Source organism: Sturnus vulgaris, chromosome 5 (genome assembly GCF_052056855.1).
Source record: "Sturnus vulgaris isolate bStuVul1 chromosome 5, bStuVul1.hap1, whole genome shotgun sequence".
NCBI classification, from domain to species: Eukaryota; Metazoa; Chordata; class Aves; order Passeriformes; family Sturnidae; genus Sturnus; species Sturnus vulgaris.
In genome coordinates this window covers 6,064,739-6,136,827 of record NC_142247.1, presented here as the reverse complement: position 1 = coordinate 6,136,827, position 72,089 = coordinate 6,064,739, and the positions used below count along the sequence as shown (strand labels likewise).

Genomic DNA, 72,089 nt, shown 5'->3' with positions numbered 1-72,089 from the left:
GGGTGAGACAGAAAGCAACAAAATCAGTTGATTTCTCCCCTTTCCAAAATCATATGGATAGCGGATGTTCCTTTTATTAATAATTCTGGGTGCCTAACCAGACTTCTGAAAGGTTGGCAGAGTTCAGACTTCCCTCAGGCTCTTAGTCCTTTGTCTGAAATATGTCTTTTAAAGAATTCCCAACCTGTTTTTTACAGTTCTCAATTTTTTTTTTTTTTTTGGTCTTTCATTAACCACTGTGAAATGCCCAGGTGTGACAACAACAGTAAATGAACCAAAATTGTCAACTTTTATTAAACATCAGAGCTCTCAAATATAGAAAGAGTCCTAAAAATCTACTGAAAGTTGGAACACTGTTAAATACTGGACACAATATCTGAGTTGCCACCTGGAAAAGCAATCTGGAATGTGGCTTTCTGTGGGCAAATCCAGCTCCCTCTGTTCAAGTACATGAAAGCAGCACCTTGAAATTACTCTGAAGCTATAGTGATGTCATGAAAATGGAGCAAAATTCCTTGGTGGTCAATCGGTGTAAGATTTTGTGTAAGCTTAGTTTTAATGCCCTTTGACACTTGTTTTGTAGTTTGGGTTTTTTGAGGTTTCTTCCTTTCTTCTCTTAAGCTCTCACAGAAAATCTTTGAAATCAGATGCTGTGTGAAATTCAACCCCTTCTGGGTTTAAATTCATACATGCATCTACATATGGATTTTTTTTTTTTTTTGGTGGACTACATCTATATAGAAATACACAGTCAATTAAAAAAGGTAATCATCCTGAGTTTTTATGGTTTAACAGCTGATTTAAAACTGAAATTTGATTTCCTTCCACTTCCAGCCCTTATCCATGGTGTAACTAAGCAACACCACCCTTGTGTTATTGATGGGGCTGAGTGCACACAGTTCTTGCTGACTGGGATAGCCATAACTGCACCCATCTTTAACTGGTAAACCTTGGCCTTCACAGCTGTGATTTCCTGCTGGTGCTGTAGATGCAGAAGCATTGATCTGGAAGTCTTTGGAGGTGTGCTCTTCACTCTGATCTGTGCCTTTTTGGGCAAAGCCTCCCTTTTTTTCTTCTTACATGTCTCTTCCTCAATCACCTGTTTCCAAAACAACATTTCTGAGTACAATTTACTCCTGCAGCAGGCATAGCAGAGCTGGAGGAAGAAAACCAACCTAATAAAGGTTTGCATGTTCCAGTGGGGCAGAATTAAGGCTGATGTGGCTTAAATATTTCTCAGCTGGGCAAAGAGCTGGTGAAGGGTCTGGAGCACAAATCTTATGAGAGGGAGCTGAGGGGGGCTCAGCCTGGAGAAAAGGAGGCTCAGGGGGACCTTCCCACTCTCCACAACTCCCTGACATGAGCATGTAGCCAGGTGGGGGTCAGGCTCTGCTCCCAGGCAACCAGTGGCAGGACAAGAATAAATGACCCCAAGTTGCACCAGGGGAGGTTTAGATTGGATATTAGGAAAAAAACATCTTTACTGAAAGGATTGTTAGGCACTGGAACAGGCTGCCTGGGGAGGTGGTGGGATGACTGTCCCTGGAAGTCATCAAAAATGTGTGAATGTGGCACTTGGGGATATGGCTTAGTAGTGAGCATGGTGGGTTCTGGGTTAATGTTTGGATTTGGTGACCTTTTTGATTTTTTCCAACTTTAAAGGTTCTGTGATTCTTTGGGCCTGGGTGTTGACATGGTGGGAGCTGCCATGGATGTGCAGAAGGCAGCTCTAGGCAAGGCATGTGGAGCTGTCTTGGGAGAGCTGAGAAAGTGGGAAGGGAATTAACTGATACTTCAAACAAGTCATGGAGCACCACATGCTTTCTGGGCAGGCCTCAGGTGCCACAGCAGTGTATGGGAGGTGTGTCATGTTGGTAGCTGTGGGAAGGGAGGAGAGTGTGTGAGCTGATGGCCTGAAGATGCATTTTCACTTGTGGATTTGGGCAGGAGCTGTTCTGCTCCACCTCAGGTTGCCTTAACAGAGTGCTTGGCAGGCAGATTAAAAAATTGACTTTAAAGACTGCTGAGGGATGTCAGTCAAAGGTGCTTAATAAAAGTCATGTCCTGCTTCCTGAGATTGAGGATGGATATCCAAGGGTGACCATGAAGCCTTGGCATTGCAAGGGTTTGAGGGCTGTGCCTCTCCCCCAGGAAAGAGCATTTAGAAAATGTTAATTGTGTATCTGCTTGCACTGGAGTCAGTGGTGGCATTCCCAGGCTCAGCAGCTGCTTATGTACTGTGGAATGATATCCAGAATTCATCCTCAAGGACCTTCCTTAAAAGAGGGAAGGATGTAGACACTCTACTAAATATCAGTGGGATCCACAGAAGAGGTCAAGCTAAGACAAAACACATTCCCAGGATAAGGTCTATCTGTCTGAAATTCTGACCTGAGTTTTTTAAGCCCAGTAAATGGATACTAATGCAAAATGCCATGCTGGCTAAATGGATTTCAGTTAATTTTCTGCTATGAAAGCATTTCAATTTTAACAATAGCTGTCACTCCAAATATAATACAGAAATAGTTTAGTAATACAGGCCTTAAAACACTACTCTGATAAATATTTATATTACTTATTTTAAGTTAAAAGCTTGGTTATGAATTGTTTTCATTCCAGCAGTGTAAACATCCTTCTAGAGTCTGCACTGTAATGTTGAGATTGAAGTCGCTTTCCCTATTTGCCTTCTCTTATTTTATCAGTGCAAAAATATTCCTTAGTGGAGTCTGATAAAAGTATTTCACCGTACAAATGCCCTTCTTTTCTGTACAGTACAGAAGGGAAAAATAATGTTAGGTACTTTTCTGCAGTCAGCAAAAAAAATCAGTTCTTTGTCAGATTTTAGTTTAGTTTAAACAGAAATTTGAATACATGACCATAAAACACAGGCCTTCTATGCAAGAGGCATTTTCCTGGTGATAAATGGACTTTGGCTATTGTTTCGTTAACATTTTATGCTTATTTGGTAAAGGAAAGCTTTATAAAATGGGAAACAAAAGCTATTTAAGGTGTTTGAAGTGAGGTACCAGCACAAATAGCCTCAGCTCTGAATTGATGAGCAGTAATAGATAAATAACTGGATATGGGGTTTGAACTGGAATCCCAGCCATATTCTTGTAGTGAAAGGGAAGGATTTGAATGATGGCAGCAGAATGCAAGCCTCCCCAGTATCATCAGTCTGAAGTGGCTGTAGAAATTCAGGCAGTCATTTAATAAAAACACCTCTTTTACTATGGAGGCTGTAAATTATACAAGCCTGTCAAGTTACAGCTCTGCCTTTGTGCCCAGCACGATTGTAATGTTCTCAGTCCATAATTTAGAAAAGGATTAAAGTTCTCCAATGCTCTGCTGTTTTTACAATGTTTTGGTGATAATAAGATTACCTCAGCCTCCCTCTCTCATGTGAAAATGTCTCTAAAAAGACATACCATATTTGAAGGTGGGGTTTTCTCACACACAGATGCATATATTTGAGAGGGAGAAAATACATGACAGTGGTGTCTGGCATCAAACTCTTATTGTGGAGCTGGAGATGCCTCATTACTCATGGATGCTGAAGGCATGCAGCTGATGTATGGATTTGCTCTGTACAAGTGCTACTGCATCTTTAAGGTTTCTGTTTATTAAAGAAAAGGTTTCAAAAAGAGTTTTAAAAACGCTTATGAAACAGCAGAGATTTTTAGAGGACCCATTCCTTGGAAAGCCAAGTTTCTTTAATTATCAGGGATAATTATTAAATAAACCTCAGGAGGACAAAAATACTACCAGTGTTGTCTGTCAGAAAGTAAAAGCAAAATAGATTTTCTACTGAATTAAATTGTGCTTTTAGAAGCCTGGTGTCAGTAGATATTCTGGAGATGGAGAAAATTACACAAGATCTGCTTGTGGTCAGGAAATTTCCTGTTCTCAGCAGTAGCAAGTTCTGACTTCTCTCATCATCTGCCACTGCATATCAGGTCTTCAGTTTGCCACTGGGCTTAGAACTTGGCTGCTGTGCCTTTTAGGATGAGGGGGTGTCTTATTTTTGAGAAAAATGGAAAAATATTCCCCTGACAAGTTTGTGGTTTGAGTTGTTTTTTTTCCAAAGATGGCACCATGAAGCCACCCAGATATTTGGTAGAGGTCCTGTGGAGGACAGATTAGACAGCAAAAGTGCTGGACAGTCAGGCAAAGATGCATGGAAGACAAAATTTGTCATATGCTGCTTCAGTATTCCTCTGATTATCTCTACCACATACCAGACATACTTAGGTTTCAATTTCCTTGCAAAAACTCGTGTTAATAGAATTTGCTTGAATTATTTAAGAAAATGAGAGGATTCTAGAAGACATCAAAGCCTGAGTCCTCACCTACAGTCACAGCCTATTGCAGAGGGGAAAAAGTGCCATAAAAAAAGACATTAAATTCTTTGTCTTCTAAGATCCAGGACTAGGCAGCTCTTCTGAAGTCATTATTCCAGCTATGAATGACCCCAGAATGTCATTCTGTCAGGAAGACTTGACTACCATCAATGGACATCTTGATCATGCCTCCCTTCCCTTTCACCCTGCTGCTGTGAGGATGAACTGAACAACATGAGTGAGCTCAGAGGAGGGTTAGGGTGGATATCAGGAAAAGGTTCTTCCCCCAGAGGGTGTTGGGCACTGAACAGGCTCCCCAGGGAATGGTCACAGCCCCAAGGCTGCCAGAGCTCCAGGAGTGTTTGGACAGCACTCTTAGGGATGCACAGGGTAGGATTGTTGGGGTGTCTGTGCAGGGCCAGGAGTTGGGTTCAACAATCCTTCCAACTCAGCATATTCTGTGATTCCATAATACTATGGATGTGGCCACCTTTATTCCCCAGAACTCCCTTCAGGCTGGATCATGTAGATAATGTGATATCACTGGGCTGTTGTCAGATAAAACTTCACCCCCAAACCCCCAGTCCTCTCCTCTGTGTGGAGCAGCCAGTTCTCAGAGCTGTGCAAATGCCCACTTCAGCTGTGCTGTTCACTGCACTTTCTGTGCAGATGCTGAGTAAAAGCTGAGGTGTTTAGTGGACCACGATGGAGTTGGAAAACTGGAAATTGTGCCCACCACCTGGGAAAATTCTTGAATGATTCAGATAGCTCACATGCTCAAAACACCAATGTCTGCCTCTGGAGCTGGGAATCTCTGGTGGCTGTGGAGAGGCCAGGAAAAGAAATAGGGATCATAGCATCGGTCAGGTTAGAAGGGACCACGGAGGGTCATCTTGTCCCACCTCCCTGCTCCAGCAGGGCCATCCCAGAGCACAGAGCACAGGATTGTGTCCAGATGGCTCTGGAATGTCCCCAGTGGGGAGACTCCATAGCCTCTCTGGACAATCTGTTCAGGGCTCAGTCCCTGCCCAGGACAGAAGTTGTGCCTCCTGTCAGTGGAGCCCCCTGGGCTCAGTCCCTGCCCGTGGCTCTGGTGCCATTGCTGGACCCTGCTCGGAGCCCTCCCTGCACACAGGGACACCCAGGGCTGAGGGCCCCTCTCAGCTGGGGCTCCTCTCCAGCCTGGACAGCCCCAGCTCCCTCAGCCTTTCCCTGGCACAGATGCTCCAGGCCCTGAATCATCTCTGCAGCCTCTGCTGGCCCCAATCCAGGAGCTCCCTGTCCCTCCTGTCCCAAGGAGCCCAGGACTGGACTCAGCTGTCCAGATGTGCCTCCCAGGGCTGGGCAGAGGGGCAGGATCACTCCCTGACCTGCTGGCACTGCTCTTCCCAGTGCACCCCAGGCCATCACTGGCCTTCTTGTCCCCCAGGTCACTGCTGGCTCATGGAGAGCCTGTTGTTCACCAGGACCCCCAGGTCCTTCTCAGCAGAGCTGCTCACCAGCAGTCCTGTGCCATGTGCTCTGGAATAACCCTGCTTGATCAGAGCTGTGGAACCAGATGACTCCCTGTGGTCCCTTCCAACCTCAACCAGTCTGTGTTTCTGTCTGAAGGGAGGCTAAGGGCACTGGGTTTGTTCTGCCTGGACAAGACTCAGCTGGGTCAGTGCAGACTTCTGGCTAAAGGGCAAATTTAGAAAAGGCAGAACTAGATTCTCCTCAGAGGTGCGTGGAGAAGGGACCAGAGGCAAGTGACACAGTTGCAACTAGAAAAATTCTGATTTTTTTGATTGGGAAAAATTCTTCTCTGTGTGAGTGGTGCAGCACAGAAAAAGGAGCCTAGGGTAGATGGGATACCTATGCTTGGAAAATGCCCAAACTTGACTGGATAAGGCCTTGTGGGATCTCATCTAGCTTTGGAATTAGCCCTGCTGTGAACGACAGGTTGGACTACGAGCTTCCAGAGGTGCTTCACCACCTGAATTGTTCAGCTCAAACAGTGTTAAGTCTCAAAGTTCATTCAGGCTGTTCCAGCTTCTCCAGAGCTGCTTTCCACAGTGTGTTGCTGCTCCAGGGGTTGCTTAGTCAGTGTGTGCATCTCATGATATCACGAGGAAGAGAGAAACCTTGCCTAGTCCCCCTGGCTATTCCTGACTAAAAGGTTGTTTTTCCTAAACAGTAAACTAGGAAATAAAAAAAAATAACTCAGTTTCGTGTATTTCCTTGTCACCCCCCACCCCCTGCTTCCCTAACCCATAATCTCTTGAACAATTTGTTCAGTCAGCCTCAAGTTTCCTAAAAAAAGGACATTCTACCCTGAGTTAATATCATGCCTGTGAAAGTTCAGGCTGATTATTTTTCCTCTAGAGAGGGAGTCAAAATTTGGCTTATAATGGAGGTCTTGTTTCCAACAACGATGAAAGAATTTAGCATTTCTGACATCAGTGGGGTGGCACAGGCGTGGAGGCGCATGCGGGCGGGGGGAGCTGGGCTCTTCTCTGCTCCACTGGTTTTGTGAAGGACTCTTTCACTGGTGGAGGTTTATCCAAACTCACCTCAGCACATGTACGTATTTATTTACTAAAGCAAACCAGGCAACAAATAGGACCAAAACCTGCATTTAAATGTCCCTACAAGCAGCCCCTTCATATAAAAATCTCTCTCCAGCCCTGCTTATGAAAAAGCCTGGGAAAGTTTATTTTCCTCAGGTTTTACAACTCATTGTTTTCCACAAAAGCACCCCTCAGCTTTTCCAAGAGTAAGGATAATTCTGTGGCTAGAGCATATGACTAGGACTTGGGGTTTTCTTCCCAGCTGTTGCACAGACTTCTTGTGCGTCCTTGAATAAATCTGATTAATCTTGTTGCACATCTGTAAAATGGATGCACTGCTCATTCACAGAAGAGGCTGCGAGCCTTTTGGAACGTTAAAGTCAACTGAATAGAAATGGAAATAAACAGGCATGAAATTTTGTGTACAAGTGCTTGATGAAGAAATAGTGGATTTCTTTCTTTTTATGTATTTGACAGAGCTTAATTAATTCTGTACAAGGTTGGGTGCAACATTTGTATCTAGAAAGCTTAGGAGTTTTTTCTTCTAAACTGAAGGGGATGTTTCTTCGAACGAGTTTTTTTTTAATGAAAAATTAGAACATTAAAAGTTATTTTTTTTTAAATGAAGAAATGTTCACCTTGCCAGTATTATATATTATTTTTAAAGGGGGAAGTAGATCTTCCCAGCCAGCTATAAGCCACAGGCTTTATGGGGAAAGCAATGCCATGGAGGCTGAGTGCAGGCACACTGAGGGCTGGGAAGTGACTGGAGACAGGAACATCCAGGTCCTTCCCTGCATGCTGGTTCAGTGGGCAGACAGACAGGATTTTCCCATGAGGTGGTGGAGTCCCCATCCCTGGAGATGTTCAGGAAATGGCTGGATGTGGCACCCAGTGCTCTGGGCTGGGCATCAAGGTGGGGAGAGAGGCCAAAAATTGGAGCTGCTGATCTTGGAGGTGTTTTCCAACCCTAACAGTCCTGTGATTTGTTTTATCCTCAGGGTCAGTGTGCAGGCCTGTAACTCACCATCCACATCTGAACCCTGCTGTGAGGAGAGACAATTGCCACCTTCCTGTGGTTGTCTGTCACACTCACTATCCCTGTCCCTTGAGTACTTCATGAATATTGATGAAAATACCTCCAGGAAAAGGTATCTACCACCACAGGCACTTTCTTCCTCAGAGCTGAAGTTACAAAGGTATCTCCAGATACGTGGTGTCCTTTTAGGGTTAAACCTGGCTTGAATTGGGAAGAGCTACATATGGAGAAAAAGCATTATAGGATCAATATATTCAACCCTCTGTACTTTAAAGAGAATAACAACAACAATTCATTATGGGCCAGAGTTTTTCAAGTGCCTGGTCAACTTCTGTGCCTTGCTTCCAGCTGTTCATAATGTGATACCTCAGAGGGACTTGGTTTTTTATGTGCTGAATATTCACAGCTGAAACCAAATTCTTCTGACAAAGGGGCTCCTTTGAATTAATTCAAGATTAGGTTTTGAAAATAGTGTGCAGAATTACTAGCTGAATTGAAATATCAATAAAGATATAAAAAATTCTGCAATCATCCTAATTTTCCATTTATGTTATCTCTTCAAATTCTTTTGTAATAATTTTCAGGTGTCATGTGGCTGAAAACAGTAAAATATGGGAACAGCTCAGTAGAATCATGAGAATTTTAAAAAAGTTTTTTAGATTAGTTTTTGAAAATTACAAACCACTCTACAGAACTGCAAGTCTTAAATTTTGCACATTTGTGTCAGTAAATTTGCATTAATTTTATCAAACTGTGATCTACACCCTGCACTTTAAAGCATAAGAAACATTGCCAGTGCCAAAAGTTCAGGCTGCAAGTATTTACGGGAGTGGCTGAAAAATGAGATTTAGGAAGTAGTTCAAGTTCTGTTCACATTTTTCAGTTTTCATTCATCTCCTGTTACATTTCTAAGCTTTCTCATCAACAGCAAGCACAGATGATTCACTGAAAGAACACGAGTGATTTGCTTATGTCACCACATTTCTCCAGGAGCTGGAAATTTAAACAGAAGAGTTTCATGGAGTCATGATAAATCCCATGCATCGGCAGAGTTAATTCACTGTAATGTGTACCTGTCGCTGTTTTTAACAATTAGCTCCTGTTTCTGCTGACAGTGATTACAGCATTGTGCAGGAGCAGGATGGGAACACGGAGAAAGGCATGGAGCTGTGTCAGGGGAGGGTTAGGGTGGATATCAGGAAAAGGTTCTTCCCTCAGAGGGTGTCGGGCACTGAACAGGCTCCCCAGGGAATGGTCACAGCCCCAAGGCTGCCAGAGCTCCATGAGCTTTTGGGCAAAACTCTCAGAGACAAGGTGGGATTGTTGGGGTGTCTGTGCAGGGCCAGGAGGACTTAATGATCCTTGTAGGTCTTTTCCAATCCAAGATATCATGGGATTCTATGATTTCAGGCATAGTTTTCTGACAAAAATCCCGACTGAAATATGTGTGTCATGGGTTAGATTCTGATTCCAGACTCGCGAGGTGATTTGTGTGCTTTGCATTCCACAGGCTTCTTGTGTGAGCCTGGGCTGTCAGCCCTCTCAGGTGGTACCTTCCTGCTTTGCCTATGGTGACAGCCACCTCTGGTCTCACAGCAGGTTTTCAGGATCATGGCAGCTCCTTTCTGAACCATTCCTAGCTTTTCTCGCAACGAGCCCGAACAGTAGCACCACATCCTCCTGTCAGACACTGACAGATGTTGCTGATGTGAAAAGCTCACCGCACCAGCAGATCCTCCACCCAGGTGGAGTCCCAGGGAGCCCATCTAGGTGCTGTAACACTCCCAGGGCCTTTTTCCAGCATCAGAGGCTCACGACATTTTAGGCTTTTCCTTATTTTGACAGCCAGCAACTTGCTAGGCCTAGAATCTGGTCTTTTTGCTGGTTTTTTTGGTTTTGGTTTTTTTTTTTTTTTTTTTTGTCAAGCAGGCTAATAAATGATGCTGCACTGCTAAATCTGTCTTATTCAGCATCTTATGATTATATCAGCCTGTCTTAACCCAGCCAAGTATATTTACATGAAATAATGGAATGAGTTTTGCAAATTCCCCCCCACACTTTTTTTTTTATATTTTAAGTGACTGTCTAGCCAAGTTCATTTCCTCTCCTGTCTGAGCTCCTCTCTGAAATATATTATCCCACTTATTAGAAGCCAATAGCACTGTGCTTTGCTTTTCTTCCACCCTCTCAGAAGAAGGAGCATGCAAGGGATGCTTGGATTAAGTGAGAGGGGCACCCCAGAGCTGGGATTCCTTATGAATGAGCTCACATCCTCTCTCCGTATGATAAGAGGAATGCCGTTTGCATCCCGGAGCTTGCTGCATAAACACACACACACACTTGGATGGGGGAGCATTTAGGCTAAGCAGAAATTGAGATATCCAAAAGATCTCAGGGACAGGGAATCATCTGCCAGCCCTCTGCTTAGACAGACCGTGGCCACTTCTTGGTGGCCACAGTCCCTCATTCCCGGTGAAATCCATCCCTCCCGGGAGGGGGAGGGCAGGAGGGGAGAGGAGATGACAGATCCCTGTTTGCATTCTTCAGAGGGAGCAGCTGCAATTGTCTTACTACAGTATGTCAACATGAAATTATGACAAATCAGGCCGGGATGGACCAGCAGATGAAAACAATGAGGAGGAAGCAGAGCAGAGGGAAGCTGAGAAGAATGAATGACACCTAAAACTCAAGAGGGCTTTACCATCCTGGTGGGAAATGCCTTTGGAAATGTAATAGGACTGTTACAGGACTGAAGTCTGTGGGTATGCCTGAGCATATGCTGAGTTTTCAGATTTGTTTAAATCTGCCTCTAAAATACTTTTTTTTTCTTGCATTCCATAGGAGGAACCTTTCAAAAATTAACCTAAGACCAGCTGGAAAAAGCTAGTCTGACACCTTTTCCTGTGAATGGGACACAGTCAAGATCCCCATAGCACCAGCTTAGCACCCAACACTCTTGCACTCTATGTGATGCCAAGCTTTGACCTTGGCAAAGGTAAGGAAACCTCTCTGGCCTCCACAGTTACACAGTTTCCTTTTATTTCTTTACTTTTTCATTTAAAGTACTGCTGTTTGGTAGCAAAGGGAGAGCTACCAAGAGCAAAGCTTCAGCTTCCTGTCTCCTTTCTATCTAATGGAAGTCCTTGAAATGGGATGCAATGAATGTTTCCTTTATTAAAAACTGAGCCTTCTCCAACCCACACAGTTTCACAATACTTGATAGAATGCACATTTTTCCAGTTTCTTTTTTTTTAACAATGTCCAACAATTAAAAATAAGTCACAGAAGGGGCCATATTCAACATTAATGTAACTGGGAGCAGTTCCCTCTGGTCCCAATAGGAGATGCATTTACTTTCACCAGAGCTGAATCTGCCAGCTTGTGGACACCTCCAATTTACGATTGTCACCAGTGTCTGCTAAGAGTGGTTTATAAACTTCCTCAGGCTTGTGGGTCTATCAATTTAGTGCTGTTCTGCAAAAGAAAGAAGGGAAAAGGCAGTGAACACAGGATTTTTCCTGAAAAGCTGACTTTCTTTCCCTCTATCCAGGTTGTACTGCCTCTCTGCCTGCTGCAGCTGGCTGGCACCTCTGAGGAGGCTGCCACGTCACACCTTGCTGGAGTCGGGGAGAATGTGGTGGGTTTGCTCTGGAGGGTGGAGGGTGCATGAAAATATTTTCTGTGGTTTCAGTTTGCATGTCTACATGGAAAAGTCTAGGGAAATGTAATAGGTATGAATCCAGGAGGATCCACAGAAGTATGTGAGGACAGATTTCAAGGAAATGAGTGAAAAACCCCCAAAACCTTTTCAGGGGAACATATATTCCTAATAAGCTTTCAAAATCAGTAATTTTTTTTTCTCCTAAATTCCACAGGAGTTTTCCATAGGTTTGGTTCAAACCTCCCCTTTACTAAGCTCTAAGCCTTACACTTAAATGAACTGAAAGAGCTTTGCTCTGTGCTCACTCATTGCATTTCTCATCAGTGGCACTTTTCTAAGTGCTCTGAAACCCTTTTGTGCTTATACTGCTCTTCTGAGACAGTGGGAAGTCCCCAGGCTTGGAGTCTGAGTGAAAGAGCTGCCTTTCCCCTTGTAATCTTAAGAACTTCAAGTAATGTGACAAACATATCCTGCAAGATCATATCCTTCCTGTTGGGTTTGCTCCCATCAGGCACAGTGCCCTGATGTAACTCTTCAGCAGATCCATGGCATCCATCTTCTCCTGGAGATCAGCACAGCAAGGACAGGGAGCTGCTGGAGCCATGACAGAGCAGGGACACCAAGGGATCAGAGGGATGGAGCAGCTCTGCTGGGAGGAAAGGCTCAGGGAATTGAGATTGTTCAGCCTGGAGAGGAGAAGGCTTTGGGGTGACCTCATTGTGGCCTTCCAGTGCCTGAAGGGAACCCACAGGAAAGATGGAGAGAGACTCTTGACAAGGGTCTGGAGTGACAGGACAAGGGGGAATGGATTTAAACTGACAGGAAGGAGGTTTAGATTGGATATTAAGAAAAAATTGTTCCCTGTCAAGGTGGAGAGGCCCTAGAACAGGTTGCTCAGAGAAGCTGTGGCTGCCCCTGGATCCCTGCAAGTGTCCAAGGCCAGGCTGGATGGGGCTCTGAGCAACCTGGGATAGTGGAAGATGTCCCTGCCCATGGCAGGGGGTTTGTAATGAGGTGATTTTTTAAAGTCCCTTCCAACCCAGGCCTTCCTATGATTCTTTCTCCCTGGCCTGAATAAGACAGAAGTGTGTGCTGGAAAGCTCAGCTGAAACACTAGAAGAGTTGCAAACTCTGAAAGGCAGGAGCTATGAAATGGTCATATACAGCTTATCTAGAAAGCACTTTACAAAGAAGGATCCAGGTCAACATCACATTTCAAAGGTCAAGTCTCCTTATTTTGACCTCATGTCCTGCCTGCCTGCTTGGCTATCATAAGGAACCAAAATCCAAAGTTTTTTTGCACGTGTCACCTCCCTAAACTGTTCCTGTATTTTACTGTGATGATTTAATGTAAAAATACACAAGACTGAAGACACACCCCTTACCCTGCTGTGTACCCTAATTCTTGAGCTTTTCCCCCTCATGTGCTCTTTTTCCAGAATTGGGAATCTCCTTTGGTATGTGGGGCTCAGCACCAGCAGGCAGAGCCATGGTACTTTCGCTGTGAATTTGTCCTGCACATGAGTGGTGAATCTGGTGCCCCAGGGAGGTGCAGGAAAAGGAACAACTGCATTGTGTATGAGAGGCTTTATGTGCCTACCTGAACCCCCCTTGGTGCTGAATGAGGCACATGGGTGCTCACAAAGAGTAGAGACCAAGCAGAATTGAAATCTCAAACCCAACCTCCAAAACACACCCTTGGCACAGTCGTGTGATGCTGAGTGTGAGATCAATCACTGTGGAATCAGCCCCTCCCAGCTGTTGGGAACTGAAGCACAGAAGCACTGAATTACTTGATCAGACACAGGAAACTTTGAGGGCCCAGGAGCTGTCCCTTTTATAGAAGTCTCTGTCAGGTGCTTTACCATAAAACCAAGGCTCTTCTCAGAACAGTTTTCCCAGGGCCTTGCACTGTGTTGCTGACTTTTACTGTAGCAAAGCTGGTCTTAAAATAATGACATTTTTCTTTTGAAAGTGTGACAGCAACAAAGGGGAAGCCCTGCACATGTGTAGATGAAGAAATGAGAATGTGCAACCAGAGAATAGGTGTTTATTCTCCCACACTTTCTGTTTTGCTTAACGATACTAACCCCCCTTTACTTGCAAGCACCGAGTGCATCAGTGCCTTTTTACTTTCAATTTGAATCACAAGTAATTTTAATCTTCTTACGATCTCACAAGGCACCTACCCACTGCATTCCACACCTTTGTGAGCAAATTCCTAGTTCCTAATGATCACAGAATCATAGAATATGCTGAATTAGAAGGTACCCACAAGGATCATCAAATCCAACTCCTGGCCCTGCACAGAACCAACCCCAAGAATCACCCTGTGCCTGACAGCACTGTCCAAAAGCTCCTGGAGCTCTGGCAGCTTTGAGGCCATGACCATTCCCTGGGGAGCCTGTTCAGTGCCCCACCACCCTCTGAGGGGAAAAACCTTTTCCTAATATTCACCCTAACCCTCCCCTGACACAGCTCCAGCCGTTCCCTCGGGCCCTGTCCTGGTCACCATAGAGCAGAGATCAAAGCCTGCCTCTTCCTCTCCTAAGGAAGTTGTAGCTTCAAGGAGACACAGCTCCAGTCTTCTCTATTCCTCACTCTGTTCCCAAAACTGGCTTTTTGTTCCAGTCTATATCTTTTCTGGTTCACTTCTGCTGCCTCTTTCTTGATCTTCTGACCACTGTTCTCTGTTTCCTCCTGTGCTGCAGTGGCAGCCAGACCTCCAAGCTGCCCCTAGAAACAGCCCTCGGTTTTCCTTGGTGCGGCTCAGGTTGGTCAGCAGAGGCAGCTCCAGGGAAAGTTGAGGATTGTTCCTGTTTTTCTGGTGAGACTTGAGGAGGACCTTCCATTCTCTTTGTGTTCCAGGTGAAGACTTTGAGGATTTGAATTTGGACTCTGAAATATCACATCAGAAGTCACCACAGAAATACTTTTTGTTCATGCATGGTCAAGACAATCTGCCTTTCCACCTCTTTGTTCTTATAACCAACTAAATTATTTTTTGTTAATGTCTAGGGAAAAAACAAACCAACAGTTTAACATCAGATTATTCTTTTCTACTACAGACAAAGCTCTTGTACAGGTAATGCATTAACCTAGTAATGTGGAAAAGTGATAATTCATTGAAAGCAAGGTCTTATCTGCTAAGAGCGCTTACAACAAATCACCTTTCTGACTGCAGAGCAAGTGTGTATCTTACTTCTGGCTGTCCCCAGATGTTCAGATCACTTTTATGCCATATTTTCACAGGGTGAGATCTCTTCTGGTCACCTGTGGCAGCCTCCCATTCCCATCACGAGAGGACAGTGCCAGCATGCATCCAGGAAGGCTGAAATAAGCTAAAAATGAGAAGATCAGTATCTTCTACTTTGAACGTTTTTAATCTTTAAATCTTTCCAAGTTCTAAAAGTTTGATCAGGAACAATGACATAATTTGTGCTCAGCTTCCAGTTCTCATTGTCTCTGACACCTGATTATTTGCTCTTTCTTGCTTGCAGCTGCATCTCTCCACCTTCTGTAAACAGCTGCTACTTCTCTTTTCTTGGGCCAGGATAGTACCTTGTGTCTCATTTGGTACACACTGAAATCAATTTTTTTGATATACTAAGGAGGGTCCATCATCTTTGACAAGAGCAGAACTGAGCAAGCCTGCCTTCCTTCCTTCCTTCCCTTCTTCCATCCTTCCATCCCTCCCTCAGGCTGTGGCATTCCTACTACAAAGAGCAATAAACATTTAATTTAAAAAAAGAGAGAGATGTGGAAGGAATGTGCTTCAGTAAAAGAAAAGCAGAAAAACTTCTTGTTTTCCTGAAAAGTGGCAAAAATATCTTGTTTCTTCAAAATCCTCCCATTTCTGCCACAGAGACTCACAATCCCTGTATGCACTGCAGTGCACACACCAAGAGTATTGGGAGAAAGCATTAATTTTCTTCTTTTTTTCCTCTCATTCAACAGTGTTACATGATAGATGGAGTCAGCTCCTTTGGGTTTTCCATGGCCTTCTTTCTAATCATAAGTCCTTTGAGAAATGTGGAGGAGGGGCCAGTCCCTTCTCAGAAGTTATGGGAAATGGAGACCGATTAAATCATAGGCTTTACCCTGTCAGTAAAAATGTAAAAATGTCAAACATGAAAAAAACGTATTTCCATATTGGGTGATGTGTGGAGTTTTTTCTCAGCTATAATTGCTCTAGCAGTATAAGAAAGCAACACAAGGTTTAGATTAGTCAAGCACATTTTTGCACAGTGTATATAATAACAAAAACCTCAGACCTGCCAACCCACCCACCCCCAGGCCTTGAATTTTTGTAGACTTTCTAGTAAAGTTCCCTCTACAGTCCTTAGGGGAGTCTTCAAGGGTGAGCTGATAAAGACATACCTCTGGTACCATTCACATTTTTACATCTTGAGCTCCACTGCCATCTCCTCTTTCTGAAATTTGTTCCATTAATGTTCCACTCAGTGGGAGCAAGGACAGCCCCAGTTCCCCCTGCCCTGGAGCAGCCCAGCTCCCCTCTGTCATGGCAGCTTTTCTTGTTGGTGGAATGCCACAGCAGCAACCTGAGCCCTCTGGGCTCTGCCACACAGCCCAAGGTGTTGTGCTCATTGCAGAGTGGAACCAATCCCAGTTGCCTTCATGCATTGCTTCTTTATTTCCCCTGTCTCAAAGATCAGAGTAAGACCCTGAACAGGCCATGGCAATATTCTTCTCTGTCTTTGTTCTCAAAAAATTCAAGACCAGCTCCTAACTAGCTGTTGAGGCAAACTGATAGCCTAGTGTGAGAAATGGATGATGCACCATCCTCGAGCAGTCATTTGAGGTAGGTAGTACGAATTTAGCTCTGGCAGGAGAACTTTAATTTTCGTGGCCATAGAAGATGGCTAACCCCCCCAATTTGGATGGGTTGTTTAGCTTTTAAAGAGGTAAAGATAGGAGAGAGAAATCTTATTAACTGTGAGTTGGAAGGTGTCAGACCTTGCCAGGGGTAAAAAGCTACTTCATAAGCATAAGGAGGGCAGAATCTGGAGCAGGAGGGGGGTGAGGGTGGGCTGGGCTGAAGAGGCTTCAACCAGCTAGAAGAGCATTTTCCATATGTCAGAGCAGAGGCTGCCAGCTTTGCTCCTGCTGAATGCTACCTTTCCCCATGATTAGTCCCATTGATTTTCTCAGCTCTGCTCACAGGGAGCTAGACCAGACCTCGTGCTTCAGCCCCAGGAAAGGAGCCACCCACTGCTGAGCTACCGCTGGGACAGACCTGTCTCCTTGCTGCTCTGGGAAGAGAGCAAAGCGTGACGGGTCTGGAGCTGGCACAGCACATGCTTCTTGCTGCCAGATGCCTTGGGAAAGGAAATGAAGGATCCATCAAGTTCTCCCTTCTTCCCACTTGGGCTAAGGAAAGGGCATAGTCCGCACAAGGCTATTATTCCCCTGTGTGTGAGAAGCAAGACACAGGACACGTTATGGCCCCTTACTCCTTGCATTGGCATGCTGGCCATGATCTGGCCCAGAGTGAGGTGCTACTCTGCATGAAAAAGGGGCAGTGCCTGGCTCTCAGTGGCCAGAAGGTTTTACATGGCCCAGAGCATGAGGTCAGTGCAAGCCCCTTGAAGAAAGGTGTAGTGACAATGCATCTAGTGCATTTACTGAAACACAAAAGCCATTTACAAGAAGAGGGAAAAAGAAAAAGCTAAAAAAAACATAAGGAAAAGAAAAAGGCATGCATTTATTCTCAGGGCAGAAAGAGTGTATGTGCCATCAAGCACCCACTGAAAGGCAGAGGGTTGGTCTGCCACAATGCACCATTTGCTGAAGGTTTCAGCCCCTCTATGATATTATGGCTGGTGCCTCAGAGACCTTGCTTTGCCTACCAATGTAATTGGCATGGCCTGCATGCTTTTGATGGGGTTTTAGCTGCTCCCCAGCAATTCTGATGAATGATTCTGTGGGACCTGTGTGTGTGCAAAGCCCCCATATTCCTCACTGACCTGCCCCTCTGGCTTGCTTGTCATTCGATTTACACTAACTAGCACTGTCCTTGTAACGCTAAGGTAAGAAGTGAAACCCCTTTCTTTTCCCCCTAATTGTTCCACTGATTTTACAGTTACCAAGCTGTAAAGCACCTCATCACTCTTGTTAATTCTTTCTTCCTTTTGAGCTGCCAGTTAGTAATCAATTATTACCCTTGTCATTCATGCTGCAGCACAGCAGCTGGTCACAAGAAGCCTCTGTTTCATTGGGCTGGAGCCAATCAAGTCTCTCCAGCTGTCCCTTGCTGCTCTGAATCATAATGTACAGTACTTGTTGCTTTACAACTTCCTTTACCAGACTGCTTTAAAAAAAAAAAAAAAAAAAAACAAAACGAAAAAAAAAAACCGAAAAAAGTTTTTGCTCCCAGTTCTACCCTCATGCACATCTGGCTACTGGAGGTTAAACTAAACTCCCCAGCACTGTATTTTTAAGAGGGGTGGGGAAAATACCCTGCTAACGCTAGCACGACAGATATTTTTGTCATATTCTCTGTTTTATGCAATGACTGCACTGATATAAAGACTGCTGATAGATCAAAGGTTTCACTGGTAAAACGATATGAAAGGCAGAGACATTAACATCCATCAAGGTCCTGTTAGGATTTGCAGAACGGGGGTTCTGGGCCTCCCAAGTGAAACCTAGCAGGAAGGTCTGCAAGCCTGCATAGCAAATGAAAAGAAAACAAGAGAGGGCACACAGAATATTGGAGGAGGTAGTGACCCACAAAATAGTAGCAATTCGAGCTGCAAGGCACCCTGATTGAATTGCAGTGGAGGCAAACACTCCCAGGCTTGCCGGTGTTGTTCCGAGGCGATGTGCTCTGAGCTATCAGCTGGGCTTTCAGAGTGGCAAACAACAGTACCACCAGCTTGCCTGGCTGTCTTTGTTCCCAGCTCCCACTGCTTGCTGTGGAGATAAGAAACCTTGTGAAAATAGCCAAGATGTGAAGTACTGGGGAAAAGCAGCTGGTTTTGGGGAATTGAGATTATCATCCTGTAATTTACCTTCCTGTCTATGTAATTTAATCAGAAGGAAGAAACCTATTTCACAAGTCTGCTATTTATGTGGGTATTTTGATTGGCTTCAGCTAATAGTTACAGGAATAAAAGTTCGGGATATATCTTTCCCAGTTACTTCTTTTCCTCTCTCATCTCTTCCAAGGAACCAGCACTAAGCAACAAATTAAGGCAGGGTCTAACCCCTACGAATTACCACTTGTTGCAAGATTTTGTCCCCCTGATGCTTAGAAACATAATTTGTGTTAACTATGTGATGTCCACCAGTGCACATTTATTCTATCTATATCTATTCTATTATATTATGTAAAAGTGTGTAGGTTTTATTGCTGCTGCAGCTGAAATCAATCAACTCCACTCTGCCAAACTGAGCACAAAAAGGGTTTTACAAGGGCACTATGCAAATCATAGCAGTCACTGAATGTTTGCCATGGGATTGGTAAGAGCTTTTATCAAAATTGTGAGCTGTAGAGAGGTAAAAAGCAATGCAATGCAGTCACCTGTATTCCATGTGACAAGTCCTACTGCTTTGGCTTCCCAGCCCTTTGTGCCAAAGCGCCTGGGTAGTGATGGTGCTGCAGTGCTCTTCATACTGACACACGAGTCTTGGGAAAGCCAGCATCATAGGATGCAGTGCTGTGCAGGTGTATCACACTGAGATAAGAGAGCACATGTGTCAGGCCAGGTGTAGATCCTAAGGAACCCTAAAACACAATCACAGAATCTTTTAGTTTGGAAAAGATCTTCAAGATCATCGAGTCCAACTGTCTGATCACCACGGTGTCAACCAGACCTGAGCACACAGTGCTACCACCTGTAATGTCTTGAACACCTGCAGGGATATAGTGATTCCACCACCTCCCTGGGGAGCCCCTTCCGAAGTTTAACAACCCTTTCAGTGAAGAAATTCTTTCTGATGTCCAATCTGAATCTTCTCTGGTACAGCTTGAGCCTATTTCTCCTTGTCCTGCTGCTGGATTCCTGGGAGCAGAACCTGACCCCCACCTGACTGTATCCTGTCAGGAAGTTGTAGAGAGTGGGAAGATCTCCCTTAAACCTCCCTTTTTCTGCCCTAAATACCCCTAGCCCCTTCAGCTACTCCACATATGACTAATTCTCTAGAAAAAGGGCAATTTCAGCCTCCCCTTCAGTCCTAGCAACTCTGCTCAGAGGAGCAAATGTCTCTGATGTGAAGGTTGTGTTGGCCGAGCACTGTGACAGGTAGGCTGCTTTGGGACCCCTAAGAGCCCCCCAGGCTGCTTTGATGATGTCCATATGGCCCAGCCCAGCACTTTTGAAAGGCAGAGTGTTTTGTCATTGTGCACTTTCAGGGTGGGATTAGTTCTTGGTCAGGGGCCAGCACCCGGGTGTGCTCTGCTGGTGCCATCCTGGTTTGCCATCAGTGCCCTGCTTGGACACGGAGTCTGCTGGGGTGTGGTGCAGTGTTCAACTCGCAGCTGTGACTGGCTCTGAAGGAAAAGACAAGCTCAGGAGTCCTCTTCAAAGAGCAAAAGTTTTCAAACAAATGACATTTTTCATTTTTCAGAGAAAGTGGCCTTTTCCATGGGTATATTTGGGAATCTGATGCCATGAAATCCTGTAGGCACAGAGCTGACACAGATACGCCCTGACTGTCGACTCTGAGGGTTTTCCAAGTTTTCCGGCCTCCCAGCACATTCTCTAAGCTCCACCTAATAGAATTAGTCCTTAAAACCAGTGAGGAGAAGCAGGTGGTGAGAAAAGAGGGAGAGCTGTGTGGTTCTGGTGTTCCATATTGTCCTGGAAGAACTGCTGGTCAGACTCCATAACCTCCATCACTGAGGACATGGCAAGTTTGCACTGAATATTTGATTGATCTCCATGCTGTAAAAAAAGGAAGTCTTTTGAAATAGACTAATCTTAAAAGTATATTTTAGAGTTATTCAACCTTTGAGGAATAATAAAAAAAAATTTACTTTTTATATGCTTCTTTAAATGACAAAAATGAAACTCTTTATGAAGGAAAAAACTAGCATTTGTTCCAGTACAGAAGGTGTTTGATCTTATTAAAACACTCTAAGACTCCTTTTATTTTGAGATCTGTCACTTTGCATTGCATTTAATATTCTCCCATTGCTGTGTGCTTGTGTCCATACACATTATATATAATGGTCACATTAAAAGAACAGTCATGGTGGACTCCATCTTGCTACACAGCATAAACGTTCACAGTGAAATGTGAAAAGTATTTTGTAAAAATAATGCAATATGCATCTAAATATAGGTACACATTTGGAATTACATGAACTAATATTAGCATGTCTACTGGCATAAAATACTGGGTGGTTCTTAGGTTGCAGAGATGAAGAGAAAAAAAGGGTAAGGCACCTTTTACACTTCACCTCCTGCATAGATCTGGTGGAGAAGAATGTAAATTTTCTTCATCTTCTCTGTCCTAAAAGATGAGCTTCAGATCTAGTTCATAATCTAGGACCATTGGATCAGGCATTCTTTCCTCTTTGGAATATCTCTACCCCAAGCTGCCTGGTATCAGCAGAGTCACAGCTCAAAGAAAAACCTTCCAGGGGCCAAGGAAGAAGAAGTTTCTATGATTTGCAGAAAAAGTCTTATACAATTTCACATTTCTCTGGAAATTTAAGTCAGGATTCAGGTCACCTACCATGAAGTGTCCAGGTGAGAGTGGACACTGGGGCTATGGATGCCTAAAGGAAATAATGGCAGTAACAGTGGTCTTGCCTGTCTTTATGCATCTGTATGAGCTTGCTGTGTAGGCCTCCCTTGGAGCCACCAAATCACAGAATCACAGAGTGGTTTGGGTTGGAAAGGATTTTAAAGATCATCCCATTCCAATCCCCTGTCATGGGCAGGGTCACCAGTCAATGGACACAAACATGGACTCCCAGTTTGTGTGTTCTGATCTCTCAGATGTATGTGCTTGCTCTGAAAAGAAAAACTGTGTCCATAATTCAGCTCATCTGAAATTATGAATTTCTGGTTGTAGTTTAACACTGTGGTGAATCTTGCTTTAGGATTTGTGACATCAGGTCACAAATATCTCTCCACAGGACATCAAGGTCAGTGTTGTATCATTTCACCTCATTGGTTCAAGCTGTTGAGAGATCAGTCCTGTACCAGCAGCGTTTATGTTGTGCTGTGCATTGCTGCTGTCCAGCTTTGTGTTAGATCATGCACCTATGATGGCTCCCCAACAATATTCAAGGCAAGAAGCTTCTTAAAGCAGTGATCTCATCAGGAATGGCAACACTAAACCTGATCTTGGATTTTTGGTTGGTTTTTTTTTGTAACAACTCTACGGTTCTAACATTATTATTCAACTTCTGCTGTTTGTGTGGCACTTACTTTGCAAGTACCAAGATACAAGTGTATCTGCCTTGAAAGAAAGAGATTTTTGTGAGATTCCTGAATATAAACTTCCACACCCAGAGTTTTATTCTGTTCAGTGTAATTCCTAGAGCAATACCTTTTCTTTTCTTCAACTAATACCCACATCACTTTTCTTCTGAATCTTGATTTCCAGGTATTTTGCCCTCCCCTCTCCCCCGGAATCAGAGGTTTGTGGTTAATAGCTTCCTGGATACACAGCCTGCTTTACACGCTTTGCAAATTAAAGACAACATCCCACTGAAATAAAAATCAAGTCTCATAAAAACACAAAGGAAAATACAGAACAGGGCACTACCCAGATGTGAGATACTGGACTAATTTCTCATCTTCACTGGACTTTGTGCTGTGGAAATGAGAGTGCTGGTGATCATGGGAAAAGTGCTACTGGCTTTTCTTGTCATAATAAGCTGGTCTTTTGAATATAGTCTGGTGGCTCATTCACTTTATAGCTACAGTTTTCTATTCAGTTTGACCAGCCACTTGGAATTCCCAAGTGTCAGCTGCACAGTTTAAAAACTGCTTTCCAAAGGATAATTATGCAGACCTATTTTTAGATTCCTAAGTACCTGCTTTTAGAAGCAGAATTGTGGATTTGGGCACCCATCTTAGAAGTGTAGCCCACAGCAATGCATTGCTACCCAGACCCCGACTTGGGGGCTGAGCTAGGAGGATGACACTGTGTGTTTGTCCTGTGTCAGTGTGTCTCCATGGCTTGCCTATGGCCAAAGACTTTACACACTTCCATAAACAAATGTCCCCACGAGAACTGGGATGAGGCAATATCAGCTCTCAAATTGATGGCTGTAGTTTGGTGAGAAATTTACCCCACTGCCTTCAATTTTCCACCTTGCTTTGGGTTATGGTCACCCAAGGATTTGTCCATGTTTACTGGACAAGCCATACTAACTGGAAGTGTTTTGGATTTACCAGATCCCCCAGCATTAGCTGCAAATACCACCTAGAAGGAACAGAAAGAAGCCTATTGCAGGAAACCCAGATCGGACACTTGATTTTGGAGCACTTTGAAACTCCTAGAAAAAAGACAAAATTTCTGATCATCACTGACTCAGTTCATGACCTTAGTTGTCCTCTAAGATTTTCTCCAGATTGCAATGATCCATTTTCATTGGGCCACTTTACAGAGTGAGTTCTCATTGAGATTTTCCTCAGCTGCAGATATCTCCAGGTCGTCTCATATCTCAAATGTTATCTTGCACAGTTAAGCTTTTGGTCTGTTGGACACAAGTGAGGCTCTTTGAAGCTACCTACACCTTTTCTGTATCCTACTTCATTCATTGGGGCATTTTTGCTCCCCCTTTATCCAGGCACCTACAATTGCCATTTCCAATTTGTGATTACTCAGTGAGATTTCTAGAGGAAATCCTTCATTTCACTAGAACTGGGAGCATCCTTACCTATAATGCTCCCTTTAGGGGCATCCCCATTGTTTGACTGATCCCATTATAGAACCAGTAGCTGCCCAGGCAGTGTTTGGTTTGACAGACATTTTAAAACACCTAGCACTGCTGTCTAAAGAAACAGCCCCATTCTTGCTCTGTGTCTGCTGGCCACTCTTTTTCTCTGGTTTGGATTGGTAGGGGAAAAAAATTTGACTTAACTACATTAAAGAAAAATAATATTTCTTTTTTCAGTTCCCCAGGACATTTCACCTGGCTGCAGAAAGACCCATGCTAGCAGAAGGAAGGAGTAGTATAGGAGATCAGATCTGCTACTTTCAGTGTTGTCAGCCTCAAGGATTTGTAGAAGTGCAACTTAGAGGAAAATATTTGTATAAAGTACTGCAAAATATTGGGAAATTATTATTGTAAAATATTGCAAAATTACTTTGCATCTCATGACTATCGTGACTTTCTGTATGCAGTGCTTTTTGTTGGGACACTTCCTTTGCTTTTCTGGACCATAAAGATATTTGTAGGTGTTGATCACATTGTTCTTAGCTGCCAGATTGGAGGCTGCACAGATTTATGCTGTGAATAAGAGAAGTTTGTGTTCAATAATTTCTAGTGCAGTTTCGAGGGATTCCATACAAGAGACTTGCATCTGATGAATCACATAAGGACGAGTAAGATTTTCATTTCCTTCCAGCTGGAAATCTCTTCTTTCTGCAAACGTGTCTTGATATTTCAGCCAAATAGCTCTTATTATTAATAAAGATCCATCAGAGATTTTAATCTAAATCCCAAACATATATCCTCATTAAGAAGAAATTCTTCCCTCTGGCACAGGTTGACTGGAGAAGTTGTGGATGTCCCATCCCTGGAAGTGTCCAAGGCCAAGCTGGACAGGGCTCTGAGCAACCTGGGATAGTGGAAGGTGTCCCTGCCCATGGCAGGGGGTGGGACTGGATGATCTTTAAGGTCCCTTCCAACCCAAACCATTCAGTGATTCTGTGATTAGACCTCCATAGTGACATTGTCTGACAGAACTATCCCTTCCCCTGGGGGACATTTAACTCAATTCAGAAAAGGTGTGAAAGTCTTGTCTTCCAAACTGCAGCTGACACCTTGGGTGACACTTATAAGTGGATGATTTTTATTTTGTTCAATTAGTTTTCATCATCTATTTGCTGGAAATTATAATGGTTGAAAATGTGGCCAAAACATCAGTATAATGGTGGTGCTCTTTCTGTACTGGTGGAATTCCCAGGTTTCCCATTCCCTACTGGAAGAGTTTGTAAATGGTGCAAATGGTTATTTCTAATTTGATGCTGCTTTGGAGTGTTTTTCCTATGGCATCCCCTAATTTGGACCCTGCAGAACCAGATGTTTCCTTTTATGTTGCTACCGATCACAGGAAACAAAAAAACAAAACTAATGTGTAAAAAATTTGGCAAGTGACAGCTTGAGTGCAGAATTTTGTAATGCTAAGCTGTGAGCCTCATACTAAACTAGTTCCAAAACAGGATGTTGCAGATATGTCTAATATCCCTTTTCTACCACACCCCAGAGCAATTTCTGTTGCTATCTGAGGTATGAATTACATTAAAAAGCAGCAATAAAATTTCACAAAGAAAGATTATATCTACTTCAACAAGAAGCAGGCACAGGTTTCATCCATCTTGCTGGAATAGATGAACACAAAGGTGTTGCACTTTGAGACACTGTGCAGTGAGAGCCCCCCTTGCCTCCCAATGCCCTGACAGTTGTGTTACTACAGTGACAGAAACAATCATCCTGTTTGTTAGTCATATCCAAAACTCAGACTTGCAGAGCAGAGTTATCCTTTCCTATTGCTGCTCCCATCATCTAAATAGAGCCAGGATAAAAATCAGATCTTAATCTGGTCAGTCATATGGCAATCCACACCATCCTTGACTATCAGCTCTTGTTCCCCAGCAGTGAATATGCCGTAGTTCATTCCACAACAATCTCAATTTCAGGATATGGTTATTAGCAAAGTTTTGAGGGGTTTATTAACATTGTCTCTTGGTCTATGGGATGTCACAATTTGTGTAGCTTGGGGAAAAGCACTTAAAAAAACCTCATAGTTTGCACTTTTTCTAACAACAGGCTGCTATTTATTATTGGCAAGAACAGAGCACGGGCTTTAGAATTTAAGCAAAAAAGACCTCTGGCAATGAGGAAATGAGCCTAGACATTTTTCATGAATGGGTTAGAGCTGCTTAACTCTGACTGGCTTGTTTTCTTTTCTTCCTATTCACATCACTCAAGTCCCACCTTCCTGCCTTAAAAGGCATCTCGTTCCCTGGCAGCAAGACAAGTATCTGTTTGATGTCAGCACCCTTTTATTTGCTTAAAAGCATCTTTTTTTCAAGGCAGTAAATTGAAAATGACTACCGCGTCGAGAACTAGCCAATTTCCAGCACTCTCTGCAGAACTGCTCTGCTTTCACATTTGAGAGTTATCATTAATTTTCTAATGAATAATGAGATCAGAGAGCTTGCATGCTGTATTATGTGTAGGAAAATGCTTATGTAAATCAGTATGGCTGTGGTAGCTTCCCAGGGGAACTTTAAAGCTTATCATATCATTAAATCTGATAACAATTCATTTTTTTAAAAAGTAATGCAAGGGGAAAAAAAAAAGGTCTATTCACTGCCTGTTTGTAATAATATGTTTATAATATGAAAGAGAAAGGAAGGCTGCAAGATCATATATGAGAAAATGCAACGAGAAATTTCTTAGGCTTTGCAAGCTGCACCCTGTGTGGAGGAAAAAAGCACTCGCTGTATTTACATAGCTGAACCTTGTGAATTATGTTGATTGTAATGAGAACATAATTCAATATGGATTTCACTTTTCCAGGCTCCCTGCAACACATTCTAAAGCTTTTCTAGCACTACACTTCCAGGGAGCTTAGTGGCACCATGCTCATGTTTCCCTTCTTCTTCCTTCCCATGCCAATAAGGAACTCAATGAAATTTTAACTTGTTTTTGACATCTTAGTGACAGGGGTACTTATGAGTCATTCTGGGGCTAAAGACATCAAGATACAGTTTTTCCAGCAGGACGGACAGCTGCTCCATGGATTCTAGTCATCATGTTTACCACCTAGAAAACTTTTAATTAGTCTTCCTGTTTCCTTCCTCCCCTGCTTTGTGCTGAATATAAACAGCATTTGATTTGCCAGGACTGTGCAAGCTGCAGTGTATATTTTGGAAGCATCACCAGTGCCCCCACAAAGTCAAAAGTCTCAGTGTCCCTTTTATTTCCTTGGGATGAACTCAGACAGGTGTAGAGTGAGCTTAGACTGGATATTAGGAAGAAATTGTTTCCTGTGAGGGTAGGGAGGCTCTGGCACAGATTGCCCAAAGCAGCTGTGGCTTCCCCATCCCTGGGAGTTTTCTAGGCCAGGTTGGATGGGGATTGGAGTAACCTGGGACAGTGGAAGGTATCCCTGCCCATGGCAGGGGGCTGGAACTGGATGAGCTTTTAAGGTCCCTTCCAACCCCAGCCATTCTGTGATTCTATTATGAGGGAAGTTCCCGTATCCCCTCCCATCCCCTATTCCTAAGGCCATGGTTGAGCCTTAGGAGGTGAGATATGTTCTTACCACTGTGTCCATGTGGGGTAATCAGGCACGACTCATTGAATAATAACTAATAATATTTCGATTTTTGGAGCTCTTTCCCCCTGGAGTCATAAAGTATTTTGATAAAAAACCAAATTCCTGCTTCCTACTAATGCAAAGATGGAATTAGGAGGAGGTGTTCCCCATTCACCCAGCCTGATGTGACACATCCTTTTGTTTCACAGGGTAGCGGATTGTGACCTCCACCATCCGTCTGTGAGAAGTGAGTAGCACTGAGACTTGAGGAAACATAGGTGTGCTGATAGGAAGCCAGGAGCTTCCTCTTTTTAACCCAGAATGTCCCCACTGCCACGTTAAATATTAGCTACACGTTTTTCCACATTTGTCAGAAAGGAGGAAAAGAATGCATCTGTTCCTCAGGGATGATGAACTGAAATTGGCCCTGATTCAGGGGAAAAAAGTCTATTCAGCAGAGCACTTAAACTGAGACATAAGTGCCAGCCTGAATAGAGACAGAGTTAAGCTTCTGTTTAAATGCTCTCCTGAGCAAGGGTCATTAGCACCAGCTCTCTCCCTGCACAAAGCATTATTCCTCATGGAAGCAGCCAGCATTCAGATGGGCATCTCAGCTTTGGGGGGGCTTGCTTTATCTCAATCATTTTCTGCTGCTCCTCGCAGGCCAGTTGGCTGCTGCACATTTGGGGATCCAAAGGGAAGGCTCCCAGCAATCTGCCAGGAGAGCCATTCAAGCCTCAAGTGCTGGTTTGGAGGGCAGTGGTATGAGGTGGGGATTCCATGTGAGGCAGGTGGGGACACCCTTTGAACTCCAGGAGTAATGAACACCTTTTTCTGTTGGGTACCTGCTCAAATTATTATCAAATGGCAATACTGAGAAAAATTGTGGAGTAACACAAACATTCTGGCAGATTTAAAAATAAATCTGATCTTCTGTGATCAGCATAAATATTTGAATATTGCCTGACAAACTGTGAATAAAATTGATCTATCCATAAAAACAGTTTTACCAAATACATGGATTAACTAAAAAATCTTTTCACTTTTCCTCTCCCCAACAGAAAAATTTTGATGCATTCTTCACACATGGAGCCTTCTCGAGTTCAGCTGTTTGAACACCACCTGGATCCTTGGGAGTGAATTATGGCTGTAACTCACAGATTGATTTTTTGATTTCCCAATGTTCTTGGGAGGAGCTGTTATGAGTTTGAAAAGTATTTTGGTTGTTGTTTTGTGCAGTCAAAGGCAAAATATCCATAAGAATTGTTGGATTCAGCTGCCTCTCTGTCACACAAGGTGGCAAGTTTGTAGTTATGTGACAGAAGGGCAGAAAGAACAGGCCTGCAAATGAAACATTTCTGAATTAAATTTAGATGTATATTCTTTGTGCTAAAGCATTTGAATTGGGCAAAAGAAATACAGAATACATTAAGAAAATCAAGTGAAATATTTTCTTCATATTTGGACTTTAGCTAGGTGTCAATTGCTATGGAATATAATACTCCATCTCTAGGAATTAAGGCCATCTAAATGACCATTAAGGGGATTTACCTTGGGGTCAGGGATGGTCACTTGTCAGGATAAGGTTTTATTGATGGATTTGACAAAGGTATTCAAAGTAGTGACTGATGGGTAACCAGTTTGCCTTTACACTGCAAATTAAAGTTTTCCAAGGACCTTGGAATAAGAGTTATTTTTACAGCAGTGAAAATAGAAAGAAAATTGAGCCATGCATTGCAAACACCTGTAATGTGGTATGACTGGACAACAGCTCTTTAAACTCTTCCCTCAGTCTCAGGTTTCTGAATTTAAAATTAAAGGTTACCTGAAGGTGTTTGGTTCTGCTCTTAAGTTCATGTGGGCCAGATCCTTGATCTGTAAAGAGTCCCACTACACATCGCCCTGTGGAGAAAGGTGTTCCTCTTTGTTGGAAGTATATTCCTGGCTTCTGTGGTGATTCATCAGTACCAGGAAACTGCATCCTCTGTGATCTTACAAGACTTCAGTTATGTAATGTATAAAGCTCTGGCGTAGGATTGTGAGAGTGATTTTGTTTTGATGGCTGAAATGGGCCAATGCTGTAGAGTTAAGATGGTGTTCTTTCTTCATTCTGTGTTCATTCATTTTTAAGGAATGTCTAATTCTAAATCACACTGCATTCCCAAGAAATAGTCATGAGTTTCACCCAAGCATTTGAATTAACTAAAATTGTTACATTCTTGACATTCCACTTCAATGGTGTTATGAACCAGATGATATGTAAATAAAGGGTAGCTCCAATTGCTGGCAGATGATCAGGAAGGACTGGCATTTAACAAGTGACAACAGTTTCAATCAACTTCCTGTGAGTCAATCTAACAGTGACATTATTCATTTGTAAAGCTGGACAATCACACTCAGGGACAAGCTGAGAAATCCTCATAAGATCCCAGATACAGAGCTGCATCCAGCATTGGCCCAGCACAGCAAGGACAGGGAGCTGCTGGAGCCACGACAGAGCAGGGATACCAGGGGATCAGAGGGATGGAGCAGCTCTGCTGGGAGGAAAGGCTCAGGAAATTGGAATTGTGCAGCCTGGAGAGGAGAAGGCTTTGGGGTGACCTCATTGTGGCCTTCCAGGGCTTGAACCCACAGAAAACTCACAGGAAAGATTGAAAAAGACTCTTTACAAGGGCCTGGAGTGACAGGACAAGGAGAAATGGCTTCACACTGACAGAGAGGAGATTAAGATTGGGCTCTGCGATTTGGGCAGTTTTATAGGAAAGATGTGAAACTACTTCTCCCATGTCCAGCGGGAATATTCCAGCAGCCCAGAGCTGAATCTCTGCCAGTCTTCCTGCTCCAAATTGCTCCTGCTGACCAGTTCCCAACTATCTCCAGGCAGAAGGGGCCCCAGTCAGTGAGAACTGCAGGAGAGCAGGAGCAGTGGAACGGAGGCAGCAGCTGGCTGCGTGTGAGAGCGGGAGAGCCGTGAGCTGGAGAATTGGGATCAGAAGACCCTGAGAGGGAGAGGGGCCCTCCCTGCAGCTGGCAGGACACCAGCCATAGCTGAAGCACAAGAACACAGGACACTGGCCTGCAGGCAAGACACTGGGACAGAAGCATCCCAACAGGATGCCTCTTTTATTGCTCTTGTATGGGCTGCCCACAGGGGCCGGGCTAGGAAGAGTTGTTTTGTTCCTTCTCTGAAACCATTGCAAAAGTTGTGCCCAGGGTAGTTGCAGAGCTTTGTTCTGGCTTCTCTAGCACAGTTACTGATGGTTGATTCATTGAAGCTGCAAGTGTTGGTGCAAACCTGGTGACGGCTGCAGCTCCCTAAAGAGCTGCTGAGTCTCTTGGTGCACCTCAATTTCATCTCCCCACATTAGCACAGGGTGGCAAAGGGCTGCTGTGCGCCAGTTTGGGGGGTGGATGTGAGTGCATATGAGAGTGACAGAGGTTGCATGGACACTGTTCCCAGTTCCAAGGGTTTCCCAAATCCTACACTGCTCAATTTTTAGGTTCTTATTTCCCTTTTTTTCTCTTTCGCAATCTATTTTCAAGCATTTCTCTGCAGCTGAGGGACAGAATATTACCATCTCGGATTATGAGAGCTGAGATTCACACTGGTTTACAGCAATTCAGGACCTCCAGATAAAAAATTAGTAAACATTACCCTGATTTACAAGTATATGATGGGAAGCAACAGGACTTAGTGTTCGGTTATAAATCAAGGACCTCTATATATCAGTATTATGTAGATTCCCTCCAGTAGGTATTCCTTTTCCTAGTCCTAAATATTGATAGAAACTGAAGGTAGCTGACTTTTCAACTGAAGAGAATGGTCATTGCCCGTGCTGCCTCCTTCTGGGATTTTCCAGGCTCAGTGGGCAGGATGTATCCCAACAGGGGATGGATGTTTGTAGGATGTTTTCCCCAACACCACATTTGGAGCAACAGTCAAGCAGCTGTCTGGAGCTGGGAGTTAAGAGACACTGGGATGCTGGGATGGGGGCTAGGAATAAAAGTCCAATTTTCTTTGTGTGAAAAACATGGGAATTATCTAACCCCAGCTCTGGCTGCCCCCACAGCAACTCCAGTGACACAAATACATGCGGGGTATTGCATTACATCATCAGGACAAACCCTAATGGGTGTATTTATGGCCCAGGCAAAGCGAGACGAAGCGAGATTCTGATCTCTGCTTACCTGGTGTAAAGTGGGAGTAACTGCAGAGATAAACTGACATAACAAAGATTAGAGCCTGGCCTCTTTGTCTGTAGCTGGTTTTAGAAGCAGCTGGCTTTTAGAAATTGCGGATGTCACATAAATCACTTGTAACAAAGTGGTTCTGGACTCCAGCCTCCAGCAGCTTCTGACCATCCATCTCTGTAAAAGTGATGGTTCTCCATACAGCTGGTTTGTGTCCAGAGGCTTTCAGCTGAGCAGAGTGGACAATCCTCCATCTCCCACAGCCTCAAGGAAGCAATGAGATTTGTGTAGCACAGGCAATCAGAAGGAGGCAGCTCGTGAGATGCCATCTGATCAGAGATGGGGCTCCAATAACGGAAGTCTGCTGAGCACAGGGCAGTCATATCTCATCTGCTGAGCTCTGGAGGGAGAAGGGTGTTGGACAATAAGTAGCCCTGATAGCAAAGTAGATCTTCCAGTGAGATACAGCCTGATACTGACTGCTGGCACAGCTCTCTAAATACAGCCAAGGCAGAGGAGGTAAATAGGTGTGAATAAATACATCTCACTCGTCCTTAAGCACCTTGAGAGGAGGAATGTAGTGTTGTTCTCTTATAATAAATGTGGATTACATTTTAAAAGACCCTGATAGTCTACATACAAAATAACCTGAGGCTGCAGTGATTTTAGGTATGCTCGTCCCAGAATAATGATTGTGGGGCTGTATCCTCTCTTTTTTGGTTCCAGGGCTGTGGGGCAGTGTATTTCACTAAAAAATTAGTTACCTGTCTGGGAAGAGTAAGATATGAGGATATTTATACTCAGGTTACACTGAGTAGAAGGCCATTTTTGTGCCCTGAAGCTGCTGTAAAGATCAGCTCATCCAAGGTAAATATAGGCTTTATTTCTAGTAGTATGTTTGAGGAGTAGCTTAACTAATAAGGGTGTTTTTTAATGTTAGAATTGCTAAAAGATAATGTCTACCTTGAGCCAGAAAACTTTCAAACTATACAAATTGCATTAGCCCCATCAGCAGTACTTTGCACTGCTGAAGATCTCATACCTTCACTGATCTTAAATTGCAGAAACTTCCAAGTTGCTGCTACTGAACTGCATCTTTTACCTCCTTTGATAGATTTCTCACATGTAAATTTTATTGTCTTCTCCAGTCTCACATAGGACTATCACCAGTGCAAACAATGTATTTAATGTGTCTTAATGAATGTTACAATTCCTGGTATCTCTTGTAATGTTTATACTTGAGAAGACCAAGTCTGATTTACTCAAAGGAAAGCTGAGACAATTTGGTTATGTTTAGGGGTACCAAAGTGGGCAAAAGGTCCTGCCAGCCAAAAACCCCCACCCCTAAAACATATTATGGTCACCTGAGGAGACACAGTCTTATAAAGACAAGTTAAGTTCATTACTTCAGTATTTATTGGTGCTCCTCTTTGGAAATGGCCTCAAATGGAGCCAGGGGAAGCCCAGGCTGGACATCAGGAGGGCTTTCTTCATGGAAAGAGTGGCAAGCATATGAACAGGCTGCCCAGGGAGGTGATGCAGACACAGTCCTTTGTTCAAAAAACAGCAAGATGTGGCACTCAATGCCATAGTTTAGTTGACAAGGTGGTGATCAGTCAAAGACTGGACTCAACCTCAGAGGTCTTTTCCAACCCACATGATTCTGTGATTCTGTGTGGTTCTGTGAATGTGTCAGCATTTGCAGAAATAAAGGCCTAAGTTCTGCTTGTGTGAGGTTGTCACACATGTTTTGTAGGCTGCAGAGAGGTTCTCTGTCAGGATGGACTAAAGACAGACACGCAAAGAAACCTGCTCCACCTTCCTGATTTGCAGCTACATTTCACTGCACTTGTCTGTTATTTTTGGAAGTGTCTTTTTCAAATATTGGGATATGCTGGGATCACTCTATTCATTAACCAGCTAGAACTGAGCAGGAGGGGGGTGGCTGCTCTGCCTAAAGCACAGTTGGGGCTTTTTGTCATGTAGGAGTACCTGGCAGCTTTGCAAAGGACAATAAATGATTCCTTCCTAATGTGAGAGCAGCAGGAGCCAGGCATGCTGGTGGAAGGCAGGGCCTGCTGCATCAGAGGGAAGAAGTTGCTGACACCCAAAGAAATGAGAGAGGGTGTGATAGGAAAGAAAAATATTTTGAAAAATTTTGTTTGCAAGTGGGGGCTGAATAGCTCTGAGAAAAACCGGGGCATTAAAAATTTTTTCTCTTCTCTGAAAAAATAATTTCCAAAGGGTGGAGCTATAAAATACCTCGATGTTATAGTTAATATTTCAGTAAAATATTGTTGTTAAGACAGAGGTCTCTACACATGGAATCTCTCCTGACTCCCTATCGCTTGTGGAAATTCTCTCACTTCTCCATTAAAGGGATCAAAATTTGGCCTAGAGTAGATGCCAGCCATGGCCTGAGCTTTTAAATGTTTCCAATTTCATGTGAGAGAGTTGCAATTTTTCTTAGAGGGGGAGTGACCACAAAATTCCCTGTGGAGAGCAGGAAGAGCATGTGAAGGCGCCCTTCAAAGGGTTGTTTTGTGAAGGGTACGATGTCTGTCTGACATCACAGTTGCTTTCCTGGCTTTTCTGGCTGGTGCTGCTTTCCCCCTTTCTGAGAGACTGGGCACAGTGGTCAGGATGCTCCAAGATGATGGCAGGAAGGCACTAAGGAAAAGGGGCTCCTGCTTTGAAGAGGGATGTGTGAGGGGCATGGCATGGCTCCCAAAGCAGGCTTCTGTGCTGAGCTTTCGCTTCTGCAGTCTCAGCTCTCCCCAGATCCCTGTCTGCAAACAGCCTGGTGGGATGGGAAGCTCTAAGGCAGGAGATATGTCCCATTATGCATCTGGCATCAGGAAATCCTTAATTTCTAGGCATCACTGCAAGGCAGGTAGTAACTAAGGCTTGATTATGTTTGAGAGCAGCAGCTTGGCAGACTGCAGAATGAAGTACAGATAAAGTGACCTTGTGATTTTGAAAGCGAGACCCATTATTTGTTTTGAAACATATTGCCTCAGTGACCCTGCAAGTTCTGCAGACATGTCCTGTCTGGAAATGCCATAACAGGTTGTTCACTATATTTTCAACTGAGTTAAGGTTTTGTTGAAATAAGGAATATCAATCAAAGGCCAGAAGGCCACATTCCTTTGGTGTTGTTGATTTCACCAGTATCTTTTGTCTGAAAGCCTGTGCTGACAGGGCATCAGGGGAGAACTCCTGGGGTGAGTGGGGATGAGTGAGGGCAGCCACATGGATCTGCATCCCTGTCAAACTTGTGTCAGCAGAGGTCAAGTTCTCAAGCTCCAGAGAGGACCCTCCAGCACCCAGGGATTAGTCAAGGGGAGAGCCAGACACCCTTCACAGCACAGAATCAACATTATCTAGAGCGTGACAGGGACAAGTGGAATATAATACATGGGGGTGTGCAAGGGAGGTGCTGTTCACATGTCCAGAAAATGGCAGGGACACAACTCTCTCCCTGCCCTGAATCCTCACCTTTTGTCACAGGAAATGTTCAAAATGAGATTTGTGTGTAGGGACAGTCAGACCATGGTGCTGAGGTCAAGTGCACGTGTTGGTCATGGTTCATTGCAGCTTTTTTTCAGGCTAGGATTCGAGTTCACATGAAACACAGCTCACCTACACGCAGTGAGACAGAGCTGGGTGATTTTTCTTTCCTCTTGGTGGCAAATGAGAATTTTGCCGAGAAAAAACTGGTTTTATTGTCTATAACTGTTCACAAATTTGGTATTAATTGAAAAGTTATTTGGTATTAAGGTACATTGACAAAAACAAAGGAAAAAACTATGTGTCCCTTTTCATCTCTTAGTATCAAGGATGTGGGATTGACAAGTTCCATCCTCTCTTTTCCCTGAGGTGACATGATCTTAACTTTCCATCATGTTTGGGTTATTTTGGTTGGTGATGTTCATGGCTGCTCCTAGGGGAGTCTGTCTTCTGCTCAGTGGTGTCTGTGTGCATGCTCAGCCCATGGCAGAAGTGAGGAAAAACAGGTTTTGTGAAACCTCAGAAGAAAGTGGCAGAAGGTAAGGACTTTTCAGCTCATGCTGGCTGGACAGTAAGAGCATATACTCCTACCTAGCTACCTTGGTTCAGCTGGGGTGCTTTAATTTGGCGTTGTTTGAGCCCTTCAGTCCCATCCTTGAATTACGTGAAGGAAACAACAGTGTGTAACATGTGCTGGCAGTCATACTGGGTTTGTGTGAACATCAAGGTTAACATTTCCAAAGCATGCAGGTGATTTTGAAACCAAATTCAATTTACAGTTGAACTTTGTGGCTTCCAAAGTGCCTTCATTATTTTGGGAAATTAGATTTTGGGCCAAGTTTAAAAAAAAATCAATCAAAATTGCTAACAATGGGACACAAGTTCCTGAGTTACTTGAGTAGCTTTGAAAGCATTACTCACTTATTTGCTTCTCTGAAAGAACTGAAAGAGTGACAAATCTGTTTTCCAGAGCAAAAGAGTGTCAGTTGCAGGACACAGTTTAAGGTGCAGATTATAATGAAAGACGGGATAACACAGAGATAGCTTTCAAGAGGATAACCAACAACACACGTGATTGAGGGGTCTGCCTCAGGTCTGCCCTCCCTCCTTCATGTAGTGCTCTTAGGAAGTCAGGCATTGCCTGAGAGAGGGAGAAACCCTGTTCCAGAGGCACTGAAGCCCTTGAGCCGGGCTCCTGCTGGCTCTCTGCCCCTGCAGGTACTTTGTGCCACGTGGGTGGGGCTGCAAGGTTTAAAAGTGCTCAGCTCCTCGGAGACGGAAACAGCTCAGGTAGGGCACGATAATCAAGAAGATAATCTAGAAGGCTATTTACAAGGACTATAATGGAAACAGGTTTTCGTGACCTCCTCCTCCTTTATTGCTGTGCCTTTGGCTTGACCCGGCTCAGGGCTCCCACCGCTGCATCGCTGGGAACATCGTGCTCAGCCTGGCAGAGCGCCCGGGCCATAAGAGGTTTTGGCTACTGCTTGTAGTGGCAAATCAGCTGCAGAAGAGGGAGCCCATGTCTTCTCCAGCCTGGCACCTCCAGTTTCCTCTTTTCTCTCCAGTCATTTTCACACCTCCATAGGAAGAAACTGAGAAGGAGGGGTTAAAAAATGGAGTAGGTTAAGGAACACGAGTGTGGACATCACTGCTTAGCTCAGACACCTCCCAGAATCTCCCCACTGGGCCAGGCCCCTCACCTCCAAAGACCAGAGGCTGCAAGAGGAGGAGAGGTCCCTTTGAGCAACCACAAGAGGTACCAGCTGAAAGTCTTGTGGCTGCCAACCACACAGGTGCTTGTACTCCAGGCATGCTCCCCTCAGGGTGTCAGAATGACAGGAATGTTTCCTCTGCGGCACACAGACGTGAGCTGGCTTGCATGGGACACGGTTCAGCAGGAGGCACCTTAAACAGCCGTAACACCAAAACAAGCAACACTCAGGCAGAACCACTCTGATTATGCCCTTCACCCGCACACTTCATAACCATCACCCTTTTTACTTCCCACTCCAGTTCATCCTGACCAAAACAAAAGGCAAGGGAGATACCGTTAATGAGGTGCAGGGGGATGGACGCTATCACACTTCGCACATCTGTGACGAGCGGGTTTAGCAGAGCTCCCAAAGAAAACATAAGAGATTGCATTAGCCAGCTTCAGAAAATGCCTGACCTTCCAAAAAAACAACAAAAAAACCCCCCCACATTATTCCCTGTGAATACTATGGTATGTATTGCCCCTCCACCCCGCACCAGGAAGGGATCTGTAGCAGGGATATACTTCAAGGAGACTGTGGTTTATATTACAGCTGCTAAGATAACCGGGAGCTTTCAAAAGGAATCCCAGCTAGCGCAGCTTGTTTTACAATACCAGACTCCAAGCGGGGGGAGTGGAAAGTAAGTTTGTTTTCCACCCTGCCCCTTTATCTTGATGTCAAATATATCCCCTGGGAAAGGAAAACATTTAAGCAGCAGATCCCATGGACACACACACACACACTCACACTCTCACACTCATGCGCCTTTCCCCCCATCGAGCCACAGCCATGTCCGGAGCGTGGCACTGTTCAGTGCGTGGGTGCTGCTGGACAGCTGGAGTTTTGGCAGGGAAAGCCCAGGAAAAAGGTGCTTCAGGTGTGATAATCAATAGTCACAGGTGCTGGTACCAGCATGTGATCTGGGCTGGTCAAACCCACAAGCCACCTGCTGCAGGTGGAGTTGTGATCTCTTTGAGAGCACCTCCATGGGAGGGGATAATTACAGCTGGACAGGAACCATTTATTTGTGTGGACAAAAGCATAACAAAATCCAGTCATAAAGCTTCCCAGATAGCTCTTATCTGAAATAAGATGCACATTTTTAACAAGGAGAGTCAGGAACTGTTGGCATGGCTTCTCAGGGGAGCATTGAGGGGGGTCTTCATTGCCTCTTTGGAGTACTGTAAATGTTTTGATCTAACTCAATCAGAACTCTGGCCTTAATACTGACATTATTGCCTGGATTCTGAAGTCTTAGATGATCATAATGGAACTTCTTGGTCTGAATATTTGTTACAAGGCACTTCTATGTGTAAGAAGCGTACATGGATGCAAGCCCTTCAGTTATTGTTATTGTTATTGTTATTGTTATTGTTATTGTTATTGTTATTGTTATTGTTATTGTTATTGTTATTGTTATTCCCGGAGAGGGACTCTTCATCTGGAACTGTAATGACAGGACAAGGGAGAATGGCATCAAGCAGAAAGAGAATAGGTTAAGGTGAAATACTAGAAAACAATTCTTCCTTATGAGGGTGGGAAGACACTGGAACAGGTTGCCCAGAGAAGCTGTGACTGGCCCATCCCTGGAAGTGTCCAAGGCCAGGCTGGAAGGGGTTCTGAGCACCCTGGAATAGTGGAAGATGTCCCTACCCATGGCAGGGGAATGGAACAAGATGGTCTTTAAGGTCCCTTCCAACCCAAACCATCCCATGATTCTGTGATTATTCCCCAGCCTAGGATCTGTGTCTCCAGAGCTCTGGATTACAATTCTGCTGGTGGTCATGGTGTTTGTACCAGAAACATGGTAGAAATGCAAAGGGAATGTCATACTTTGAGCTAAATTGCTGAAAAGATAACCACAGGATAAGAATAAATGTCGCAGCTGCAATGTGGAAGCCAAATTTGCTTGCTGGCAGGTGAGGGAAGACTGAACCAATGTTCCTGAAGAATATGAGGATGCTTGGGACCTACCTTCTCACCCACAAAAATAAATGAATAAACTGGGATTCTTCTTAAGACAGGATCAGAGAAGCAGCCAAGGTATTTACATAAGCATATATACCCCTTTGCTGTGCTAGCTAGTTAGACAATGCTACGAAAATGAAACCGGGAGCTCACTGAACATACCCATGCTCTGGAGGAACAGCAAGTTCAAACCTATACTTGGGTTTCACAGAAGGTTTTGTTTTGTTATGAGGTTGAAGCACATTTCCAGTGTGAAAATTCTTCACCCATGTTTTGTTCTACATTGATGTGTGACTCTGTCACCAGACCTTGTGGTTTGGGGCCACGCCACATCTTACTGCTGAGCTGTCCTATTTTCTGAATGCAAAGACTGAACCTAAGAAGTCTGGTTTCTCTCTTGCTTGGTATATGCTTTACACTGGTGATGTTCCTTGCCTTTCTACAACAGGAAGAACAACAGCTCGAGGAATGGGAAGGAATGCACTTTTGAGGGTCCTAACTGCTCAATCTGCAGTAATTTCAATAGGTAGAGCCCTGGTGTCACTACAGGGAGCTGAAAGCTGTGCCACCAAGCACAGTTTCTTTCAGCTCTTGCCTATGTGTCTTCTGCACTCACCTTGAAGTTTATGGTGTAGGTATTTTCCTCAGAGGAGGTCTCTTCTGAGAGTCCTCCTAGTTTTCTGTTCCTTCACCAGAGCTTTCAGTGTGTGGGTCTGGGAGGTGTGGTTGTCAGGGATTGTCACCTGAGGATGCCATTCCCAGCAACAGGGATAAAAGTCTTGTGGTCATGATACAAGGCCAGAAGATGCTATTGTGATCATCTGTATGGTGTGATGCAATACAATCAGTCAAAATGAACTGTGGAAAGGGCTTGATTGAAGAAAACCTGTTTCTAAATACAGTTATTTTATTTCCTATCTGTTTTCAACAGCACTGCCTCTTCAGACTATTTCCCTCTCTCCTCAGTTATTAATCTCTTCTTCTCCTAGTGTGGAGAGACTCACAACTCATACTATAGAGTCAGTTTTCCTCCTCTGCCCCCTTGGGCACTTATGAAATGTAACCAAACCCAAATCAACCCATTAGACTCCTTCCATACTGAACATTTTGCTCTTTTTTTGAAACACCTTCTAGAAATGGAGCTGGTACCTCAGAAGATGTAAATCAGCATCAGGGGATTTTTTACAGCCAAAGAGATTAAAATTATAACAAGATAAATAAATCTCAACAGATTTCAATGGGTTTTCTGTCTAGTCAAAACCATTCAATTTTAAGTAAAATTGAAGATTTGATTGATTTATTTTTATTATTTTGCTGGATAACTACATGAGGGACTAAAATGCAGAGACATCTCCTGCAGCCTCTAATCCTCTGGTTTTGAAATGTCCCCTGGCTACTTGCCATCTGAAGTGCAGGGTGTCACTATGCTCCGTGTGTCAGCTGAGGTTTGGGATGACTATGGCCAGCACCAGATGTTTCTTGCATGTTCACAAGTGCCAGGAGGTCTCTTTCCTGCCATTTACCAACAGTTTATATTCACAGGATACTCGGTCCTTCTCAGAGAACTCCAGCTTATTGTCCTGATGATACATTTTGAAAAGGAGTTCACTGTTGCTCTTTTGAACTTCCTCTTCCTTGTCCTCATTTGTTAATGGATTTCATTCCTCCCCAGCGGTTACTCATCCCTGAATGCTTAAATTAGTTGGAAAGGTTATTTCTATAACTGGTGGTCATTGAGAATCTTTGTCAATGAGCATTAATAGACATGAATGTATTGAGAAAAACATGAAAATCATCTCTGTGGGTATTATCACATTTTATCTCTGATTTGGTATCTTTGAAAGTGGTTGGTCAAGCACTTTATAATGAAGAACTTTGCACTATTGTATTTGTGAAGGAATTTTCTTCCTTGTCCCAGCCACTTGATGTATTTTGTGGTTGGTTTTTAAATATTATAAGATTTTTAGTATTTGTAACATCTAATTGTTCATTCACGGCTGTATCTCAGGGCGCATCATCAGCTTTCAGAAAACCTCTTTTTCAACACACCCTAATTCTGACATTAGTACCTTTATTTTGGAAAATAGTTGCTAAGTGAGAACTATATTTAAAAAAACTCCTGTAACAGGATTTAAACATTTTATTCATGCATTAACATAGGCAGCTTAAAAATTATATTCTCATGATTTACTTTGGCGAAATATCTATCTGGAGTCACTGGTCTTGTAGTGATTTATCTACTCTCACTATTTGTACTGGATTTGAAAGGGAGTGCCTCATTCTTAAACTAATTGCCTGTCATTTATTCCACGGGAAATACTTTTATAAGGATAAGGGGCTAAAGGCCAACTTTTCAAAGGCATGTAGGCACCTCAGGATGAAGACAGGCACTAGGAAAGCACCGAGGCACTTGAGGTGCTCCTGGAAAATTCTGTGGGTGTTTGGCTGTGCCTTTAGGTGCCCACGTACCTTCAATCTGTTCATAAGACTTTTTTCTCTGGCCAGAAGACAGGTTTCCAGAGCAGCTGTGAAAGAGACATGTCTCTCTCCCTGAGAGAGACATGGGGAGCACAGAAGCTGCTCCCCTTTCTCTTATCCCAGGATGTGATTAAACTGAGCTGGGTGGGAAATGCGAGGGAGCCTCACAAATGTCATTTGTAGAAAATATAACTTTAATCCTGGGCTTTAAATGATGTCACAGCACAGCCACTGTGCTAGGAATTACTCTCTGAGGGGCTGGATGGTGTCACATCCATGTGGAACACACTGCACTGCAATGAGACGTGCAGTGAACCTCCAAGGCTTGCAGGCTGACCCCGTCCCACCTGGAGACATTTTTCCTTGAAGGTTCCATGATGGTGCCAGAGGGTTTTTCACTGCACCCGAGCTGGTGAATGGCTGTCTCTACCCCCACCCATGGGATGTGACACTCGAGGTTCCCTACGAAGTGCAACGCCACTGCTTGCAGTGAAATTCAAATGCTTGCTGGAGGGAACAATGGGAAAATGTGTTTATATACACATCCCGTCTCACTTGTTCCCTTCCTGCTCAGTCACATTGCACTGTTCTAAGAAAGGTTTCTTGTCCTGATCACATTTCTCTTTGCTTTCTGTCTTGTTTCTGTGTGGATTCCCTTCTTTTCTTGCAAGAACTTCTTTCCTTGTTTCATCATATGTCCTCTTCTGGTCCTCCTTTCCTTCTCCTCCCTCAGTAATTAGCTTCAATCTGTGTGCTGCTGCTGTACAATGCCTTAACTTTCCTCTCTTCATCCTTCATCCCATTTCTCATTTCTATGGTTCTCTTGTGCTCCTTCCCCTCTCCCCTCCCCAACTTTCCTCAGGTTCCTCCAGATTTTTAGCTCTTTATTTTTTTTCTTCCTACCCTCTGTCTCTCTTTAAAAATTTAATTGGCATGCTTTCTTCAAGCTGTCTTAGAAAGCCTTATTTTTTTTCTTCTCTCTTTTCAGCTTCTTTCCTGAATTGCAGTCACACCAGTTCTGCTTTCCTGACTGCAGAGTCACAGCAGCTGTGGTGCAGCAGAGCATCTGAAAAGAAAATGCTAATAGGGGTTTTTATAGTATACAGTAAAAGGCTTTGATTAAAAAAATAATAATGCTACACCTCAATGCTACCTCTAACCCAGACTATTGCTTCTTGAGAGGTTCCTTCTAGAGCCTCCACTAAGAAAGCAGAATCCATAACTTCATGTGCCATCTCCCTGCCTGTCATAACCACAGGCAAAGCCTGATTAGTAATTTTCTTTAGAGGGAAGCAAAGAAGCAGTATCTGTGTAATGGCATCTCCCCTGTGCCTGATCAAGATCATAAAGAGTGTGCACGGCAATTTTATGGATGTCCTGCCAATATATCAAGTACTGATTTTACATAGAAGCATCTCATCAGACACTTCCAGATCAAACTGGTTCTGCAAACATTTCTCCATGAGAGTTCATTAAAATCCAGACAGGAATTTGTTCCAGCCATACTAATGTCCCCCTCAGGTCAGCTTTCTGTGAGCATTCACAGTTTATTTATCACCAACAACTAGTCTATACACATTTCAGCCTTGGATGGGTCAGTATTTCCACATATAGATACTGGAGTTCATGGTCATCCAGCTTAGGACAAGGAACACGTCATAGACTCAGCTACACCAAAGCAAATTATTTCCTCTAGAAAAGAGAGAAATCTGTTTAAAATAATGCAATATTATGTAAATTATGAAAAAAATCTCCTCAGTGCTGAATATTTTTGTAGAGTAGTGAGAATCTGATCATTTGCTGGCAGAAATTCAGAAAGAGGTAAAATACATTAAAGTAAATGGTTTCTCTCAAATTACTTATCCATAGAGCTACTTTAAAAGACATCTTTGTAACCCAAGACAACCCCCAAGGCTTAGCCCATAATTTCCTCTGGTTAAATCCTCGTTAAAGAGGAGTCCTAATGGGGTCTTGTAGGACACCACTGAGCTTCCACCTGCTGCCAACCCTATCCCACCCCGATGTCTCTCATGCCCACAGTGATTTTAACCTGCTCTTCTCTTATGCTCAGAGCTCCCTGAGTTGAGGATGATTTGGTGGGCTGTGACAAGTGGAAAACCGGAACCAAGGCACAGAAATAAAGAAGTGGCAGGACACGAAGGATGGGAAGCGATCTGGGCTGGCCTGCTCCATCCCACAGACTGAATGCAGGAACAGCACCTTCCTTTGTGCAGTGCTCTGGGAGGCCAAGGTGGAAAAGGCTCTAATGGAATTCCTGCAGGGACAGTTTTCCCTGGCTCAGTGGGAGCTGTTTGCACACAGACGCCACGGAGTAAGCTGCTAGGTGTTTATTAACTCAGCTTGCAAGAGGAGGGGAAGGGCAGAGGAAAAGCGCTGAGGGGAAAATGCCGCTTAAAAAGACAGACCACCACCCCCTGCTGTCCACCGGAGCTGAGGGAGCTGCGCCTGAGCGAGGTCCTTGTAACCTGTCTGGTAAGTTTTAAAGGATGTTTTCCCTCTCTCTAACTGGCTGGTGCGGATGTGTGTTACGAAACAGCAATTAAAATATTCAGCCAAAGGCTTAACCCTTGACTGTTTGTGTGTTTCACCCCCCGTTTAGTGACCCGGGGTGTATTGTGGGGCCTGCCGGACACCTCTCCCGCCCCGAGGTGCGGCCTTGCTGCTGTGGGGCTCGGCGGCACTCAGGCCGAGAGAGCCCCGCGGGGATGAATAGAGCCCTCGGCCCGTCGTTTAGGCCATCCAGCCGCTCTGTGTTCTTTGTCAGGGCCAAACAAGCTCCATATCATTACGCTAGCATTCGCTTGCCCAGTCTCATTATTAGGTGCATTAGCTGTGGGAACTAAATCCATGACAAAAAAAAAAAAAAAAAAGAGGGGGTGGAATTGGCTCGCACAAAAAAAGGCTTTCCCAGCTCAGGCTAACAACTTGTGCCTATTAACTAAAAACGATCATTAGAAAATTCCCTGCAGACTTAAAGCTTCAGCAGAAGCTTGTTTCACGTATGCACTTGCCTTGTTACATGAACACATAACCAGCCTTAAAGAAACATACCCTCCCATACTTGGATCGGGATTGGGAAAGGGGCTTCCAGGCAGGCACTGCACTGCCTTTAAAATAAATGTTCTTTCTCTCTGCTTTTTCCAGCAATTCTGCTTAAAAAATACTGTGCAACTAGGAGGTAATAAATCTATAGCCTTAAAAAGGGAAGGATATTAGAGAATAACCATGTCAGTTTGGGGTGGTCACGGAAAAAAAAGGTAAGAAGTGTGAAAGGAGAGGTGTGCTAATGTCTTTACAAGCAATAGGTGAAAGTATGGGTGTTAACGTCTTTGACATGGGTCTGAATGTTTCTACCAGCTTCAAGCCACAGTTTTCTTACAGAACCCAGACAGTTTGACTCCTGAAGCAGAAAAATGGGACCACATAAGCCTGAGTTTCTGAACTTTGGGGTAAAATGACAGGTTCAAGGTGGGATATGTGATAGGCAGTTCAGTAAGGTTGTACCTTCCTAGTACCTCAGCCAGTGGGGAAGGGAAGAGGGCAGCATGTGGCCAGGAGTTGAGGATAAAAGGAGCTGTGCCCTCCAGAACCTCGAGGGAGAAAACCCCGTGGGTGTGCCACAGGGGACTCTCCGTTTATTTGAATAAAGTTGCAGGACTCCTCTGTCTCCTTTATGGACACTGGCTTTCCATAGCGTGATTTTCCGTACATGGAACTTATTTTTTTTTAATATTATAATGTCCTTTTATAGAGGTCAAACCACAGAAGAAATCATTGAGATCAGGTCTCCATGAATTGCATGAAGATAGTTCTCTATAAACAGCAAACTGTCTTTGTGGACATTCATGGAATCTTCCCTGGCAGCTTTACTATAATTGCAACAAACCTCAAGACAACAGGTAGATCCATGGGGATCCCCAGGCTGCTCAGGAGCCATGGGGAGTTTTCCATTGGGTGGGAATGTATAGACATGTCAACTCAGATGGTTACTCTGGCTTTTGGCACTGGGAAAGCTGATCCCTGGGACATGGTTGGTTGGTTGGTTGGTTGGTTTCTCTGGGATTTTTGTGGGTCCCACTTTCAGTGCTCCATGGCTTTCAAAGGCAAAAAATACTTCCCAGCTAAGCATAGAATCTGCTACTTGATCAGTGGCTCAATTCACAGGCTTCTGATTAACAGTTTTTCCTCCTAGAAGATGCTTTTTTTCTTAGTATTTCCTAATGCTAAGAATTTTTTAGGTTGTGTGATAGTCTTTCAAGGAAATGATGAATTTTCCAGTCTCTCAGTCATACAAAGATAAGCAGGACACCTCTCTGGAGATTACAGGGGGCAATATTTTCCTGACAGCAAAAACAAATGCACAAGCCTTTCCCACCCTTAATGAATGCACAGTGGTTCTCTTCTGGTTACCAAGCATCAGAAACAGGTCCCTAAATTCAGTTGATTTAAACCAGTGATAAATAACCATGGCTTAGCTATTCCCTCTCCTGAGTGTCCACCATTGACTAGTGTGGTGGAGCAGGCAGCAGGCTGGGAGTTGAATGATGCTCCCCATGGGAAGGTAATTTGGGAACCAACAGATTGGGCAGGGTGGTGTCTCACCTGCCAGGGTGCAGCCCTGCAGCACCTGAATGCAAAAATGTCACAGGACCTGAGTGCCAGTGAGCAGGAGCAGCCATCCTGGTCAGTGATGGCCAGGAAAATTGGGAGAAATGAGGCAGGATTCTGGTATGGATCAGTGAGGTGCATGGCCAGGCACAGGCACAGCTGCTTTGCAGCTCATGCAAACACCAGGGCTGAGGGCCTTAAGGGTGGCTCCCAAGGGAAGAGGAGAGTCTCCCAGTGAGGCTTGTCCTAGCTCTTTCCCAGCAGTCAGATCCAAGGTCACACAGCTGCACCACGGTTGGGCTGGGCTGGGGCACAGGCAGCTGAACCCCAGGGGTGTGCACTGGGGTCTAGCAAGCATCTGGATGGGTGCAGAGGTGACACTGTTCTGCTGCTCCCACAACCCTCCACTGGAAATGGTGGAATGGACACAAGGAACCCAATTTGTCTGTGCTTTGCTTGTCCAGTGTTTGTCCTCTCAGGCCAAGGCTTTACAATAGAACCAGACACTCTGGGCTGAGCCAGCCCTTGGCTTCCTGCTCTGGCATTCTTTCCTGGTGCTCCATTTGCCCACCCAGGCTGTGAAAAATCTCCCTCACAAGGAAGCCCCATCCATATGGCAGCCTAAGGTCATGCTCGTGTGTGCAAAATGTGGGGATGCCAAAAGCAGACTCTGTGATCTGCTTCCCTTTGGCTCATCCCTACCCCCTGTGGAGACCAATCATGGCATGCACCTGGAATAGATGCAGATTTAGGGAACTGCTTGACCAACAGTCTTGCATAGGTTTCATTCAAACACATGTCAGCAGTTTTTGCTCTAATCCCACTTCTCTTCAGTGCTCCTGAATGGTGGCCACAATGCCAGCAAGCACAGTCTTAGCAGAAGGTTTATCTCCTACCATTTCCCCCTTGAGGGCACTTTTCTCCCAGATAAAAGTGTCTTTGGATCTGTCAGGCTGAAAGAAGAACTCCATAGTGCTCTGACTCCTCATGGAACAGATGGCAGGGAATGAGCAGCCTCGGTGCCCATTCAACACAATAGTGACTGGGATATTTAAGGAACTCCTCTGCTGCTTCCTTATGAGATATCAGATCACAAACTACACATTCTTGTCTCTCCCAGCAGAGCAGCAAACTCCTGCTCAGAGCAGTGCTCAGCTTTGAGAGAAGGTAATGAGCAAGTTTTTGAGCATTTTGGGATTCTCACTGTTGCTGGACTCCAGAACAGGGGTATTTGGTAGGTTAAAGACCACACGGGTTAATTTCAATCAAACTGATAAACAGAGATGTCTGGCACTGACAAAACAAGATAACATCCAAAACTGACCAGAACTTAAGAGACCAAGGGATATGGACAGAACCCAATCAGACCTGCTCACCTTCCTCCTCCTTCTCCTCACTTCGTGCTTCCTACAAAAGAAATTTAATATTTTGGAAAAAAGAATTGCAGGAGCTAGGATATGTGTGCCATAAGGCCTTTCTCAGATGCCAAATCAAGCAACTTGTGGAGATTTAAAAAGGAAACATGTCTGCTATAATAAACCTGCATTGCACTGTTCTTTCATCCTGATTGTTGCAAGCAATTTTGGGTCTGCTGACATTAAAAATTATGATCTGTTAAAGCATGTTGATTTCAGATGCTTACAGCTTTTCAAAGCACCCTTTTTTTTTTCTGAGAAGGATATTTTCCCATCTTAGTGTGGGAAAAAATAAATTTCTGGAAGTTTCAAATCCCAAATATGTAATTTTGTAAGAAGCTTTTGCATTAAAAAAAAATCCTTCTTGAATGAAAAAGACAAGGTGAGCTGATTTTGCTGTGGGAATAACAAAAACTAGCCAAGATACAAAATATTTCATAATACAGACATTTTCAGGTGTATTGCCTTCTTTTTACTAACCTGCTACTAGCACAGTGTAATACACACAAATCTTCCTGCAGGACTTGTTTTTGATGTTTTTTATCATCTTCAGGATGATCTGAAGAGTCCTGCTGCCTATCCTTGGCTAAAAGTTTTGCTTTCTCAGCATCAGTGCCTGAGGAAAATGAAAGGTGTTCTTATTTTTGTCAAGTTTCACCAGTTCTAACAGGTCTCAGCCAGTAATTTGGGAGTTCCTCAGAGTTTTACTACATCAAGTTCTTTATGTGTTGGCCCAGTGTATCAAGATGAATGAAATCAGAGTCAGAGGAGTGAATTTACATGGGTTTATTGCAGATGTTATAAAAAGCTTTAGGCATCCCTCCCTCTGAGCATTTGCTCATACATCAGGTACTCCCAAACCATGGGATGCTCTTGATGCCAAATCCTTTTGGGTGCTGCAGTGATTCCAGGGTACAAGAGTTTGTGGAGTTTCTAGATCAAGCTGTTTTGGCCATTTCTTTGGGTTTTTAGTTGGTTGTAGTTTCTCTGTATGAGTGAATTAGAAAATTAAATAGCTGTTTACTTTTTTTTCCCCCCCTAAAGAAAAAGAATGTTTTCTGTATTATTCTGCATTATTACAGAAGATAGTCTGTAAGAATAATTTCTTGAGCTACCCCTCTTCATGTTCTGAGCTCAAGAGAGACCTGCTGAGGCAACTGTTTCAGATGGAAAAAATTTCTTCCAGAATGTGATTAAAAACATTATTTGAGTGTTATCTCCAGTAAGATTAACTGAGATAAAATAAATCATGTAATTGATGAACCTTCATTCAATTGACTTGCAAATGGTGATCATGGAACTTCGTGAAATTTCAGCTTTTGTTGAGTAATACTTTTCTCAGTGGTGTCAGTTTTTTCTTAGGTGTGGAATGGAATCCTTGTTTCCTGACTAGCCTTGGAAATTATCTCATTGACCTATTTAAAATTTAGTTGTGTCGCTGTTGTGATCCATACACATATCTCAGTGGTCAACAGAAATATTTTGCTGCAAATATTTGAACTTCCAGCCAGTTTACTGGAAAAAATGTCATCAGAGCTAATGTCCCTGTTCCCTGAGGAATGTAAATTCTGCTGTTAGGTTTCTAAAGCAAATCACAAATGTTCATTCCAGCTGCTTCATGGAACTGTTCTGCAGAATTTAGGTAGAATTTATCCTGAAACAAGAAAGCTTTTCCATAAAAATTCACTGGGCTGTTTGCTGTGAAGACCAAGCATGAGCAAGATGAGAAGTGGGACTGATGTGCTGGAAACAGTGAATGAGAATTTGCTGAAAAATTACAATTTTCCTGAAACCACAGATATCAGAGAATCATGGAACAGTTTTGGTTGGAAGAGACCTTAAGGATCATCCAGTTTCAAGCCCCTGCCATGGGCAGGGACACCTGCCACTATCCCAGGTTGCTCAGAGCCCAGTCCAGCCTGGCCTTGGACACTGCCAGGGATGGAGCAGCCACAGCTTCTTGGGAATTGATTCCCAAATGCCAATTGCAATAGGCATTGATCAATAAATAACGGTGACATTAATTGCTGTTAATATTAGTCTAACTAATATAATTACACAGGTTTTGATTTTCTTTTTTTTTCTTTTCTGTTCTTTTTTTTTAGTTGTTTTTCATGATGTGAGCCACTGATTTTGCCTCCAGTTCAAAACTTGATCTAATTCCAGGAATGCCTGAAAACATTCACTCTATCTTTTCTGCTGGGAAAAAAAAAATATCTCTCAACTTACTGTTAGCTCTCTGCTCCAAAAATAAAATGTACAGTACGTAACAAATTTGGTCTGACAGCATTTTCCCAGCTGGAAGGATGGAACTTCTTAATTGGTATATAAATAAATAGTGGTTTGATCCTGCTCTTAAATATATATTAAAAAAAGAATTTTGGCCTTGCCTCTAGTATGCATAGGAACAGATCTTCCTTTCTAACAGAAACAGTAACAGGAAAGGACTCTTCATTGAACCCAATTTATAAGTTCAATCCAAAGTCTAAATGCACTGAAATAAATTAAAGTCCTGCTGCTGCTGTTGAGGAAGGCCCATGAAGCTCCCTGTGTCTCTTGACATATGGTTTCCATACCACTTTAGTTCATAAATCATCATTTCGAATTGCTTTCAAGTTTGACATGAGAACCTCAAGTGTTGTTGAATCATCAAATAAATTGCTGCTTAGCGAGAAGATGCTCCCATGAATTGAAGTTTACCTTGTGTTTTCAGAGTAAAGGAAGTGATAATTTAGATGAGGAATTCACCCAGAATAATTGGGTGGTTTTCACTTTTGCTACCTGGCAATAAATCAAAACTAAATGCAGACACCAATCTGCAAATCCAGAAACTAGAAGAGGGACAAGCACATTGGTCCAAACACATAAAATGTGTTTATTTGCAACACAAGGCACCCTGAAATACTCATTCCTAGTGCACCTGAACACTCCAGCTGCATTGTTTGGTTGAAGTTCCCTTGGCACTGGAGGTTTTACAGTGGGAGACATGCAGCAAATGCCCACAGCCTGAAGCTTCTCACCCCAACTCGTGTCACCTCTGAATCCATACCAAGAAGGATCCTCAGAAGCCCAAGAGCCTGACCTTTCTGGGATGTGTCTTCTTTTTCCTCATAGCCCAATAATTTATGATTCATCTTGAGAAAGGAGAAAGTCTGTTTGGGGAAAAGTGGGAGAAATCCAAAACACATCTAGCTCCTGAAAAAGGACAGCCCCACCAAAACCAGCCAGTAAACATCTTGTTTCCTGGCTCCATCTGTGTGCAGCACACAGACCAGAGGCTTTGAAAAGCTCTCCGTGCCAGAATGTGAGATAAACGTGTCATTAGGGAACTCCCTTTTTCTGTTTCTGGGGTGCTGGCACACCTTTGATTAAAATACTTCAGTTTAAAGCACAGTGCACCAGTCTGGGCGTGTAATATTTGTACGAAGCTTAAGATGGTCCTGCCATAACACTTCTGTCGCCCCCATTGTGCAAAATTGGACCAGAAATCTCATGAGAATGAGCTTACTCATGAGATATCTCCTAATTCTGGCTTCCAGTTATGCTGTAAATAGTATGAGAACTGCCTTTCTAGCAGTTTTAGGGAATTTGGCTCCCAGCCATTGCTAGAAAAGCCCAAGCTGCGACCTAAGTGAAAAGCAAGGGGAAAAGACAAATGCTCCAGATTTTCAGAAAGTTCTTTATTAGTGCCAGAAGCTTGTCTTCTCCTCTGTGTTCTTCTGCTCAGGTGGAATGGCCTCTGTTTGCAAGGACATGCTTTTGTGAGGTCAGGGACCTTGCAGAAGGCACAGTGCTCTGTAATCAGGTACTTTGATGGTTGGATACAGCTGTTCTGTGGAGTTTCTGAGGAATACAAAGCTATGCCAAAAGCTGCATGGCAAGCTCAGGACTCTGTCTACAGCTCTTCAGCAACAGAGACTCCTGATGCCATTGCTTCTTTCTCCTCTGCCTCCTTCAGAGGGGCTGGGATGGTGCCCTTTTCCCTACCCTGTGATTCCCTGCCCTGCCAGCTACCTGCCCTGCCTCCCAGGTTGCATTTTCACTACTGAGTCCAGGAACTCAAGGCTCTGCCTCCTAGCAAAGCCCTTGGGCACTTCTGTGTGCAAACAGTGTCTCAAAAAGAAGCTGGGCCTTTGCAGTTAGGTGGTTTTCTAAATTTCAAGAAACCCTCTGTGCAAATAATCCCAGTACCCCAGAAAGCAATCTCTGCTTTCAAAACTAAAGGCAAAAGTCATGCTCTACAGGCCTAAACTTGAGTACTGGATTCTATCTCATATGCAAATTATTCTTTGCCTTGTATCAAAAGTACTAGTAAGCATGTACCTATAAACACTCATTAGCTTTAATTACACTGAGTACGCTTGTGAGGGGGACTTGGGTTACCTGACTTAGTGCACTACTAAGAGTTTCTGAGGCTGAAAATGTCACACAGAAATTATTACATGTATCAGAGGTGAAACATGGAATCATAGAATCATAGAATATTCTGAGTTGGCAAGGACACACCAGGATCGTTGAGTCCAGCTCCTGGCACTGCCCAGGACACCCCAACAGTCCCACCCTGTTCATCTCTGAGAGCGCTGTCCAAACACTCCTGGGGCTCTGGCAGCCTTGGGGCTGTGACCATTCCCTGGGGAGCCTGTTCAGTGCCCAGCACCCTCTGGAGGAAGAACCTTTTCCTGATATCCACCCTAACCCTCCCCTGACACAGCTCCAGCCATTCCCTGGGTCCTGTCCCTGGTCACACAGAGCAGAGATCAGGGCCTGCCCCTTGTCTTCTCTTTGTGAGGAAGCTGTAGAACTGCTGTGAGCTCTGACCTCAGTTCTGCTCTTCCCCACATGAACAGTACATGTAACACAGCCTTGTTTGCAGTATTAGTAGCTAAGTTACTGCGTTTTCATAATGCTCAACGGTCACTTCCAAATATTTTTCAACAGATATTGAAAGCACAACAGGTGATTTAAAATTGTCAGGAAGAGGTGGGTCCCTTCAGTAAATCATGAAGTAAGTAATGATTATCACAGAAAACATCTTGTCTAAAGCCTGCATCTCATTAAAAGATGGTTGCTTCTCTGGGCAGCCTGTGCCAGGGCCTCACCACTCTCAAAGGGAACAATTTCTTCCTAATATCCAATCTGTACCTACTGTCTCACTTTGGAGTCGTTCCCCCTTGTCCTGTCACTCCAGGCTCTTGTCAAGAGTCTCTCTCCATCTTTCCTGTGGGCTCCCTTCAGGCACTGGAAGGCCACAGTGAGGTCACCCCAAAGCCTTCTCCTCTCCAGGCTGAACAATCCCAATTCCCTGAGCCTTTCCTCCCAGCAGAGCTGCTCCATCCCTCTGATCCCTTGGTGTCCCTGCTCTGTCGTGGCTCCAGCAGCTCCCTGTCCTTGCTGTGCTGGCCCAGGGCTGGGTGCAGCCCTGCAGGGGGGTCTCAGCAGAGCGGGGCAGAGGGGCAGAATCCCTTCCCCACCCTGGTTCTACAACTGATTCAAACATCATTTATTAGTTTGGGGGTTTTGTCCCTGCTAGTTTGTAATTAATTTATTCCCAACTCTAGGGTAAAACCACGTCAGCTGTCCTTTGTAATTTACTGTTTGTGAATGTGAATATTGTGCCCCCTTCCACCTGATACAACATCCCACCCCCCCACTCTTTAGAGTGTTTAAGTGTCTAATTGTCAGTATTTTCAATGGGGTTTAGATGCCTGTGCACTTTGGGACTGATTCAGTCATCTTCTAAAATTTGGTACTGAGATAAATATCCTGATTGGCCTCATGCAACTGTGAGGGTCTGAGCACATGGGACTGGAGACTGGTTGTACAGGAGCCTTTGTAAAACAAGGACTTTCAATTGAGCTTATAGGGAACACCTGTGGAAACCTCTATATACATGACACACAACCTCCAAACAATTTTCCAGTGACTTGTGTTGAGGAATGTTATGTACTGATAATTCTCACTGTATTTACTTTTCAAGTTCTTCATGTTGTAGCAAGTAACATACACACACATGCACACACACACACACTCACAAGGTCTTTGCAAACATCTGTGGGGACACCAAATATGCAAACTGTAGCCACAACAAATTCTTCATAATCAGCCAAGAAGCTGAAACAGATTTTCATAAAATCTTTGTTAAATGGTGAAAATATCAGCAGTCATCGAAGCCTTTTTAGTCAGCATGTATCCCCAGAAGGGCTGCATCATATGGGGAGTTTCAAGCCCATCAGGGTGTCCTCTACAGGACCAGAGGCTCCTCCTCCTTCTTTATAAGACTCTTGTGAGCAAAAAGTGTGGCAGAGTAATGTGCAGTTATTTGCATGGGCAGCCATCAGACACTGGGAGCATTCAGGAATGTTTATGAATTCCATTGCTGCAGTATCCAAGCATCTCCCAGCTGTTTATGCATTGCTTCTTCCTTAAGCTCCATGTAACAGGGATCTCTCCATCCCATTTTCCAGGTCCAGCACCTGAGCACAGCTGGGACAGTTCATAATGCCAGCACTCTGCAGGAGCATAAAGGGGCAGAGGGACATCTAGTGGGATCTCTACTCTCTCTGCTTTTGCAGGCCACCAGAAATGTCCTCACAAGGTTCACCTCACCTGTGACACATCTTCAGAGCAGCACCCAGATCCTTCACTTCATGAGGATGCTGGGGCTGGATTGTGATTCAGGCTATGGATCTTGTGTTTATACTTTCTGAAGATTCACAGCCTGCTGTGAGTAAAGGCAAGAGCAGTGACTAATCTGATTTCTGTCAGAGAGCTCACCTTGACAGACTTTCAGCAGCAGTGAGGTTGAAGGCATTTTGAAGGTTATCTTTATAAAAAAAGGACTGGCAACTTACACTGGAAAAAAAACTAAAGTGTGATTAGCAACTTCTTTCTTGACTGATGGCTGAGTGATTACAATGCACTGTATTGCCCTTCTCAGCTGGTGTAGAACAAGAGTTTCATCCACTGAAGGCAAAAGGCTTATGAGAATTTACATTAACCAGGAGTCTGTGACTAAACTACTGTGTCCATGCATCCCGTTTGCAAGCTCTTCATTCCCTGCAACTGTCCTCAAGTTCTTTGAGCCAAAAGAGCAGGATTTCTAGCTGGCCAGCATATGAACCCCTTCTAGTCACTGAACTTGTCTTTCAGGCATCATGGAAACTGGCTTTTTCAGGGAAGCAATACCTGAATCAGAGGAGAATTCAGCCAGGTTGCAGGTACAGTGCAGCATGGCTCTGAAAGCCCAGGACATGTTCACCATCCTACAGGGACCATCATTTGTTTACATGGCAGTAGGACACCAAGGATGGGCAAGGTGTGTGTGTGTTATGGAATCACAGAATCATGGAATGGGTTGGAAGTGATCTTAAAGATCACCCAGATCCAACTCCCTGCCATGGGCAGGGACACCTACCACTATCCCAGGTTGCTCCAAACCCCATTCCAGCCTGGCCTTGGACATTTCCAGGGATGGGGCAGCCACAACTGTTCTGAGCAACCTGTGTCAGGCCTCCCCAGCTTCACATGGAAAAATTTCTTCCCAATATTCCATCTAAGCCTACTGTCTGTCAGTTTAAATCCATTACACCTTGTCCTATCACTCCATGCCCTTGCAAAAATTCTCTTCCCACCTTTCTTGCAGAATCCTTTCAGGTACAGGAAGGTTTTGGAAGAAGGCAGATCTGCATTCTGCCATCTCATTAATGCTGCACATTACTGGCAGTGGATTCAAGTGACAGAGGCCTGACTGTCACAGCCGTGTGGCAATGAAATGACACAAAGATTTCCAGTGCCCCCGTTCAGTTCTGAATGAACAGCTCTTCCACAGCAATTCCACGGGCTTTTTGCCCTGACCCTGCTGCTCCTCCCTGAGTGACTGAAGAACCTGACAAGACACAGGGTAACCAAACAAATAAATGTTTGCAGGAATTGCTCTTTACTTTCTCCAGGTACCATTATTAGAACTTACACTTTTCACCTGAATCTATTTCATTAGTATTTGCACATATGATGTTTGGTGTGGTCAGAGATGTTCCTTATAGAGGCTTTCCTCATTAAAAGTGGCCTGCAAAAAACCTGAGCATCCTTTGCTTTACACCGTGTTTAGCCAAAGACCTGACCAAAATATGCTAAAATTTAGATGTATTTTCCTTTCAGTCGGATTATCCTTTGAAACTGTGAGCAAACCCTGCCTGACAACACAAAGGAATTTTCCCATGGATCAGCTAAAGCTGACTCACATGAAAGACTTGCCCAAAGTGGTCATGCCCTCTGAGCAAATACCACAGGCATGAGGATCTCTGCTCTTGGCCTAACAGCACTGTTAGGATTCCAGGCACCCAGCCTCAGAAGGCAGCTTTTATTGGAGGAGGGGTGGTCTCCTACCTGTGACCCAGCCAATCTGCTCTCTTATTTATCTGTGTTGCTAACTTGCAGTGGAGGCGAATGTTTTGCTCTGTCACTGCACTGTTGCGAGAAATTTCCTGCCTGGCCCCCAAAGTTCACCAAATAGCACTGGCTGTTTGCTTAAGCAGGTACAGCACACAGCAAAAGGCACTGCTGTGACTCAAAGAAGGAAAGAAAGAAAATCATCTGATCATGAAAGCTTTCAGCACCAGGTTTTAGTGCTGGAGTGAAAACCTAACGGAAGCTGTGCACCCTTCTAAGATAAATATTTCCTCTGCTGGAGTTGCTGAGTCTATCACACATCAACAACCAGGAAGGCTTTGCTTACTCATCCCTGCCACGTGTTTCTGGAGTGGTTTTCTGCTCTCTTAATATTACCAAGGAGTGCATCCTCTGGCTGCCCTGGCTTGTTAGAAAGGCAAGCACATGCTGAGCAAAGCGTCAGAACAGCCCACAAAGCCCTGATGGAAATAGAGACAGAATTTTGCACCACTCAGAGAGACACAGAGAGAGTTAAAGCTTCAGGCCAATGTGTTGCTGAAATTTTAAAGCTGAAAGGATTTTGAAATAACCTTTGCATTTTCTCCCTGAACTTTTTGTTTACTCTCTGCTCTTTTGCTCAGTGAAAGTAAAGCAGGCAAGACAACATCACTTGCTGTTTCCAATTGGCTTCTGCTTTGTTTCTAGTACTCCTCTGAAAGAGTTCTGTTGTACAACTCACAGCATTTCAAGAAGACATTTTATTGATTGTGTATCTGTCCCTCACTTTCCATTTTCTCATCACTGATTGCCCTCAAATAATGTTTGGGCTTAAGTTATTTGTAATTTTCCCTTAATCTGGTCCATTTCTATGTTTTATTTTGGGTTTTCAGTAAGCTCACATGTGATGTGTGACAAAATAGAGGCAAAGTCTCTTCTCACATTCCTAAAATATGTGGCACTGGGATTACAGTCTCAAAATTATGTGGCAGCTTCTTTTAAACAGGAAAACTACAGTGGGTTTCACTCAACTGTATATAAAAACCAATAGTACACTTGGTGGTAGTCCCTGCATTATTTGTTTTAAATTATGTTCCATTTCATAATCTCTCCACATTATCTATTTCCAGTATCCAGCAGATTTTTATATTGACAAAGGTGTGACTTTTACAGGACGCTGTTGTGGAGAAAACCTGTGGTTCTTCTATATGGGCTGAGCATATGTGGCTTCTAACCCTGGGGAGAGCTGCTTGAGTTTGGGATCATCCTATTAGATGGATGCTTCTAATAAAACTCCCAGCAGCCAGAGAGCTTATCTATGTTACTACCACACAGTTCCAGAGCCAGCATTCCCCTCAGCATGAAGGGGGTGAATCCTGAGTGGCATTATTATTCGAGGTTGTAGCTGAGCTTCCACAGTGACTGGAGCTGGTCTGAACCAGGGCTACCTTACTCTCACTCTCTTCCTGTAATCCACAAGGTAAAACCATCCTGCTAAACCTGCAGCAAACCCTTCTAAAAAGCAATCAAAGAGTTTTCTGTCATCTTAGCAAGATGTTCTGTGTGGTTTCTTATGGTTCCAGAAGAAACTACTGATGAGAGGTGGCCAGATAACAGAAACTACACCAGAGTTTGAATAAGGGAGCACTGTTCCTTGGAAACTGCTGGAAACATTCATCTGCCCTTCCTTTGGGCTGAAACTGTGAGTGTCCTGCTGCCCTCGCTCTGCACCTCCTCTTTGTTTTCCCCTTGTTGTGATTTATTGGGTTGGATTCTGTGGCTGCTTCTTGGCTGAGTGCAGCTAAGGTATGTAAATTGCTTTTTAACAGCTAATATGCACCCACACTCCTGAAAAGAAAAAAAAGGGCAAAATAATATTATTGGCAGTGAGTTATAGGAGATCAAGAAAGCATCCAGAGGTGAAAGTCAGTGGCTGGCTGGCGAAGTCCTGCAGACTGTCACAGCTGTGTTCAGAATAATCCAAGTGGAGAGCAAGTTTGGTAACTTCAAATTAGGATTTTAAAGGAAAGGACTGCCTCTGTGGCTGCAATACATACTGTGTGAACATAATGAACCAAGCATATTTTCTTTTTATAGGAATTTCAAACCCTAAATGCAGTTTTTCATCCTCTAGTGACATCTCACTACTTGTCCTGACTTGGTCCACTTTAAATAAAGGACACTTTAAATAAAGGTCCACTTTAAATAAAGGGCAATGACCACAACTCTGCTGAGACCCCCCTGCAGGGCTGCACCCAGCCCTGGGCCAGCACAAGAAGGACAGGGAGCTGCTGGAGCCACGACAGAGCAGGGACACCAAGGGATCAGAGGGATGGAGCAGCTCTGCTGGGAGGAAAGGCTCAGGGAATTGGGATTGTTCAGCCTGGAGAGGAGAAGGCTTTGGGGTGACCTCACTGTGGCCTTCCAGTGCCTGAAGGGAGCCCACAGGAAAGATGGAGAGAGACTCTTGACAAGGACCTGCAGGACAAGAGGCAATGGCTTCACACTGACAGAGAACGGGTTTAGATTGGATATTGGGGAGAAATTTTTCCCTGTAAGGATGGTGAGGCCCTGGCACAGGTTTCCCAGAGAAGCTGTGGCTGCCCCGTCCCTGGAAGTGTCCAAGGCAAACTTGGATTGGGTTTGGAGCTAGCTGGGATAGTAGCAGGTGTCCCTGTCCATGGCAGGGGGTTGAAACTGGATGATCTTTAAGGTCCCTTCAACCCAGCCCATTCCATGATTCTGTGGTATCTACAGCCTTCTGGAAAGCCACAGCTAATGGGGTCAAATTTATTCTTGTTCTCAGAGCTTTACTTATGGCTTTTCCACACCTTCTGGCTGTTGATGGAGAATGAAAGTTGCCCTAGGCTATGACTGCATCCTCCAGCATGTCTGTGAAGGCCCCAGGGTGTTTTTACAGTTGCTAAGACATTACATATAAACACAGTGAGTGAACTTCATCTTGCCATTCAGACTGTGAGCTGCAGAAAGCCACCAACCTCCCCAAAGCTCTTCTGGTGAAGAAATGTCAAATCAAAAGCAAACAAATATAGATAATTGTTCTACTGGCTAAGATGTGTTACCAAAATACTAAAAAAATGACAAACCTCAAACTGGGGTGATTCATCCAGGCACTCAAGAAGCACTTACAAGAAACCACCTGACTAATCATGCTGGAGCTCAGGGACAGTCCTGTGCAGTCAACACATGTACAACAATTATACATTTCACAAAAACCAACCCTTGTCCTCTCAAGGTATATAGTATTTGCTGTGATAATGGTATTATTTAGCTAATGGTAGGAATTGCTTGGAAGAACTAACTTTTCCTTCTTGGGCTCCCTCTTCTACTCATGTATTCTTTGCCCAAAACCTGGCAAAATAGTTACACAAGCAACAAAAAAAAAACCAAACAGCACAAACCAAAAAGTGATAGGCCCAAATTTCCCCCTGCCCATGCTGATTTTACGTGGTGGCATTTCATGTGAGGAGCTTCAGCCATGATACACACACAAAGGCAAAAGCAGACCCTGTCTTTTAAGCTGAAATGTAGTGATACAACCCAGATTAGTGGGTTGGGAATCTGAGCAGGGGAGGCTGATGAGCCTCCCTGGAGTTGTAAGTGATGTCCCTGGAAGGGAGGTGAAAGGCTGTGACCCCATCCCTCGTGGTGAGGAAGTGTTTCTCCTGTCAGCTGAAATATGGCTTTGAAAGCACCAAGATGCTCCCACGTTGGCAGGGAGAAAATCATGTCTAAATTTGAATGTGTTTGATGATACTATAAGACACATAAAGCTACAATGTAATTATTACAGGAAACTCCTATTTCAGTTATTTCAGCAAAATTTCAGCACCTCTGTACATTTGAAGGCCTGGAACAAAGCAACTGGGTTTCGACTTTCACAGTTTACCTAATGTGGCATTGATGGTGAACTGTATGGTGATGTAAAGTACAGAGCTATATTTGTTTAAGGAACCTTCAGGCCGAAAATCCAGCATTGTGAGTGCTGAGAGGAAAGAGGGAAGTTCAGAGGAAAACAAATGCTTCCTGAACTTTGAGTTTCTTTGCTTTTATGTATCACCAGATTTTTCTGTGATGTGACCAGCCGTCCTTTATAAACTTTGCTTTATCTCTGTGACATTTTGCATCTAGGAAATGATTAAGCTGTCATATTTGGGGACTGAAAAGAGCAAAGGGCTGCAAGAGTTTGTTCTACCTGTTAAGTTACCCAGTTACAGCTGATTCCCTTTGCAGACATACATTTCCTACACACACACACCCCCCATGAGCTGGCCCTCGCCTCCTCGTCACACTGTGGGAGCTGTAGATATCCAAAAAATGAATATAAATCTATATGGATGAAAAATGTACCACCTAGGGATTCAGCACAGCTCCCTATTACTTATTAGCTAGCTAGTGGTCTGGCCTGTCTGTCCCTGTCCTTGGCAATAAAATGAAGATGAAAGGGTAGCCGCTGACTTGGAGCCTCGCCTGAAAGTACAGTAGCTATCTCAGCCCTCACCTTATCAAAGGCTGGGACAGCAATAACCGTGCTAAGGGAGCAACAAGGACGTGGTAGGCTGGGCTGACAAACAGTTACACCTCGTGGGCAAACAGCAGTTTCACATCCCCATGGGCACCAAACAGCATTGGCAGCTGAGGAGAGGCTGCAGCAGATGGTGCCCAACCGTGGTGCCAGCCCGTTCTCCATGATAGGCTGGGCAGGGCACTGCCTCTCCAGCCAGGGGACCTGCCCAGGAGCTACCTGGTGAAGGTTCCTAGGCAGAATGTGGTGCCTCAGGCCACCAGAAGAAGCTCAGGTGTCACCAACCCAGTTCTGCCAGACTGGGAAAATCATTTTGAGACAAGAATCTCACAGATCAGTCCCCGCTCAGGCCAAAAGTGAATGGCAGTGAGGACAGTCCCCTTTATAGGTGTTAAAACAGTTGTCTCTAGTGGGGACAGAAAGGTGGGACTTGGACAGTCACATTTGTGTTTTAGTAGAGGTGACCATTTCAAACTTCAGGCTTCCTCAAGCGCAGCATTGAAGCCATAGGGTTTCCAGACTATTCTAGTGGAAAGCTTCCACACATAGAATTGACTTGAATCAATAACTTGGGGAAAGAAACAGTGCCTCTCATGAGAATAAATAGAGGTATTGAATCACTGCAGCTTTTGTTGGCTGCATGAAATGGGGTTTTTCCAGCTCATCAAATTTGTCCATGCATGTCTCCAAAGCACTAGGGCTACATGTGCCTGACAAATTGTCTTACACAATACAGCAAACAAACATGATTTCAGACTGTGCTCTGTCATGGAATTACTCAGTGAAGACCAGAAAGACTATATTATTTGGGGTAGATAAGTCAACCAAATCCTTGAAATTGGGAGTTCAGTGTTAGTGCTGGAGCTCCTCTCCACAGGTCAGGTTTTCAGTTAGAGGAAGGAAGAGATCCACAAAGAAAATGCTGAAGACACAACATACACAACAGAAGACATTGAACTGGCAATAGTAGCATAAAAATATATTTGCCCTGGGTCACAAGGACTTCATCAAGAGAGGATGCAAGATCTCACATGGTCTTAAATACCAAGTTCTGTGTCAAACTTACCTTTCCACTGCAAAGTAATGATGATGTGCTGGATAAATGTACGTAGGAAGGAGATGGAAATGCTGGAGCAAGTCCAGAGGAGGCCACAAAATTGATAAAGGGACTGGAGCACCCTCCCTATGGAGATAGTCTTGGAGACTTGGGGCTGTTCAGCTTGGAGAGGAGAAGGTTGTATGGAGACCACTGAGCACCTTCCAGTATCTGAAGGGGCCACAGGGAAGCTGAAGAGGGACTTTGCATCACAAACTGTAGTGACAGGACAAGGGGTAATGGATTTAAACAGACAGAGGGGAGGTTTAGATTGGATATTGGGAAGAAATTGTTTCCTGTGAGAGTGGGGCAGCCCTGGCCCAGGTTGTCCAGAGAAGCTGTGGCTGCCCCATCCCTGGCAGTGTTCAAGGCCAGGTTGGATGGGGCTCTGAGCAACCTGGGATAGTGGCAGGTGTTCCTGCCCATGGCAGGGGGTTGCAACAAGGTGATCTTTAAGATCACTTGCAACTCAGACCATTCTGTGATTCTATGCAAAATGTAGCTTGACAAGTTTTAAGGAACTTTTAGTACATTAACCAAACATAATATTGGTAAATAATTTTCCAAGTCTGTGAGTGAAGCTTGAGGTAGAAGACCTGGAGGAAGCAGGTTGCAAGAGACCTCTCAGAAAAAAAAAAAAAAAAAAAAAAAAAGCTTTTAATGCATTTTCTAAGTGTGTTTCAGTCTCACCTAATACAGCCCATCTGTGTTACACAGCTGATGTTTCTGGCAGCCTCAAGATCCAGGCTGGATCCAGGCTCCAAAGCATTATGTAATTTGCTTCATTTTAATCCTGATAAGAAAATTCTTGGAAGTCACTTAAAAAGCAGTAACTATGGTGCTGATCTGTTTCATTTTGCTGAAATGAAGCAGAGTCCTGAAGGCAGCCAACATGATGGGAGAGATGATGCCCAGTGAGAAATCCTTCCTGTGTGTTTTCCCATTCCTCAGGGTAAACTAAGTTTTGAAAACTTAAACTTGGAGCATTCTTTTTACTCATATCTGTTGTGCTAGTGGTCAGCATTAATATTAAAGAGAAAAATTTCAAATCACATGTTTAACCTGAAAAAGTCATATACCTGCTGAGCCTTTTTTCCCTAGGTTAAAAAAAAAAAGCTAAATAAGCCACTTTCTGTTGTGTTTTTAGTGTGAGATTACCTTGTTCCATTTGTCTTAATTTTCTTTAATAGTGCTAACTCATTTCAGCTTTTGAAAATTATCACCTTGTGATAGTTGTAACTTTTAGGACCTACTTCTTTTTGCCAATTTGGAATATTTTACTATTTTTTCTCCCATCTTTTGCAGTCACTCCCTGTACAGCTTCACTGAAATCCTTTTTGCAGCTCCTCTAGCCTGGGTTCATCACAATTTCACTTTAGTCACCTGAGCTGCATGCAGCATGCAAGAGTGCCTCCTATGGAAAATATTATCCCATATTTACAACCAGTGACCTACCAGTTTAATATAAATAATCTCTAAAGGTGTGGCCACAGACTCCACACTGAATTAGTGCATCATTTAGTGCAGCAAATGGAGAAGGGATAGGAACAATACAAGCTGGGTCTATGCTAGTCTCATCTCGGGTGGGTAAAATTAAAACAGAGATGCTTGACTGTGTTTCCTGGGGATCAATGGCAAGCATATTTCTATTTCTGCAAACAGTTTTGCCCTTAGTGAACACCCTAAAACCAACTAAATTAAAATCCCCTCCATGATTTTCTTTTCCCTCTCTTCAGCAGCAGAAAGACTGGGAGCCCTTTTGGTGGAGTGGCAGGAGCTGCTGGTTAAAACTGAGAGCGGAGCCCAGCCACCAGTCCCTCATCGTGACTTAGACGGATAATTAGTCAGGTAACAATTCCACTGTTGAAAAGCCTGTGAGGCTGGGATCAAACCAACTCAGCACTACAGGCAACTGTCATGAGATAAAAAGATAAGATGAATGAGTTTGTATTGCACTTGGAATGCACAGAGCCCAATATAGATGTAAAATATTATTACTAAATGCACTGAAGGCTCTATCATAAGGAGACTTCCTGTAAAAGCAACTGAATGGATAAACTCCAGAGACCTGGACGGGTCACAGAGATAAATCATGTCAGTAAAGCAGTACTGGTTCCTGGGCTGCACCCTGCTCTCCTGTAACAATGTCCCCTGGGCAAGGTTTATACCTGTGTGCCGTGGCCATAGCAACACCGGTGATGACAAATACAAGAGCTCCCTTGTGCCAGGTCGGTGAAGCTCGGAGAAGCAGTCTCTGGGTTTCCATCACAGCAGGGTGCCAGGTTGTGATCTTCTGGCCGTGCCAAAGAGCTTGGGGGCTGCCCAGTGGAGAGCTTCAGGGTAGCAGTGGGATGAGAGAGATGCTGGACCCATCAGGACTCCAAACACTCAACCATGCAGTAGAAGGAGATACGTGTGTCCACCAAAACATTCCAGAGCCCTTTGGTGGCTCATTTGTTGCATGGTGCCCTCCTGCCTCTCAGAGGGCTGCTTTGCTCTGGTCACCAAGGTGAAGCAGATGCTGGAGCAGATCCATGGATCCAGGATCCAACCTGCTCCAAGGCTGAACACCCACTCGTGGGCAGCGTGCTACACCCAGCACTTTGCTGGCTGAGTTGCTGTGTGTACAAACTTTCCCAGGATCATCTGGACAGCTTTTCTCATCCCCTCGAGCACAAAGCTTGCAAATGGGAACAGTGCCACTAGGACAAATTTCTGCTCAGGTGACTTACATTTAGCACTGCAGTTGTCTGTTCTGACAGAGCCACTACAGGTTTTTTTCCCAGAGCAAGTTTAGCTGATGATTCAGACGTGTAAAGGCAGAAGCAAAAGGATTACTTAGAGATGATGCAGGATCAATCACATATCCAAAGTGCAATTCAGAATTCAGCTTTGTTAAGGAATGATTCCAGAGCAGGGACACCAAGGTGATCAGAGGGATGGAGCAGCTCTGCTGTGAGGAAAGTCTGAGAGAACTGAGTTGTTTAGCCACAGGGTGACCCAATTGTGGTTTTCCAATACCTGAAGGGAACCTACAGGAAAGATGGAGAGAGACTCTACAAGGGCCTTGAGTGACAGGACAAGGGGGAATGGCTTCACACTGACAGAGAACAGGTTTAGATTGGATATGAGGAAGAAATTGTTCCCTGTGAGGGTGGAGAGGCCCTGGCACAGGTTGCCCAGAGAAGCTGTGGCTGCCCCATCCCTGGAAGTGTCCAAGGCCAGGTTGGATGCAGCTTGGAGCAATCTGGGACAGTGGCAGGTATCCCTGCCCATGGCAGGGGGTTGGAACTGGATGATCTTTTAAGATCCCTTCCAACCCAGCCCATTCCATGGTGCTATAATTCTTTTATGTTGTTCTTTTAGAGTTCACTTTCTTTCACATCATGATCCTGTGCCATGAGAAGTTCTCACCAGAATATCTGACACCTCATACTTCTCTTCTGAGATACAGAGACAAAAAGAAAGGCTGGCTGGCAGCTACCATAAAGTCACTGGGGTGGGTTTTTAATTCCAGGCAGACTCCTTTGTAACCCTTTGACACACCCAGTTGCTGTGGTGCTGCAAATGAGTACCAGGCTAATTGAGAACATGGGCCTAAAAATAAATGTGTCTGGGAAGTGATTTTCCCACAGAAACATCAGGTTTTCATAAAAAACTCTAGAAACATGGAAGTTTTAAGTATAATGCAGAAAGGTTTTAGGTTACCAAGCTTAGGTTTTATGTTCTTCTTTTTGACCAACACTGAAGATTTTTGTTGGGATTTCTTTTTAAAGAAAAATATTGGTTCTGCAAAGGAAACCACAGCTACTGGCAAAATAATTAAAAAGAAATAATTAAGATATTAGGTTCAGCTTACATTTTTTTCCCTGTTAATCTGCTTTCCTGCTTCTTTCATTTTTTCTGTTTTCTGCCCTCTTCTTGTCATGTGCAGCTCACTGGGTGGTACTTACATGGTAACCAATCCTTCTAAGGGAAACCAGTGCTTTCATCTTCATCTGTTCTTCCCTCATAGGTTTTTCTTTGTCCTTATTTGTTACTGTTCTTTTTCTGTCTATTTACCTTTATGAGAAGTTATCTTTCCTTTATCTTTTCCATATCATATTCATCTCCTCCCTTTTTTGACCAGCAGTTAGATATCTCTAATAATCTTTGTTCCTTCCTGCTTCCATCTTTAATTCTTTCTGACACCTTTAATACCTGTGCTTTCTTTCCTTGTCTTCTCTCTGGATATTAATGTACGTTGGCAGTCTTTCCCACCTGTATCTCTGAATAGCACATACTCCATAGGGCTTTAAAAAAAATAAGCAATTTTTAATCACAATACTACAAGAGCTCAAGAAGTAAATATTCTTCTATTAATTTTATATGTGGTAAAACTAAAGGCATAAATATCAATTCTTCAATAGATCTGATGTTTCTTTCATCCTGTCCTGTGGTCAGGACTTCTGCAGGCTTCAACCCTACTTTATTCTTCATCTTCTATCACTTGAAATTTGTCCCACAAAGTTTTTTGTGTGGAGATGACCAGGCAGCAGCAGCAAAAGCATTTGGTCTGAGGGGACCTAGATAAGAAAGCACCACTTGCAGCATCTGAGGTCTCTGCTCGTGGCCATACAGTGAGAAACACAGAAAAAATAGTTGTGAAGATCACGTAAACTTCATTCCACAGAACCACAGATTGACAGGTTGGGTCAGGTTAGAAAGGACCACAGATGCTCCTCTGGTCCCTCCTCCCTGCTCCAGCAGGGCCATCTCAGAGCACAGAGCACAGGATTGTGTCCAGATGGCTCTGGAATGTCCCCAGTGAGGAGACTCCACAGCCTCTCTGGACAATCTGTTCAGGGCTCAGTCCCTGCCCAGGACAGAAGTTGTGCCTCCTGTCAGTGGAGCCCCCTGGGCTCAGTCCCTGCCCGTGGCTCTGGTGCCATTGCTGGGCCCTGCTCGGAGCCGTCCCTGCACACAGGGACACCCAGGGCTGAGGGCCCCTCTCAGCTGGGGCTCCTCTCCAGCCTGGACAGCCCCAGCTCCCTCAGCCTTTCCCTGGCACAGATGCTCCAGGCCCTGAATCATCTCTGCAGCCTCTGCTGGCCCCAATCCAGGAGCTCCCTGTCCCTCCTGTCCCAAGGAGCCCAGGACTGGACTCAGCTGTCCAGATGTGCCTCCCAGAGCTGGGCAGAGGGGCAGGATCACTCCCTGACCTGCTGGCACTGCTCTTCCCAGTGCACCCCAGGCCATCACTGGCCTTCTTGTCCCCCAGGTCACTGCTGGCTCATGGAGAGCCTGTTGTTCACCAGGACCCCCAGGTCCTTCTCAGCAGAGCTGCTGACCAGCAGGTCACCCCCAGCCTGTGCTGGTGCATGGGGCTATTCCTCCTCAGGTGCAGAATCCTGCACTTGCCCTTGTTGAACTTCAGATACATTCCTCCTTGGAGACATGGAAAGATACAGGTTATACAGGTTCAAGTGTGCAGGTCATTGTACCTGCAGAAAACTTCATAAATGGCAGGATGAGCTGGGCTGCTAGGAGAATAAGCAGCCTGCCCCTGAGAGGAGAAAACAAGAATGGGTTAACAGACACACAACATTTTCATTTGGGTTGATGAATGGTTGGAGGCTGAGTTTCAGATTCACTAACCTGGGTGTTTTTCACATGAGTTTGGGTTTCAGAATGAAAGCTGGCATAATGGTAGCAGGCCTGTGAGAAGAGAGGAGGAATTTCCTGCTGCTTCAGGGTGGGAAGGGTTAGTACTTGAAAACTTCAAATTACTTACATGTGCATGATGTGTGTCAGTGGAGGATTTTTTTAATCATTAAACTAAAGTATGTATTTGGGTCCAGTCTGTTGGGCTCGCAAGTACAACAGATTTAGGAAGTTCTGTTTCTGCAGATGAGAGAAATCTGATAAAACTTGGAATGCACTTCCAAGCAAAGTTTACTAACTTTGAGAGGCCTCTGCGGTTCTATTTTGCGTTAGGACCGTGTGTTAATTATAGATCTTCTATTTCTAGTGCAAGCTCCCTTCTCACCACCCCAAAATGAGTTCAGTATAGTTTCAAGGAAGAGATAGGCTAAGCACAGTGCAGATCAAGCACAGTGTGGGTTTCATGCTTTTTCTCATCTTTTCTGGGAAGCTCAGACATTTCCAGAGGAGGTGGGTGGGAGACAGTAACATTCCTCAGGCTGATCAGTTCTGCCCTTGCAGGACAGAAGCTTGGGCTCAGCAATCTGTGCTTTGGACATGTTTGTGGAGGCCCCAGAAAGCAGAGTGAACATCCAGAGTGAGCTCTCCTTGAGGTGGATTCAGTGTCTATTCCATAAATCCCACAGCAGACCCCCTAACACGATTCTCCTGTGGGTCATCTGGACATGCTGTCACTGCCAAGGCTTTGCTCTGTGCCACCCATCCTGCTCGGGGCTCAGCCCTGTCAGCTCCCATCTGCTGCACAGGTTTGGGCTTGAGTGGATCACCAGGAGAAAGAGGCAGAGCTGGAGGAGGCTGGGCTGGTGACTCAGTGGGCAGAATTCTTCCTTCTGAGTCAGGGCTGAGTCAAGGGGTGCTAAGGGGGACTGTGCTGCTCCAGCTGCTGGGTTTGGGACACAACTGAGAGACCAAACTCCCAACCACCCAGCTCTTCAGGAACATCTATGGTTCTTCCTCAGCAGCAGTGGTATTTACCCCCTGTCTTAACCACATTCCAGTGTGGAAAATGTATTTCACTCACCTCCAGCTCCCTCTGTTACCCAGTGAAACACTTCATTCTTCACTACTGCAGGACAATGCATCAGTAAGGATATGCAGTATTTCATGTGGCCTTTTGGCTTTAACATTGGCCAAAATGGCTTGCATGCACACTGCAAAAGTTTGGGTTTTTTTTCCATATGCCTCTTTTATGCATATCAAGGGACATCCTGGTCATCCTGCTCACAAATGCACAGTACTTCCAACTGTGAATCAGGAGTCTGCATAGATAAAGAGAGCATCACATGTCTCCCAGCCCAGTTTATCTCAGGGCAAATAATACAAGGGGCTAGCTATTGATTTAATAATGCAAAGTCCTTTTACACCATCAGTTCACAGTGAAGTGCAAGTATTAGTGTGACTGAGGCAACAGCCTTCAGCACAGATGGCTTCTCCTGGTCTCAAAAGGTCCAAACTCTTCACCATGTCCTCTTGCTATTCCATCCACAGCAACAGTGACTTTTGAAAGCACCAACTCTGCAATGTTGGTGCTTGAGCTCATTTTGGGATCCCAGAATATCTATAACTGGAAGGGGCTCGCAAAGGTCACCCAGTCCAACTCCTGACCTTGCCCAGGACACTCCAACAATCCCACCCTGTGCATCCCTGGCAGTTCTGTCCAAACACTCCTGGAGCTCTGGCAGCCTTGGGGCTGTGACCATTCCCTGGGAGCCAGTGCACCACCACCCTCTGGGGGAAGAACCTTTTCCTGATATCCACCCTAACCTTCCCCTGACACAGCTCCAGCCGTTCCCTGGGTCCTGTCCCTGGTCACACAGAGCAGAGATCAGGGCCTGCCCCTCCTCTTCCCCTCCTGATGAAGCTGCAGAACTGCTGTGAGCTCTGACCTCAGTCTGCTCTTCTTCAGCTGAACAAAGTGTCTTCATCTGCTCCTTGTATGGCTTCACCTCCAGACCCTTCAGCATCTTCGTAGCCCTCTCTTGGATACTCTCTAATAACTTTATGTTTTTCTTATACTGAGGTGCCCCAACTGCCCCAGGACTCCCCTTGTCCCTGCCTTGCTCCCTTGCCATGGCTGACATGCCTCAGTACATGCCTCCCAGTGATGGAGGCTGTGTGCCAGCATTGAGACACACATGCTGTCCGATACTTGCTTCGTTTGATTTGTGATGACAGCTCTTTATAGGTGTCTGAGAAAAACAAATGAATGAAGAAGCAGTTCCTGGTGGCCTCTGCCAGCTCTTGACAATACCAAATAATTTACTTTTCCTGAAACAGACCTGATGCCTCTTGTGGATGATGTGGCGCGTAGGTGTCATGTCAATCAATAAAAATTAAAAGTTGCTGAAGGGCAGGAACAGCAGCTGTGAGATTTCTTATTGCTTTTCATTCACAGGGAAATGGTATCAGACTGCTTAGTGACTTATGTGATTTACTGTCACATTTATCTCACACGCTTCAGCAAGGACTTGCTCAAGCACATTGATTTTAGACCCCAGCTTTTAAAGGTGGAAGACAAATGGTTCATTCATAAAAACTTATTTTTGAAACTTTGTTTCGTATCTAAGCTTTTCCCAGAGCAGCTGGTATGGACCCCTTTATATTCAGGAAGCAGTGCACATCAACCATGGGATGCCCCTGGTAAACAAGCAAGGAGAGAGTAAAGGGACATTGCCCAACTTCAGTGTTCTTGTGCCAGATATATCAGCAATGCCCTTGTGCCTGAAAACAACCAAATAGATAAAATTAGGTATTGCTAGGATTTAAAAAAAAAAAAAAAAAAAAAAAAAACCAGTTTATTTTTTGTTTGAAATCTCTTTACCATGAGGTCTGATTAAAATGTTTCTATTGAAATTTTTCTTTGGCAGGTAAAGCTGTTTCAGACAGAGCAGATCTCACAGAAGACTGGATTCACTGAGGAAGATGTTCCTGCTACAGAATGTTTAGACATTTCACTGGAAAGCAGAAATGCCTCTGACAAAAGGATAGATGCTGTGCCATGTGTTAACCCAATGCTACACACAAGGAATTCTGCTGGAGAGCCCAGGAGGTGACACCCTAATGTGTCTGCCATTGTCCTGTTGCTTTGTCTTTACAATAAGTTCTCTAAAGCCTCCATGTGTCACCAGCCTAATGAGAATCCACAACCAGCACAGGGTGGAGGCACCCAGAATTACACTCTTAAAATGTGGCATATCCCTTTTGTTCAATATTTCATTTATTGGGCAATATAGCTGAGGTTTTGGCTTTCAGTCAAAAACAAAGATTTTCCCAAAAAGAGAAATTGGATGAGGAATTAAAGAAACTCCACTAAGTGACCAAAACACCTCCCAAGCACCATTTTCCACGATTCATATTTGGAAGAATTAAATGCGGTTTTAGTGCAAGGAATAACTGTATGCTAGCCCTAGGGTTATGAACTGGATAAGCTATTAGGAATTTTCCATTTCTGACTGACTGTGATCTCACATCAGTGTAACTCTGCTCACTTCAGTGGAATTACTTCAGAATTGCTCTGATGGGAAAGCAGAATGAGGTCCTGTGATTCTATAACTATTTCAACTAAGCTGTTTGCATATGCCTGAGAGAAGCAGCTCTTAAGAAAATATAGTGGAATTTAGAGCCCGTTTTTCATCAGTTCAGTTAATCAGTTTACTTTGGTCTACTGATCACTTCTGCTGCTTTGCATGTGATTGTCCTTATAAGTGAGGTCAGTTTTATAGGATAGGAAAATACCCTTTATAAGTCCAGATGGTATCATTAGAAGAAACATACAAGTTGGGCACTTCTAAAGTTTTTTCTTTTCGTCTTTCTGAAGACAAATTTAAACAGTAATTAAGGATTTATTGTTCTATGTTATAGTTTATAAGAAATTACAGATTGTTGTTATAAGGCCCTAAGATCTTGATTTCTTTTGCTTCTGTCAATAGGGAATTACTGCTGACCTGTTGAGCAGGTCCTTGAAGGTTTGTAGAAACACTGCAAGATCCTCATTTACACCATGGCATATGGTTCCCATCCAACTAGAATCACAGAAACACAGAATACCCTGAACTGGACACAAGAATCATCGAGTCCAGCTCCAGGAGAATAAGAACAGCAACACACCAGTGTTTTATGAAGGAGCGCCTTGAGTTCCCTGTCCTGGAATAGGATCACAAAATGCAGAGCTGTTCAACAGGGAAGTGGATTTCAGTGCTTACTTGGCTACACTGGGAGTCTGAGGAGACTGAGCAGAAAGGGTGGGAAGGGCAGGAGATCCTTCTCACCACCTCTTTCCTGTATGGAATATTCAGTATATACATAATAGCAGGATCTTAGCAATAAATTCACAAAGTGGCAGAATAATTGAGGTCCAAAGACATCTGTGAAGTCCAAAGCCCCATTAAGAGCGAAGCTAATTTCTGTCATAAAAAAAAATAAAAATCAAGGTCTTTCCTAGCTAAGTTCTGAATATCCCAATATTGATATGTATGGATATGCCTGTTTAAAATTGATAGAGAGTAGGTTTAAATTGGATATTAGGAAGAAATTCTTCCCTGTAAGGGTGGTGGGGCCCTGGCACAGGTTGCCCAGAGAAGCTATGGCTGCCCCAACCCTGGAAGTGTCCAAGGCCAGGCTGGATGGGGCTCTGAGCAACCTGGGATAGTGGAAGGTGTCCCTGCCCATGGCAGTGGGGTGGGAACTGGATGAGCTTTAAGGTTCCTTCCAACCCAGGCTATTGCATGATTCTACAATATGCCTGTAGGCATAGGACCAGTCATTTATAATGTATCAAAATAGATGAGTTTGAGGGCTGGGATCAGATTTATTTCAGGGTTGGAATAAGACTTCAAGTGGTTTTAAGCTTCACGGATTTTGGAGAGGAATATTTTAACCAACTTAATTCCATAGGGTTGAATCCAGCAGTTATCAGTATCCCCAGAGGAAAAGAAGCGGCTTCTGCAGTCTTTTGATTAACTGAGCATAAAATGAGCCTTCCTCCCCTTACTGTTTTAATTAGATATAAATGAACCAGTTCAAACCACACAAAAATTGACTCCTGACTCCTCTGCATGTAAATTAACCACTAGGTCACAGTTTTATTTTTTTCCCTGAGAAAACGAATTTTCCCAGAAGGGGGGATGGCATTTAGAAGTTACTTCCACTGTATCTTCCTCCATCCCAGAGCTTTCTTACACATGGCTGTTCAAGTGACAGGAGGACTAAAGCAACGTTGGATGGGGCTCTGAGCAGCTTGGTCTAGTGGACGGTGTCCCTGCCCATGGCAGGGGGTTGGAATGAGATGATCTTCAAGATCCCTTCCAAGCCAGGCCGTTCCGTGATGTTGTGATTGAACAACCA

At 44.1% G+C, this 72,089-nt stretch overlaps 1 long non-coding RNA gene across 1 annotated transcript; it reads left to right on the top strand.

The window, feature by feature from the left end:
• Positions 1–43,129: 43,129 nt before the first annotated feature.
• On the top strand, positions 43,130–70,612 carry LOC106849379 (uncharacterized). Its single transcript, XR_001402604.2, has 3 exons — positions 43,130–43,465; positions 62,780–62,891; positions 69,614–70,612. It is a non-coding gene; the product is annotated as an uncharacterized LOC106849379 (long non-coding RNA).
• The last annotated feature ends 1,477 nt before the right edge of the window (positions 70,613–72,089 follow it).